Source organism: Phoenix dactylifera, unplaced genomic scaffold (genome assembly GCF_009389715.1).
Source record: "Phoenix dactylifera cultivar Barhee BC4 unplaced genomic scaffold, palm_55x_up_171113_PBpolish2nd_filt_p 001141F, whole genome shotgun sequence".
Lineage (NCBI taxonomy): Eukaryota > Viridiplantae > Streptophyta > Magnoliopsida > Arecales > Arecaceae > Phoenix > Phoenix dactylifera.
Window position 1 is genome coordinate 1,092 of NW_024068482.1, and position 69,743 is coordinate 70,834.

The 69,743-nt window shown below is 40.3% G+C and overlaps 6 protein-coding genes across 12 annotated transcripts in view; 3 read left to right on the plus strand and 3 right to left on the minus strand.

The window, feature by feature from the left end:
- Positions 1-9,499: 9,499 nt before the first annotated feature.
- On the minus strand, positions 9,500-16,134 carry LOC103696008 (ATP-dependent Clp protease proteolytic subunit-related protein 1, chloroplastic). The gene is made up of 9 exons (XM_008777489.3): positions 15,768-16,134; positions 12,085-12,200; positions 11,776-11,976; positions 11,570-11,674; positions 11,350-11,412; positions 10,373-10,484; positions 10,234-10,295; positions 9,970-10,152; positions 9,500-9,900 (listed from the first exon to the last, which is right to left on the minus strand). Exons 1-9 carry the CDS (start codon positions 16,024-16,026, stop codon positions 9,820-9,822), a joined length of 1,182 nt encoding a protein of 393 aa, XP_008775711.1. The 5' UTR covers positions 16,027-16,134; the 3' UTR covers positions 9,500-9,819.
- A 240-nt stretch (positions 16,135-16,374) lies between these two features.
- LOC103696007 lies at positions 16,375-22,480 on the plus strand. Of its 4 annotated transcripts, none has more exons than XM_008777486.4 (8): positions 16,383-16,675; positions 16,774-16,829; positions 17,768-17,930; positions 18,695-18,783; positions 19,827-19,959; positions 20,790-20,882; positions 21,014-21,116; positions 21,912-22,480. In XM_008777486.4, exons 1-8 carry the CDS (start codon positions 16,514-16,516, stop codon positions 22,289-22,291), a joined length of 1,179 nt encoding a protein of 392 aa, XP_008775708.1. In that variant the 5' UTR covers positions 16,383-16,513; the 3' UTR covers positions 22,292-22,480. The 4 variants fall into 4 exon arrangements, with proteins under 4 accessions (XP_026656547.1, XP_008775710.1, XP_008775708.1 ...); XM_008777487.4 differs by having other exon boundaries at positions 16,383-16,654; XM_026800746.2 differs by lacking the exon at positions 21,912-22,480 and having other exon boundaries at positions 16,375-16,675; positions 20,976-21,116.
- Positions 22,481-22,617: 137 nt separating this feature from the next.
- LOC103696006 (5-methyltetrahydropteroyltriglutamate--homocysteine methyltransferase 1-like) lies at positions 22,618-31,087 on the minus strand. Of its 4 annotated transcripts, none has more exons than XM_039121565.1 (15): positions 30,332-31,086; positions 29,166-29,543; positions 28,884-28,971; positions 28,640-28,767; positions 28,357-28,548; positions 26,748-26,950; positions 26,314-26,477; positions 26,158-26,238; positions 25,904-26,070; positions 25,434-25,539; positions 25,058-25,308; positions 24,899-24,971; positions 23,893-24,021; positions 23,553-23,678; positions 22,618-23,295 (listed from the first exon to the last, which is right to left on the minus strand). In XM_039121565.1, the coding sequence occupies exons 1-15, from the start codon at positions 30,460-30,462 to the stop codon at positions 22,927-22,929; spliced, it is 2,586 nt and encodes an 861-aa protein (XP_038977493.1). In that variant the 5' UTR covers positions 30,463-31,086; the 3' UTR covers positions 22,618-22,926. The 4 variants fall into 4 exon arrangements, with proteins under 4 accessions (XP_038977493.1, XP_008775707.1, XP_038977494.1 ...); XM_039121566.1 differs by lacking the exon at positions 22,618-23,295 and adding an exon at positions 23,302-23,380 and having other exon boundaries at positions 30,332-31,087; XM_008777485.4 differs by lacking the exon at positions 23,553-23,678 and having other exon boundaries at positions 30,332-31,083.
- A 30-nt stretch (positions 31,088-31,117) lies between these two features.
- On the minus strand, positions 31,118-35,981 carry LOC103696009 (AP2-like ethylene-responsive transcription factor At1g16060). Its single transcript, XM_039121564.1, has 6 exons — positions 35,758-35,981; positions 35,435-35,532; positions 35,231-35,328; positions 33,807-33,880; positions 33,655-33,705; positions 31,118-33,561 (listed from the first exon to the last, which is right to left on the minus strand). Exons 1-6 carry the CDS (start codon positions 35,979-35,981, stop codon positions 32,784-32,786), a joined length of 1,323 nt encoding a protein of 440 aa, XP_038977492.1. The 3' UTR covers positions 31,118-32,783.
- Positions 35,982-48,539: 12,558 nt separating this feature from the next.
- On the plus strand, positions 48,540-54,544 carry LOC103696005 (V-type proton ATPase subunit d2). Its single transcript, XM_008777484.4, has 10 exons — positions 48,540-48,886; positions 49,304-49,424; positions 49,550-49,657; positions 49,749-49,851; positions 50,019-50,099; positions 50,193-50,278; positions 50,513-50,572; positions 50,664-50,712; positions 51,735-51,869; positions 54,118-54,544. The coding sequence occupies exons 1-10, from the start codon at positions 48,706-48,708 to the stop codon at positions 54,247-54,249; spliced, it is 1,056 nt and encodes a 351-aa protein (XP_008775706.1). The 5' UTR covers positions 48,540-48,705; the 3' UTR covers positions 54,250-54,544.
- A 13,571-nt stretch (positions 54,545-68,115) lies between these two features.
- LOC103696004 (plant cysteine oxidase 2-like) overlaps positions 68,116-69,743 on the plus strand; it is a 3,482-nt gene continuing 1,854 nt past the window's right edge. The window contains exon 1 of the mRNA XM_008777483.4: positions 68,116-68,641. Coding sequence (XP_008775705.2) covers positions 68,419-68,641 — 223 coding nt within the window. The 5' untranslated portion in view covers positions 68,116-68,418. The remainder of the gene's footprint in view (positions 68,642-69,743) is intronic.

Here is a 69,743-nt window from a genome sequence, read left to right on the forward strand (position 1 = left end):
AATTGGGCACGATTTGGCCCATTAATGGCGTAGTGGAAAATAAGGCCGGATCAGACCGGAACCAGGGAGTTGTCACGGTCGATCGGACCTGTTGGAGTGGTTGAACCGCCGGCCGTGGTAGGCCCGGGGTCCATGGATGGTAAGTGCATTTATTACCGAGTGAACCGGCGGTCAGGGAGAGCCATACGCTTTGATGGTTCAGTGATCCGGAGATCGTCTTGAGCCGTGTTCATTAAATGACTGAGTGCATCGGAGACTTAAGGGGGTCTCATGCATTAATGGCAGGTCGTGCCAAATACCTGCGGAGATCTTATGCCTTGATGGCTTGGAGATAGCGGGCAGGTTGTAGTGGAGTTGTCAGGTCCCTCAGGGGGTTAGGCAGGAGTTGAACATTTGGTCAAGGCAATCGGCTCGGCAGGAGTGCCGAGCCGAGCTGGTCGCCCAATGGGGCGCCCTGTGGCGGGGTCGCTTCTAATGCTTCTGGTCGGCGCCCTTTGGTCGAGCGCCTTCTAGCCGAGCGCCTTTATTTCGCGCTCTTTCCTCTCTGGTCAGCGCCCTCTAATCGAGCGCTTTTCTGGTCGGCGTCCTCTGATCGGCTTTTTCTAGCCGAGCATCCCTACTTGGTTGTGTTGGTTGGTCCGAGCGCCTCTTGGCGCTCCGGTCGGCACTCTTGGGCCGAGCATCTTTTCGGATCGGCGCTTTTTGGCCGAGCGCCTCCGTGGCGGTATGACTTGGGGTTTTTTCCCCAATAGTTTTCATCTATAGACATACTATCATTGAAGTTCACTTTAAGATAGCCGAAGGATGGAGGCTCCTATGAGACCAAGACAAATATGGGTGCTGCAACAGCAGAATGGGAGATCCAGATGTCCCTAACCATCCCTAATAAGGCTGCCGTGGTAGCCTTGGTAATCTCAGCAACACGAAGAAAAGCTTTATCCACCATAGTTCTGGAGTGGCTTCTATTTTCAGAAAAATAGATATTTCTATCTGTTGCTGGTGGTCCAAACCGAGAACGATTGGCACAGCGGTGTGAACGGGGTTCCCTTGGAGTTGGGTTGATTGCGCTCCACCTTCCACCGGGAAACCTGCAGGCAAGCCTCGCACCACCACTAGGGTAGTGGGGGCCCTCCGACGATCAAGTCAGAGGAGATTGAAGGAGAAGGAGAGATAGTAGTAACGGATAAGAGAATACTCTGGAAAACCTTTGCTTACCCTCCCCCTTCCCCCCCCAGCCCCATATATATCAGGCTGGGGGGTTTTTCCGGGGATTCGTCATCGTGTGGCACGATGGGGCTGCCACTGACATGGCCGTTACAGGGCGTCGTGGGGCAGCGCTGGGTACGGCCCTGGCAGGGCATAGTGGAGCTCCGCTTTGTACGGCTGTTACAGGGGATCGTGGGGCAACGCCGGATACGGCCGTTGCAGGGAGTAGTGGAGCAGGGGGCCGCGGCGTGCCTCAGAGGAACAGTCTGTTGTTGTCGAGAGATTGCCGACTCGGGGTCGGATGACTGGATCAGGGGGCAGCCGACTCGGGGTCGGGCTGCGGAGCCGAAGATATCCGACTCGGGGTCGGATTGCTGGATCAAGGGGCAGCCGACTCGGGGTCGGGCTGCGGAGCCGAAGATATCCGACTCGGGGTCGGATTGCTGGATCAAGGGGCAGCCGACTCGGGGTCGGGCTGCGGAGCCGAAGATATCCGACTCGGGGTCGGATTGCTAGATCAAGGGACTGCCGTAGTCTTCCTGGGCGCGCGTGCCGGTCACGTGGGGCATGGTGGCTAAATTCCCCCGTAACAGTAGCCCCCCACTTCCGAGCCTGGAACCAGGAGGGGAACGGGTGAAGGGAGTGATGCTTCGAGATTGCCGCCATCCCTCGGAAAGGCGCGCGCGCTTCGAGCTCCCCGCCTCCTTTATGGCGTATAGCGGTTGTCGCTGATCTGGCAGTCTGCGGATTTCGGCGGACATCCTTTCTTAATGGCGTCGATTCGCCTTTGGGGCGCGAGCGATCCTTCGGCAGCCAGGCGTCCTCTGGCGTCACCGAGGCGTCACCCGCCCTTCCGCCTATTTAACCGGGGGCCCTCCCCCGTCCGCTTTTCTCTTCGCAGGCATCTTCGAGTTTCTCCCTTGCGCTGCTGTCGTTGCCGTCGGACTGTTTGCTCGCTCCTCCTTTGATGCCCTCGGAGCCGTTCTTCCTTCCCTTCCGGTGAGTTGCCCCATTCTTCAATTTAGGGCTCTCCATACTTTCTCCTTCCGTATTAGTGTACTTCAGTCGTTCCGGTCCTTTCCCCCTTCTTGGCCCCGTCCTGACCGTAGATCCACTGGCCTTTAGGTATGGACGAAGTAAGAGCGGACCGAAAAGCAGTCCCGGAAGGCTGCCGACTTCCGAGAGAGGTGGGAGAAGGCCCAGCGGTCAGCCGACAACGCCCGCAACCGAACCCGGTCTCTTGAAGCCAAGCTGGGCGAATTGGAGTCGGTCTTGGAGGAGTCCCGCGCGAGCGACCAGGAGCTTCATTCGCGCCTGGAGGAGGCTGAGGCTGCTCGCATTGCTGCCGAGGCGAAGCACAAGGAGGCTCGGGCTGATCTGCTGAGGGTCTCCTCCGAGGCGGACGACCGGATTGTGGCGAAGGTCATGGAGGCAAAAGCTCAGATTACAGAGCGAGCAGAGGCGGCGCTGGCCGAGAAGAGCGCGGAAATCGGGCGTCTGGCGGTACAGGCCTATCGTCAGTCCGCCGAGTTCATCCGTGACATGTCGGAGGCGGTACAGGCCTATCGTCAGTCCGATGAGTTCGTCCGTGACATGTCGGACGCGGGGTCCGACTCCTTTGTCTTAGGCTTCGATGAAGGCTTGGCAAGGGTGTCGGCTAAATACCCCGGGATTGACCTGAGTGGGGTCTCCCTCCTCGACTCCCCTCCGGCGCCATTGCCTGCTGATTTTCCAACCGCTCCCTACACCTTGCGGACGTGCCCGGCGTTCCCGACCCAGGGGTTCCTCCAAGCTGACCCTCTGTACCTTTCTTTGTCCTTTTCTTTGTATGTTGGCGTTTTGCCAAGTTGTATGGGTCTCGGCCCTGAAACAATGAAAGTTAATGCAAATAGAGTGTTTCTTCATTCCACTTTCGTCCTTCCTCTTTTTAACTCTTGGTAGCGTCTCGCCGACTCCTAACTCTTGAAGTTCTTCCGGCGCTAGGCCAGGCATCCGAGGGTTAGGCCTCAGGAAATTCTTCTGGCACTAGGCCAGGCATCCGAGGGTTAGGCCTCAGGAAATTCTTCCGGCGCTAGGCCAGGCATCCGAGGGTTAGGCCTCAGGAAATTCTTCCGGCACCAGGCCAGGCATCCGGGGGTTAGGCCTCAGGAAATTCTTCCGGCGCTAGGCCAGGCATCCGAGGGTTAGGCCTCAGGAAATTCTTCCGGCGCTAGGCCAGGCATCCGAGGGTTAGGCCTCAGGAAATTCTTCCGGCGCTAGGCCAGGCATCCGAGGGTTAGGCCTCAGGAAATTCCTCCGGCGCTAGGCCAGGCATCCGAGGGCTAGGCCTCAGGAAATTCTTCCGGCGCTAGGCCAGGCATCCGAGAGTTAGGCCTCAGGAAATTCTTCCGGCGCTAGGCCAGGCATCCGAGGGTTAGGCCTCAGGAAATTCCTCCGGCGCTAGGCCAGGCATCCGAGGGCTAGGCCTCAGGAAATTCTTCCGGCGCTAGGCCAGGCATCCGAGGGTTAGGCCTCAGGAAATTCTTCCGGCGCCAGGCCAGGCATCCGAGGGTTAGGCCTCAGAAAATTCTTCCGGCGCTAGGCCAGGCATCCGAGGGTTAGGCCTCAGGAAATTCTCCCGGCACCAGGCCAGGCATCCGAGGGTTAGGCCTCAGGAAATTCTTCCGGCGCTAGGCCAGGCATCCGAGGGTTAGGCCTCAGGAAATTCCTCCGGCGCTAGGCCAGGCATCCGAGGGCCAGGCCTCAGGAAATTCTTCCGGCGCTAGGCCAGGCATCCGAGGGTTAGGCCTCAGGAAATTCTTCCGGCGCTAGGCCAGGCATCCGAGGGTTAGGCCTCAGAAAATTCTTCCGGCGCTAGGCCAGGCATCCGAGGGTTAGGCCTCAGGAAATTCCGCTCGTTAGTCAGCCAAGGCTGGCGCAAGCCGAGGCGACCGGTCGGGGCTTCAGGCTAGTCTGCTCCCGGGATGATCATCGGGTTAGCCTGGCATCCGAGGGCCGAGCCTCGGGAGATTCCGCTCGTTGGTCGGCCAAGGCTGGCGCAAGCCGAGGCGACCGGTCGGGGCTTCAGGCTAGTCTGCTCCCGGGATGATCATCGGGTTAGCCTGGCATCCGAGGGCCGAGCCTCGGGGAATTCCGCTCGTTGGTCGGCCAAGGCTGGCGCAAGCCGAGGCGACCGGTCGGGGCTTCAGGCTAGTCTGCTCCCGAGATGATCATCGGGTTAACCTGGCATCCGAGGGCCGAGCCTCGGGAGATTCCGCTCGTTGGTCGGCCAAGGCTGGCGCAAGCCGAGGCGACCGGTCGGGGCTTCAGGCTAGTCTGCTCCTGGGATGATCATCGGGTTAGCCTGACATCCGAGGGCCGAGCCTCGGAAGATTCCGCTCGTTGGTCGGCCAAGGCTGGCGCAAGCCGAGGCGACCGGTCGGGGCTTCAGGCTAGTCTGCTCCCGGGATGATCATCGGGTTAGCCTGGCATCCGAGGGCCGAGCCTCGGGGAATTCCGCTCGTTGGTCGGCCAAGGCTGGCGCAAGCCGAGGCGACCGGTCGGGGCTTCAGGCTAGTCTGCTCCCGGGATGATCATCGGGTTAGCCTGGCATCCGAGGGCCGAGCCTCGGGGAATTCCGCTCGTTGGTCGGCCAAGGCTGGCGCAAGCCGAGGCGACCGGTCGGGGCTTCAGGCTAGTCCTGGCATCCGAGGGCCGAGCCTCGGGGAATTCCGCTCGTTGGTCGGCCAAGGCTGGCGCAAGCCGAGGCGACCGGTCGGGGCTTCAGGCTAGTCTGCTCCCGGGATGATCATCGGGTTAGCCTGGCATCCGAGGGCCGAGCCTCGGGAGATTCCGCTCGTTGGTCGGCCAAGGCTGGCGCAAGCCGAGGCGACCGGTCGGGGCTTCAGGCTAGTCTGCTCCCGGGATGATCATCGGATTAGCCTGGCATCCGAGGGCCGAGCCTCGGGGAATTCCGCTCGTTGGTCGGCCAAGGCTGGCGCAAGCCGAGGCGACCGGTCGGGGCTTCAGGCTAGTCTGCTCCCGGGATGATCATCGGGTTAGCCTGGCATTCGAGGGCCGAGCCTCAGAGAATTCCGCTCGTTGGTCACGCGCCTGTCGCTTGCCGCTCGACGAGATTTCTCCGTGGCCAGCTACGATCGTGTTTCTCCTCTTCTCCAAGCGTCGCCTGGGAAACACCAGAAGGGTATTAAATGCTAATTGAGGCGTTACCTGGGAAATCGGATCGCCAGTTGCTGCTTGCAAGGAGTGTCAGTTAAGCGGCCGCGATACGCGCGTTCTTCGAGGCGGATGCGGCCTGGGCGCGAGCGGAGATACGTGGGCCGTGGTCTCGGTGGTACTCACAGTACGCCCGGGAGGGCCTCTTTCCAGGGATCCTTCGTATCTGTCTCGGGGCCGGGAGGTCCTCCCGCCCCTTGATCTCCATAAGGATCTGGGCCCGGGGAGTCAGGAGAGGGGTGTACCGGTTGAAACGTCGGGGCGGAGAACGAGGGCGTGGGGCGCCGTGGTTCTTCGCCGGCGACGGGCTTCTGCGCCGACGCTGGGGCGTCGGGCTCCTCCTCTGGCGTGCCTCTTTCCGCCTTTTCTTCCCAAGCTTTTGTGGGATCTCGGCGGCCTCCTTGCTCCGGTGGGCGGCCGCCTCCTCGGCGTCCGCATACTGGTTCGCCCGGGACAACAGCTCTGGGAAGCTCCGCGGCAGGCGTTTGTCCAGGGAGAAGGTGAGTCTGCCCTTCCGGAAGCCACGCTTCAGGGCTGAAAGAGCTACCTCCTGACTCAGGTTCCGGACCTCCAGCGTAGCCCTGTTGAAGCGGGTAAGATAATCCCGCAGGCTTTCTCCCTCGTTTTGCCGGACATCAAAGAGGGAGTCGGAGACCAGTCGCCGCCGGCTACTGACGGCAAAATGAGTGATGAAGAGGCGAGTGAACTGGTCGAAGGACCGGATTGAGTCAGCCTCCAGCCCGGCGAACCATGCCCTCGCCGGGCCACGGAGGGTTGCCGGGAAAGCCTTGCAGAGAAGGGGATCTGATGCTCCGTGGAGGAGCATAAGGGTCCTGAAACTCTCGACGTGATCCCGCGGGTCCGCCGCCCCGTCATAGGGCTCGATCGCCGGCATTTTGAACCCCGGCGGATTCGGGGTCCGCAGGATCCTCGAGGCGAGCGCCGGCTGGGAGGAGATCTCTAAGTCGGCGAAGGGATCTTTGGAATGGCCCTTCAGGACCTGGAGTTGTCGGTGGAGATCGTCCACCCGCCGGTCCAGGGAACGCGACCGGTGGGTGGGAGACAAGGAGCGGCGAGAGGGGGATCGACTGGAGCGCGGGTTCCTCGAGGACTGGGGGGTCTGGGAACGCGCCCGGGCCCGCCTCTCGTACCCCGCGCAGCTCCGGTGGGAAGGTCCCGGCAGAATGGAGCGTGCTCGAGAATCCTCCTCGCGTCGGCGCTCCTCCCCATGGGAGAGGAAGGAACGCGAGTTGAGGAGGACAGGCGAACGCTCAGGCAGCGGCGGTTCCTGAGCCTGCTGCGGCGCCCGGGACATCGCACCCTGCAGATTCTGCACCGCCTCCGCGAGGGTGCGAACCTGCCGGATTAGCTGGTCGAACTGGGCGGCTTCGACCATCTGAATGGGCGGTGGGGCGGTGGAGTGTTGCTGAGAGCGTGTTGGGGATGCAGCGGCCTCCCGGCCAGTGGCGCGAGAGGCCCCGCGACCGGAAGCATTGGAAGCTCCACGACCACCTCGCCGTGCCATTACGATCGCTCTGAGATCTGGCCCTTCCTCTAGCGCCAACTGTTGCTGGTGGTCCAAACCGAGAACGATTGGCACAGCGGTGTGAACGGGGTTCCCTTGGAGTTGGGTTGATTGCGCTCCACCTTCCACCGGAAAACCTGCAGGCAAGCCTCGCACCACCACTGGGGTAGTGGGGGCCCTCCGACGATCAAGTCAGAGGAGATTGAAGGAGAAGGAGAGATAGTAGTAACGGATAAGAGAATACTCTGGAAAACCTTTGCTTACCCTCCCCCTTCCCCCCCCAGCCCCATATATATCAGGCTGGGGGGTTTTTCCGGGGATTCGTCATCGTGTGGCACGATGGGGCTGCCACTGACATGGCCGTTACAGGGCGTCGTGGGGCAGCGCTGGGTACGGCCCTGGCAGGGCATAGTGGAGCTCCGCTTTGTACGGCTGTTACAGGGGATCGTGGGGCAGCGCCGGATACGGCCGTTGCAGGGAGTAGTGGAGCAGGGGGCCGCGGCGTGCCTCAGAGGAACAGTCTGTTGTTGTCGAGAGATTGCCGACTCGGGGTCGGATGACTGGATCAGGGGGCAGCCGACTCGGGGTCGGGCTGCGGAGCCGAAGATATCCGACTCGGGGTTGGATTGCTGGATCAAGGGGCAGCCGACTCGGGGTCGGGCTGCGGAGCCGAAGATATCCGACTCGGGGTCGGATTGCTGGATCAAGGGGCAGCCGACTCGGGGTCGGGCTGCGGAGCCGAAGATATCCGACTCGGGGTCGGATTGCTGGATCAAGGGACTGCCGTAGTCTTCCTGGGCGCGCGTGCCGGTCACGTGGGGCATGGTGGCTAAATTTTCCCCGTAACACTATCCAACCAGGTATGCGCCATAGCTTTTGATGGTTGATATCGTGTCGGGAATTATACATAATCAATGTCTATCTGCAATGTCAAATCTACTGTGTTAAAAGTAATATAAAGATTTCCTCTCTTTTTCTTTTTCGAATGACAGCTCAAAGCTACCAGATAAAATATATCAGTAACTAGAATGTTACAGACTAGCATGCGACTCTAAGCATGAAGATAGCTCCAATAAAACAAAAGGGATATAATGCACAACTGTCACATTCACATCATTTCAATGCTACTATCAGTTTTTTAGAGTGCCCGATAGCACAAATAGATTGACTGGCGCAAAACTAAGTCTATGGTGGCTGCAATGTCATATCTACTGCTCATTAAAAGTGTGAGAATCCGTGCGGACGTGTGTTTAGTCCCATATCGATTATTCGCTGGGTAGATCTTGGATACTTATACAAAATCAAGGAACATAAATAATACCTTCTGACTAGCTATTTTGGGTGAGGTCCTGAGTTGTTATAAATGGTATCAGAGCGGACCCGGCCCATAACCTATGTGGACTAAAAGACACTGCAATTTGGATCCATTGAGGCTGACCACGGGCCAATCGTGGTATTTGTGATTAGATTTGAATAGATTTGAACCTTTAGCCTGACGAGAATGTCAGAGCTTGAACAGAAAGAGTATGTGAGGACTCGTGCGGGCGTGTATTTAGTCCCACATCGGTTATTTGCTGGATAGATTTTGAGTAATTATACAGGATCAAGAAACCCAAATAATATCTTCCGGCTAGCCATTTTGGGCGAGGTCCGAATTGTTACAAAGAGGAGGACCGTTTTTTTCAGTTGTCATTACAGTTCATTAGATGATATTGATATATATTTATGTCATCTCTACATTATAATCAAATTTTTAGCAAGTTAGATTATATGAGTAGCTTGAACTAGTCACCAAATCTGCACCTCACACCTTTGCACATGATAAAACAATTTATTTTTCCAACAGGGACGACCTGGCCAAAATTAAGTTTCAACCGATCTACTTACTTAGGTAATCGGCATCTTCGTAAGATATAAATTAAAGATAGCTATTTTGCTAAACAAAATTAAAAATATAGGTTACTTTTTAAATTCTTTTTAATATAGAGGTTTTCTCTGCTATCGACTGTTGAATGGTATAGAGCCATTGAGAGTTTCCAGCCGAGCTGGAGCAATGTAAGCGGCAGTAAACAGGACGTGGGACCACAGTAACTCGTAACACAAAAAACAAGGAGAGTTGCAGGTTGAAGAGAGGAAAGAAGCAGCATGACGATCATTATATCTACCCCTCTGATAAGCATTTACTATTCCCCCTAGCAGTGGATGAAATGTCTCCTGTAGTCTCTCTAACTATCATAAGATAAATATGATAGTTTTCAATAGCTTAGAGATCAACAAGATTGATGTCAATAACTAAACAAAAAGAACCATTCTATCTCAGAGATATCAAAGCAACCAGAAAAGGTTCTCTGTGCTAGAATCTACTGGTTCCTGCTTTTGGAGGATTATCAGGGCTCATTATCCCTACAAGGTGTTCAAGATCTTGGGCATTTTAATTATGTTTTCCGAAGGGAAAATTGGCGATAGTACCAACTTGAAAGGACTGCAGCTGGGATGAACGAGAAACTCTCTTCATGGTTCTACAAATGAAATCATCAATTCAACGCGCCAATATTTCCAAAATAGCCAACCATACTTCTCCATTCACGGCAATATAGCTGATGACAGCATGATGCATGATTAATACATCTTTAGTATTCAACACTGTTGTAGAGTTTTGATCATTGGGAAGAACAATTTTCGCGACATTTCTAAGTACTCCCATTTACCATTACACATTATCCTTCAAAAGAGAACTAGTTCTTCCTGTTGGTGGGGACATCATATACATGTTATGGCATGAAAGAGACACCGCAAGGGCTGCATTGTATGCTCATCTGATGATAGCTCTTCACATCATTCTACATTGCTTTATATGGTTTGTGCCTCTAAATCTATCTAAACCCAGACGGAGCAGCTTGCGGACCAGCTCCCCTTCGCATGGCTTTTGATTGTGCCAGCATCTCATCATAGTTCTGGTTGAGATCATAGTCAGCAAGAGTAACTTCAGAGGAAAGCTTAAGGCATTATTTGAAAAAACTTACCCGTTTCTCAAATGCAGCATCACGTGAATCTATAATCTTATCTGCAATTCCATAGGCAATGGCTTCTTGTGCTTGGAAATACTTTGGACGCTGAATATCTTTTGCAATCTCTTCCTTGGGCTTACCAATCCCTTTAGCTAACAATTCAATATAGTAGTCGGTGTTTGCATCAAGTTCTTTTGCCTAGAAGAAGTCGCAATTAATGAGAAATCAGTAAACATAAATAGGTAGATGGATAAATGCAGAGAGAGGCATGCAGATCACCTTGATCCACATATCAATGACAGCTCCACTAGATTTGTTGACCTTAGGCAGATACAGTTTAGCTGCAATACAGCAATACATGTAGTAAGTTTTTTTTATGCATAAAACAAGCACATAAAAAAAATAGTTAGTAACATACTGGAGGCATTTGGCTGCAGAGCACGGTAGCCCTTGGCACCCAGAGATAAGAGCATTGCTGCCTGACCATATGCCATGCCACAATTCACTGTATAAACTTTGGATTTGCAATACTGTCGCAAAACAAAAACTTTGAAGTCAGTTGATGATTATGTAATTTTTGGTAGAGTAGTTGATGATTATCTAATTATCGGTTGCCCCGCTTAGCACTATCCTGGTTCTGTCCCTAACTTCAAGATTGTTACAAGAGTTCCTGACTGCGTTATGCCTATGTATGTATTATTTTATCAGGGAAGATATAACTGATTATCAGCTTCACCACCTGGTTCTGCTCGAGATCCTGAGAAAACTTACTAACCAACCCTTGATGAAGATCAAAGACTCACCCTACAATGGAGGAATACAGATAGGAGATATAGAGAGTGCAAATTCATATGTAGATGCACCCTATTTGACATTCTCATCTTCCATGTTTGCACAAAATATTTTTCCTCGGTCTAATAAGGTAAGTATACTCATCCATCAAATAGCAGTAGTTAATTCCTAATTTTCAAAAAAAAAAAACACTGCCCAACTGTACCAGTTGAAACCAAGGTCATACATCACATAATTAGTGTCAGATATGCCAGTCGATGTATTCAAGTTTCTTTAGATTGGTAAGCAAAGAAGGCACCCAGCTACCAAACACAGTACATAAATATCTTTGGGAAATTGGAAAAACTATCAGTGACATTGCCTAACCTATGAATAAACACAATAAAGAGAAACACTGTAACAATAACTAAAGCCAACCTAAAAATAGCTGTACATGGATTATTAAATGAAAGTGCAGACAGAGATATTTTAAGTACTATGAAATTTAAACGCAAATTATAAAAAAGATTGGCTTACAATAGCATGTGTCACTTGTACATCATAAATTTACTGACTTTTAAGATGAGTCAAGCCATATAAATCTGAATTGGTTGAAAAACTTACACCTATAGTATCAGCAATGGCATATGCCTCTGTTTCAGATCCAACATTCTCCATCTTCTCATTCTGGAAGATGATATGGTAACATGAATCAGTATATATAACAACAGTGTCTAAGGTTGTCTCCCGACAGAGTATCCTGCATAAACAGTGTTGTTCCCAAAAAACAATGGAACTATTATTGATTAATCTTTCAATTTCAATGGTTAAAACCTGCAGTTACCTGTGTCCCAGGTGAGTTTATGTATAGGTATATAGGTTTAGAGGGACTATCATAATCCAACCACATAAACTGAGCAACAAGAAGCTCAGTCACTGCTGGAACTATCTGCGAACAAAAGGAAGCAGGAAATATAAGTGTACATTAAAAACAATATATGAACTTTGCATGTGAAATAGGATATATCAACTTAAAAGATAATGTCTTACAGGCATTCCAAGGTACACAATTCGAGCATCTAATAGCAAAGATGGTAAATCCGGAGGGGCAGTTCTTGGCCTTCCATATCCTCGGGCCCCTCCACGATACATACTTACACTCATACTGTACTTTGATGCACCCTCTTTCATGCCTGTTAGGCTATACATTCCTCCATTGTCAAGGTAATTTCTGGCAGATGAAACGCTTTCCTGTCATTGCATACAAAAGCATGAGATTGCCATTCATTTTATATTTGTTGCTTAACAGAAATTTTGTCTCAAATAGAATGAACTTAAATTTTATGAATTTTTTCCTACCTCAGTAACTTTTTCTGCTTGCCTCCTAACAGGGTTGTCTTCAGTCATGAACATGTCCATCTGCGAAGCACTAAGGCCATACAGGTATCTAGGAGCATTTTTATAATTGTCCATTACTGTAAAAGAGAAAATAAGAGATTTTTTAACACATCTCAAAATTTTACCATACATTTTTTTTACTTGCTGAGTGTCTGCAAGCTCCAGTTCACTGAATTAACAAATCTGATTGGAAATATGTTTTGAACCATGTGAGCAAAATACACCAATATACGAAGATTATGCCATACAAGACACAAGACAAACAAATATGTAGACGAGATACTAGAGAATATCCCTTGATAATGCACGGTTGTTTACATGAGAATTTGTCTTGAAGCCCTAAAACAAATGAAGTAATATTAAGCTTCATCATCATCATAGTCAGTTCCACTAGCTACAGACCAAGTATCATCAGTTAGCCTATGTTACCACAACTTGGGCACTGAAAATCTGTAAGTGTGTCATAATTAACCTCCATTCTTCTGCAGAAAGAGAACATATGATATGGAGATGACACTTTCCACTAGATCTTTTTGACACAAGGCACATTGCCTAGGCTGGATCTAGAACTTCTTGATTCATACTTTCTTAGCTTAATATGTAGTTACTCCTGATGGGCAGCATATAATCTTCTACATACAATAGAAATAGTATTTTCTCCTTGTTGTTAAACAGATTTTTCTATTATAAATTAAGCCAGTTTACGAGAACTTAAAAACAGAAAACACCATTCTCGCTCCACCCCAGCTTATTTGTTCTTTCTGCCAGCATTGATCTTCATTCCATCTACTTTTCTTTTATAATTACACTTTAGTTAATTTACTTGGCACCTGACTTAATACAGTCAGTTTTAGGTCATTTAAACCATTGTGCAATAAAATGGACTAGTGATAGTGAAGTAACACTAGGTGATGACCACAACTTCAGGGATGCATGAAAATTCTAAGTAATGAATTTTTAAAATTTATTTTCCAAATGTGTACTTGGACTAGTTACAGGCTGCAAGATTTCTATCACTATGCAGGGTTTATAACCCTAGGTTAATTGGTTGAAAGACTCGACTAACTTGTTCAGATAGCAAACCGCTTACCTTGTATTACCTAAGACTAAGAAGAGAAGGTCAGTGAGGGAGTGAGTCCCACATATCCATATCCTTTTTTCCTAAAGAGAACCAGTATCCATACTGTTTCTCTCACATTAGCCTAGTAAACTTTTATTAAGTATTTAATGCATCAGCACCCAAACTAGCATGTCATTTTCAGCAAAAAAAATTCCTAAATTTCATAGTACGTATGAAATGGAATAATAGATATATTTTAGGTTGTTGATAATATTTAATTATTAGACTTTAACATTTCTAAAGTATTTTTAAGTATTTTTCCACAAAAAAGTGTAGGAAGCCCGAGGCCTACCCGAAGGCTGAAGCTTGAGTAAGGGCCTGCCTTGGGCCCGAGCCTAACTAAATTGAGTTGACCTTTGGACAAAGCCCAAGTCGAGCCCGGCCTATGAACATGTGTACTAGGGGAGATATTGGTTAGTGTGTAAGGGACACATCGGACAGCAAGGCAGTGACAAAGATCCCCATGGCTGATTGGAACCCAAGATATTGTTTTGTTTGAATGGAAGAGAATTAGAGGAGATATATTTTCCTATGAGTTGAGAAAAAGATTTTATGCTTTTGGGAAGAGATGAGTGAGAGCTTTGGGAGAAAAGAAAGAGTAGTTTAGTGAGGGGAAGGGGGTTGGCAAACCTTTATTGAGTCTTAAATACATTAGACAACCCTTTTTCCAAATTTCCCACTAGGTATGTGCTAGTGCACCAGAAAACCGACAGAAAATAAACATGCAAATTCAAAGATATTGCTGTCATGAGCATAATACAAAATCCTAACTTACTAATCTGTACATTTATTTGCCAGATCTCTCTAGAATTGGTTCCTCATCATGATCTCTAGCCATTGCGCAATATAAGACCTAGGTATTTAATTATTGATTCCTCCACTTTGCACACAAAGATATATTTCCCCAAAACTATTTTATGCAAGGTCTGACGAACCGGCCGGTTCGGCCTGTAACCGGTACACCGGAGCAGTAGAAACCGGTCCAGCTTGTAACCGGTATGCCGAAGCAGTGAAAATTGGTACGGGCCGGTTCTGTGCCGGAGACGAAGAAGACAAAGAGAAGGAGAGAGAGCGCGGAGAAGAGAAGGAGGGAGGAGACCCACAGAGGGGCGGCGGAGGCTAAGGGGGGGAACCCGCGGGGGCGCAGCGAAGGCCGCGGCTTTTTAATTTAGATATTTTAAGGGAAGTCGGCAATGCCCGCGGGTTCCCCCCCCCCCAGGGCCTCCACCGCCCCTCCGCGGCTCTCCAATGGCGGCCACGGGTCTCCTTCCTCCCTCTCTTTCCCGCGCTCTCTCTCCTTTTCTTCTTCTTCTCCGACTCTGGCGAGAAAGAGCTGGCCGGTTCGTACTGGCCAATTCCGAAACGAGCCGAAACCGTACTAGTCTGATAGGCGACCGATATGCCTACCACTCGGTACGGCGAACCTTGATTTTATGCATGTCTATCCTAGTCCCAAATAGAGAAACCATGTCAGGGAAGGGGGTTAGCACAACTTTATTGAGTCTTAAATATATCAGCTTACCCTTCTTCCAAATTTCCCACTAGGTATCTGCCAGCGCACCAGAAAACCAACAGAAAATAAACATCCCAATTCAAAGATATTGCTTTCAAGAGCATAATACAAAATTCCTATCTTGCTAATCAATACACTTTTTGCCAAACCTCTCTAGAATTAGTTCCTCATCATGACCTCCACCCGGTGCACAATACAAGACCTAGGTATTCAATAATCAATTTCTCCACTTTGCACACAAAGAGATATGTTCCCCCAAACTATTCTCCACATGTCCATCCTAGTCCCAAATAGAGAAGCCAATGTCACATTTCACCTTCAATTCCTTAGCCCTAAAAACCATTATACATAGGTAAGAAATTGACATTCGTTAGCTTCCCCAATTTTTTTTCTTAACAGGAATGTTGTTTGGTGCCCCAGAGGAGGAACTGACACTTCACCTCCCCCAAACCTCGAACCACTTATAAGATCTTCCACTTCTACCCTTCTGTAGAGCCTCCATGAACAATGATTTCCAATCCTTGCAATATGCTTATCCTTCTTATCGCCCCGCGACTCATGGGCACCAAATAACAATTATAGGTGCTGAATTCATCTTAATCCTAGATTAATGACAAGTTCAAACCAAGCAAAGAAGTAGAAACCAAATTATTTACAAATGACAAGAAAGAAGTACCAAATGGCAGCTTGAGTAAAAGAAAAGGACTGTCACCACAAATATCAGAGCAGATTATTCGATGCAAAAGATAAATAATAAGAGATGGCACAATATGGCCACCAACTCGCTCGACCTAAGTACCAAAATCAAGTACCAGCGCCACAAGAAACAACGTGGATTTCAAAACCAGAAAAGAAAAGTAACAAAGGCAGTGGCTTTCGTCAAAAATCGGAATAAGAGACCTAGATGGAACCTAAGATTAAAAAGAAAGAACATGGGAAACGAGATGAATCATATACTATAAAGCAACAGAAGGATCGAAAATGGGGGGTAGTAGTTGACGAGGCGCTCACATCCGTCTTTGAGATTTTCCTCCCGAAACTGTTTGGGGATGTGGTCGTACCTCCACTCGCATCTCCAACTTGCCCTTCTTCGCGAAGGAGGAGCGATGGAAGAGGGGACTGAGAACACCAGCCTTGAGGAGGGCGCGAAGGAGCTCGATCCATGCCCTAGTTCGCGATTCCTTCTGGCGGCGGCGGAGGAGTAGAGGTCGTCGAGCGGAGAAGAGAGGACGGAAGCTGAGACGCACGGGGAGCGCAGAGCGAGCGCCATGGATGGATCGCCTCTCGACCACACGAAGACGTCGGACAGCGAATGGATTCGTCGAAGATCGGAACTCTGGAGCGGAAAGAAAGGACACCCTGGGGCCGCGACATCGTGCTATTCTATCCGCCTCGAACTGAAGTCGGCAATTAACTAGCCGAAATTACTGAATAATTTCACGAATACGTCAAAACAAATAACTTTACATGTAAGCCCATAGTTAAGACGCAATTACTAGGGGTTTACATATAACCTCGTATAAACGTCAATATTACTTACAAGTCCAATAGCCCAGATGAAGCAAACCAACGCTGAAGAAAGCTGTTCGCTGTTTGAAATGGAGATAGCTTTAGCGGCTCGCATAGCTTTTGCCATCTCCGACCCTGTTCGCCTCACAAAAACTTTCTCCCTTCTATTATCTTGGATTTAAAAAATAAAAAACAAAAAAATCTCACGCCTCGGCTCTCTTCTTCTTCTTCTTCCCACCCTTCGTCGGATGTTCTCGATCTACTCCTCCCCTCGGTTCTCTCTGCCTCTCGGGAGATGGAGGAGCGGGAGACTCCGAACGGCTCTCCAACCCGTTCCAAGGATCCACGTCGCTCCGCGGGCCATCCCATTCTCCATGAACGAAAACTCGGTTCCGGCACCCAAAAACCCTGTCTCTTTCTTATCCAAATCTTGCATAGATTTCCTTTTGTGTTTCAAGAACTCGGCATCTATGAGCTTCCTCTGCTGATGGTCCTTTATTTTTGGCAGCTCGATTACGATCCTTCGAGGGAGCTCCTAGGTCTCGATGTCGACCCGCAAGGAAAGTCTGCACTCCTTCCTTCCTTTCAATCTCTTATTCTTATAACTCCTCTAATGTCTTTGGTGTTATATGAAAATATTTAAATGCTGTGTTCTTTATAATCTTGCTTATTTGAAACTTACGCTGTCCTGATTCTTTAACAGTCATCCAGTGCTCTTGTCACTAAATAATGCCAAATTTGTAGAGTTGGTGAGCGGAGAAAGGACTATTGAAAGTTCAACAACTCAGTTGTGAGGATCTGTAAAGGCATATATTAGTACCACATCAATTATGCATTGGCTATCCTTTTTGGGTGAGATCCTGGGCCATTACAAATGGTTTTAGAGCAAATCCAAACCATAGCCCATGTAGATTATGTGACATTGCAACATGAGCTAATTTGGGCTAATCATGAGCTGATTGTGCTGTTTGTGATTGGATTTATGGTACTTTTGATTGGATTTGAATAGATTTGGACTATTAGTCTGATAAGTACGCCAGGCTTAAATGGAGAGAGTATGTGAGAACTCGTGTTGGTGTGTTCTTAGTCCCATTGGGTATTTATATAGGCCAATAAATTTAAATAATATCTTTCGGCTAACCTTTTTGGGTGAGGACTTGGATCATTACATCAGTAATGATCTACTTTCTGGTGTTCTTTTATTAGAATTTTGCAATTGTCCTACAACTTGATGGCATGCAAGTTGGAGAATATTAGCATCTTAGATGGTAAACCAAATATATCCATTTTTTCCACTACTAGATATGTTGCGTCATTTTTTCAGAAAGCTAGAATATTCAAAACTTGGCTCAAATTTACAAGGAGCTGAATTAGGATGTTAAAGAGTTTTCAGTGACCAGACTTTGCAAGGCATGAAATTTATAATATACTGGTTTTGTAAACTAATTTTTGTTTCCTAGTATGAGATACTTTATTGCTGATGATCATTAATTTGTTGTCAGGAATGCTAATCCTGATGCACCAAAATTAAGGTCTTGGTTTGGTCCAAATGGCCAATACATCAGGGAGCTACCTTGTCCAAGTTGCAGGGGCAGGGGTTATACACCCTGTGCTGAGTGTGGAATTGAGAGATCGAGATCTGACTGTTCCCAGTGTAATGGGAAGGTATGTAATTTCTAGCACTTCTTTTAAGTATTATGACCAATATTATGTTGTAACATGTCAGTTTTTGCACATTTGTTCACATAGTGCAGATTTGTATGAACGACCTGAATGCCTTAGACTAGCTTCTACCTGCTATGTATTGCTAGGAGTAATCCAATGAAGAACTATCGACATGGTTTATTAAGCTAGGAAGGATTTCAAAAATTCCATGCTTAAGGAATAAAGATTTTGAGGGGAGAACAATTAACACTCTGATGGGCATAGATAAATGACACTTTACAATTTAGGCGACCTATATAGGTGGATCTTATCTTTTATAGGATCCAATGACTATGCCTTGCCCAGAAAGCTGGTAATAGGCAGATGATTTCTGGTTTGAGTCTACGTTTATGCTTATAATTATTTCAAAGTCTCTTGCACAAGGATGGAGATTGCTAGTATGGAAGACTTAATATTGAATCTGATCAACTTTCTTATGTAGTGACAAGTGACTGTCTCCTTTCTAACCAACAGACAGATCTTCCTAGTGCCTTGGTATCTTAAACTAGGATAATATCTTGTTCTCGTACTGTTCTGTGTAATGTAGCATAAAGCTAGGTTATTGACATTTATTCTTTTGTTTGATATTTGCTGATCTTCGTATCTATGCATTCTTCGGTAATTAATTTTTTGATGATTATATTGTAATAGCTGCATAATCCTTACAAAGCAAATAATACTAAATTACAAGTCGTACATACTAACCATACCATCGATGACCACAGGGTATTAGAACTTGTTGGCAGTGCTTGGGAGATTGTGTAATATGGGAAGAGTCAATTGATGAGCGACTATGGGAGAAAGCTCGATCTAGGTAAATCTGACATTACAAAAAGTTGTATTTTCCACCTTGCAATGTGTATATCTATTTTTATCATCTTAATAAGCTTATGTTACTGATTCCATATATTTTTCCCTGCATAAATGTTACATCTGGTACATTTATGCTTACAAATTGCATTTGATATGAGTTTCCCAATTGTCATGAATCTGAAGCAGCATAATTTTATCCTACCAATCATGCTTTCTCAAGGCAACCACATTTTTTTTAGATATTGGAATATTTGTCAGACCTAATCAATGACTTAAAAGCTGAACTTGTAAGACAAACTTAATTTTGGGTAGTTCAGTTATAATCTGTTTTGCTTCTATAGATCAGTTGATTTTTACATCAGCAGTTTGTACAATCAATTGACTATTTCATGAGCAAAACATTGGTTTTCTTCATATCTTGATAAAAGAAGAAGAGGTGTGTGACTTTCAAAAAGAGGATGAGTTGAAAACAAAGGATTTGTGAAGGTACTTTCAAAAAAAAGAATTTGTTGAATACTATGGTTTTATGGATGGATCCCAATTTGTCCTCTATAGAAGGTTCCTTCATTGTGCTTATATCTGTCCAAGCTTTCCATGTAGGTTCATCCTAGCAACTTTTTTGCTACCATGCTCTTCTATTGCCCAACATTTTTTAATACTTGACATTGTCCGTCTCATTATTTTCTTTTAATTCTTCCTTCCTTGAGTCTAATTACCATGTATTGACTCAATACAAATGTATTTTATAGTGGTTAGTGAAGCAGAATTGCGCTTCATCCATTCCACTACCAACTGTATTGGTTAGGTACTTATTCCACTCTAAGTCATTTTAGACTGCATCCAAGACCGAATGCATGTCTTCCGGTACAAAAAGAATACCTACATATGAGCTGTAAGAGATGAAAGAGAAACACTCTTATGGAATTTATTTTGCTTTTATGTCATATTTTTGCATATATTAATGAACAATGCAACCAACTGTGTTTGATTCTAACTTCTGAGGGCTGTTAGCATGCTTATCTCCCATTTAGATTATGTTTGCAGCTCTCCTCTAAAGGTGAAGGAAGATGATGAAGTTGACAATCTGGATATAAAGGTTGATGTTTCAAGAAAATCAAAACGTGTATACCAGTCACCATCTCCTGAAGTTAGCTTAAAGATCAGCAGATCACTGAGAGTCAGTTTCTCTTTCTTCTGTTTACTAAATAATCATATTCCAGCCCCCTTGAAACTTTAGAAATTAGTTCCCATCTTTCATTAGTTATACTACTTGCTTTCCGTGCATTCCTGTATCTTCTTATGAAGAGGAGAAAAAGACAAAGCCTCTTGAACGCATGATTATATTCTTTTTTGGCCAGAAGCTTGCAACTTTATGTGAAAAAATGATGAAACCTGTACACCTGGACACTTTAAAGTGGTAATTGGTCTGATCATCAAGTTTATGTTTTATTTAATCATGCAAGAGTGTTATATATATTTTCATGTCATGAGGTATTATATGCTTGATGATGTTTGAGAAGCAGTAAAAATTTCATGAACATCAAAATAGGAAGCAAACAACAGGAACTTTCATGTTCTCACCAAGAAAGGAGAACTCAAAGTTAGCTGAACCGTTGTTTGGCCATAATACTCTATGTTGTACTATCCGCTGTGGTTCTGTTCTCTGTCCTAGCTATCCGAGATTCCCAGTGCATTCTGTGTTCACATTAGTCTGCTCATATTTAAACATATGAATGCATGTTTTACAGTAGTTTGCATGTGGCAGTCAAATCAATTATATCAGTTTGCACCTGACTCCCGTCATGCACCATCTCTCTCACCACTCCGAAATACACATATACATGAGCTATATAGGTGTAGATTACTGTAAAAAGATTATTTTAGGTGTTTCATGGTATTTTGAATTTTTTTTAAAAAAAAATGTAGTTGCAAGTTCTAAGTGTTACTTAACAACAGCTTATTTTGGCAGGCTAATTAGACCTATTGCTTACTGTTATTTAAATGCAGAGTCTCAATGCCAGAACGGGATTGTTTAGTAAGCGTATGAAGATTATACACAGAGATCCTATGCTACATGCTCAGAGAGTAGCTGCAATCAAGGTAACAACCGTTGCTATTTTTAAAACTCGAGTCTGTTATATTGACATGGCAGAGGCTGGCACTGATTACCCATATATTTTGAACAATTCATAGATATTAATTCGTACGTACATTTTAATTCTTTTATAAAGAAAGCAAAAGGGACTGCTGAAGCAAGGTTTCAGGCTTCTGAAGCTATGAAAGCTTTTTTTCGTGATCCAGAGAATCGCATTAAGAGAAGCATAGCCATGAAAGGTCAGTTGACTCACTTTTGCTAAAAAAAGGGATTGCATACTAGGGACAAGCTTTTGGTCCACAGTTGTGGTGACCAAACATAGGATTAAGCAACAAAATGTGTTGCAATATTATCTGATTCTTTAGAGTTGAGTTCATTTACCCAGTACTAACTAGATTATCTTCTCGATTTACATGATATTTGATGCACAGTGTTGGTGGCAATGGGCCATTTTTGGTTTGAGTTGCATCAGATTTCTATATCGAGTAGCCTCAAACTGATCCATCGGTGGGTTGGTTTTGGTTGGCACCTTGGTTGACATACACTCGATATAAACATACTAAACAGCAACAGCAGCTCACGCCACAAGAGTCACTCTTTTGCAACCATCACCAAGAATTGCATGAGAGCTATGGAGGAGCAATGGCAAGTGTGTTCCATCCATAAGGGTTGTTTTTAGGTTTAAGAATAGAAAGGGAGATGTGCTTGAGTATATTACGAAGTGATAGGGTGGAAGTGGAAGGGAAACAGGGAGTAGAGGTGGAATGTGGTCCAGAGGGCATGATTTATGGTTTTGCATGTTGGCTCCAAAAGTGCCATTGCAAAGTTTTTAGACGACATCCATATTGCCAAGTAAGAGTAACTTTATGAAGAATATAGTTGGATCAAATCCTGTGTGCTGTGGGAGTCTGTGGAAGATATCTTCAACTATGATTAGATAGTTCTCACTTCATGCCTGTCTACTATGATTAGATAGTTATTCTGCTGTATGAATTTAACATTTTGTAGTAAAGATGCTTTCCTCCGCTTTACAGGAGTGAAATTTTATTGCCGCAACTGTGGGGAGGAAGGACACAGAGGACATTACTGTCCAACACTCAGGCAAAACTCAGGTAAGTTGCAGTTCCGATGTCGCTTATGTGGGGAAAAGGGACACAACCGTCGGACGTGTGGAAAATCCAAACTAGCAAGAGAACCAAAGAGTAGAAACCAGAGAATCTCCCGTCGGTGCACATTATGTGGCCAACACGGCCATAATCGTGGAACATGTCCTAAATCGACCGAAACAGAAGCAGCCGTTTCAAACACCCAAGAAGGCACACAGGTTTCTTCTAGTAAAAGAACATATATTTGTAGTTTCTGTTTAGAAAGGGGGCATAATAAAAGAACATGTCCTACGAGAGATTCTATTTGAGACATGATTATTTGTAATTTTGCAGTTTGAAATGACTTTTGGCATGCCATGGTCTGCTCACCATGAAAAAGCTTTGAGATATGTGTGTGTGTGTGTGTGTGTATATATATATATAGAGAGAGAGAGAGGAATTTTCCCATTGATTTTCAGTATTCATCCTATTTAATAGTCCTTACAATTTTTTTCTAACTTTTATTTCTGTAAGCTCCATTCTAGTGAGCCATTGTACAGTGCTTGAGGAAAGACTTGGTAGTTATACAAATGATGGATGCAAAATATTTTCCCCTCACTGAAAAAGTTATTTCAACATCAGTTGTGTACAAAAATTGACTTGTAGGAGCAAGCAATTCAGCATTTGCTGTGAAATCAATTTTTTTTGCTTAAATTGTTATGGTATCATCTATGTTAACCCATGAGCTGGGCAAATGAGTACATAGAGTAAGCAAAGTGATTTCACTGAGATATTGCCACAACACTTAAAAACAAATTCTCCTTGCTAGATATTATCTCTTGAACCAGTTCAACAAGATGATCAAATATCATTAAACTAATTGGGAAAAAAATTATTGCTTCTTCAAATACTCTCTATCTTCTCAGGTTTCCAACACCTACAATTATCAGCAAGCCGCATACAATCACTCGGCACTGGCCAGCTGAGTTCTGAGCAATTTTGCAGCAGCCACCATGTTGGTCAGAGCTGGTATAACCTCCGAGTACTTCCTGGTCTTAAGACCACAATCTGGATTAACCCAGAGTGCATTCTTCTCCAGGACGGCCAACATCTTGTTGATGCGGTTGCCTATGTCTTCGGCAGATGGGATCCGCGGGGAATGGATGTCATAAACCCCAGGACCAATCCCTGCATGGTATCTCACCCCTTCCCTAAAGACTGAAAGGAGTTTATCAGCAGATCTTGAGTTCTCAATTGTGACCACATCGGCGTCCATGTCAATGATTGAGTGAATTATGTTGTTGAAGTTGGAATAGCACATATGTGTATGGATCTGCAGACCATAAAGACAAGTAGTTCGATAAATAATATCATAAACCACCCTTATAAATAATAAAATAGCACATATGTGTATGGATCTGCACGCCATAAAGACAAGTATTTCAATAAATAATATCATAAACCATCCTTTAAATAAACAAGATTAAAAGTATGATGACTTCTTTATGGTAATATATATGGAGACATTCTAAAAAAAAAATTTAAATATCACACATTATTTTATTTAACTTGAATTTGTGGAAAGGATACCATAAAGGTGTTGAGAGCATTGGAATCAGATTTCAACCCTAACAACATAATTAAAATGACGTAGAGTATCCTGATGCACCCTGGCAAATTAAGACGTAAACTTGGGAATACACGAGGGGAGCGTATCTGTAAATTTGGAAATGGATATAAATCAAGTAGATATCGTGAGAATAAATGAAAGAATAGAATAAATCATCAAGCATTGCAGCAATGGCTGTTGTAGGCAGCATATAAAAGAAATAGTTTGTGAAGCCTGTAGACAACTTAAATTTTTCCCTTTTGGGGCAAGATTATGTGTCAATAAGATGTAGATAAACTGCTTGTGGGTTCACGACCATACCTGAGTTGTATCCTGCACACCACAGCTTGTTATTCTGAAGGCATGCACAGCCCACTCAAGATAGAAGGCTTGCTCTGATTTGCATAGAGGTAGACCCTCTCGAAGAGCAGCTTCATCAATCTGGATCACCTGTTCATACATCACAGATTTTAATAAGTTCATATAAATTCTTTTAACCTTTCCAGATTCAAATGTTTACCTGATTTCCTGAGCTGAAATGTTAAAGAACTTTCTAAGTGAGAACATAATAGAACTAATAGACAAACACTATGCAGTGAGGATAATAAATAAAGCATTACTAATTCAAAAAACCAGTCGTAACATATAAATTAAAGATAAGCCTGCAGATAAAACGAGAAGATACAGAACAAAACAAAAACTGACCTAAAAACTACAACTTTCAAAGGAAAAAGCAGAGGGCCAGGTTGAGCAGATGCCTATAAAAGAGCAACCTCATCATGCCAATAACTATGCTTCTACAGGCTCATTAAAAGATATTCAGGCAATACAAATCATGTAATGCACGATAGGTGATTTCTTCTGGGAACTTATGGCTAAAATGCTTTGAGTTAATACATACTTTTGTTTTTGACATAATAAAGTTCATACAGCTGAAATCTCTCTTCTAGTGATTTCCTTATTAAGTTTATATGAATTACATAATTCATGCATTTAATCATGACATAATGTTCGATGTTTTCATGATTCAATCTGCAAATGCCCTTCCAGGAAAAAAAAAGAATTACAAAGACGAGCACTATGTTTTTGGTGAAATTTTAATTAATTATATCCTAGATTTTCTCAAAATTGCAGCTTTAGATTACCTGGGAATTATTTGCAACCAAAATTTCATATGTAAATTTAGAAACTAGAAAGATAACCATGGAACTTTTAAATCCCTGATTATACTTTAGAGGAAATATATTTCCTACGTAACCAACAATGTGTTATATGAAAATCCCTCTCCCAACTTGACATCAAACCTGAGTAATAACATTATACTCACTGGAATACCGGCTGCTTCCAAATCTTCAACTTCATTTTTTATTGCCAAGGCAATCTGATAGCATGTCTCAAACCTGATGGAAACTATGAGATTCATTGGTCAAAAGGAAAAAAATGATGGAGAAACTCAGAACAAGAGGAATTTCCAAAAGGAACTAACCTCGGTTGATCATTCCTAACAAAGGACCAGCTGAGTATTGTGACCGGCCCAGTTAACATTCCTTTGATTGGACGAGTGGTCATGCTCTGTGCAGCTGTAGACCAAAAAACAGTCATAGGTTTGGGCCGGCTTACATCTCCGTAGATGATTGGTGGTTTGACACAGCGTGAACCATATGATTGAACCCAGCCATTGACAGTGAAGGCAAATCCCTTCAGCTGTTCCCCGAAGTACTCCACCATGTCATTTCGCTGGAAGTTATGAATGGAAATAATATGGGTGGTCAATCTGTGATTGAATTTTAGAAACAAAAGAAAAATAAATCAAAAAAAAAAGATGAGAATGCAATCTTTTGTAATTTATGAAACACGCATACCTCAGGTTCTCCATGAACAAGAACATCTATATCAAGTTCTTCTTGCAACCGAACAACCTTACTGATTTCTTCTTTGATGGCCTTGACATACTCTGCCTCAGATATCCTGCCAATATACGCAGATTGCAGGGTCATAAAAATCAATAAGTAATAGACCATCATTAATATGGTTCACAAACTTGTAAGAAGTGATAGATGATCCTCTTGAGGGTGCAGATAGCAAATTTTGCTAGAGGGAACATTTTGCAATTAGGATTTTCTGACCACAAAAATGGAGTCCAGTGAACATAGGCCTTCAGACATCAAGACTAGAGAAAGCGAAGAGTGTAAAATAGTGTCAGGATGAGGGTTCTTGTTAACCAATTACATACCCTATAACACCTACTTTTTCAACATGCCAAGATTATAGATATTCATTTAGTAAAGCACAATAAAACTAGAACTACATTGCATATGACTGATATCCTTACTTGCTCTCTTTGTATTCCCGGCGAATTCTCCTGAGGTACCTAGTTTGTGGAAAGGATCCAATAGTAGTTGTTGGAAGAATAGGAAGGTTCAGTTTCTTCTGCTGTGCATCAAGCCTGGAGGTCACTGGGGTGGCACGTCGGTGGTCAGAACCCCTCAAAGCAGATGCCTAAGATGTACAAGATTACAACAACAAAACTAGAGCACAATAATATAAAAGAAAGAAGAAAAGGAAAAAGATTTTTCCAGTACTTACTGCTTCCTGAACAGCCTTATCATTGACTCTAGGAGATGACTTCCTAGATGCTTGTGCAGCAGCATTTGCAGAAAAGAATGCCTGTAAACAAATACGTCAAATGAATCATGAACAAGGACTATTAGTAACAGAAGAAGGCAGAGAAGATAAATCCACCTCATTCTTTTCACCCCTCAATGCTTTTGCTAACTCATTTACTTCAACTATTTTCTGTGCAGCAAAGGCTAGCCAAGACTTGATTTCACCGTCCAGCTTTGTTTCATTAACCAAGTCAACAGGAGTGTGCAGAAGCGAACAGGAAGTAGAAACAACAAGTTTGTCTGCAAGCAAGAAGAAAGATGATCATCTCGATAACAAGAATGATCCCATCTTGAAAAAAACTAATGAGGAAATTATACTCAAAATGATTGATAGCATCAGAGTTACATTAGCTCTTCAGCTAATTCTTGCAGAAACAAGTCTTTTGGCATGAAAACAAAATTATATTCCCATTCAGATATAGAGGCAATCTTACTAGACCTTGAAATACAATTAAAAAGATATAAAACTATATAGAAGATTATTTTCCATATAAACAAGGAAGAAATAACCTTTGCCAACAATGCCCTCAAGGGTCTTCAGGGTTCTCAGAGATGCTGACAGATCATTAGCCCAAATATTGCGGCCATCAACAACTCCGGCAAAGAGATACTTATCAGAAGGAAAGCTCAGATCCTGGATCAGTTCAAGAGTCTTCTCTCCATGCACCAGATCGAACCCAATAGCTGAGACTCCCCTCAATCCTGTGACAACCCTACAAGCAGTTCAATATAGCAGGTCAAATAATGGTAGGCCAAAGCACTAAGTGAAACACATTTGTGGGGCTGAAGATTTTTTTTTTTAAAAAAGGACCCTGGATGTGGGGCTGAAAACAGATTGAATACGAATCAAATATTGGTATATCCATATTTTTTTAGAGAATATGGATATTAAACTGATACCAAAATTAGTATTCATATTTGTTTTAAATAGATATAGATACAAGTCAAGATATTAGTTATACTCATATTTTTAATATCTGAATATGGATATAAGTCAGATATTATTCAGATATAAATCAGATTTTAAGTAGAACTAAATAATAGAAACTAACATAAGTGGCACAATTATAAAAGACGGGAACAAAATCCATTATCAAGATTACATATGATGCACAATAACTAGGCAATGGTCTCAGAAGAGTTAATTTGCACGGATACAAATTTGACCAAGTCTCTGGATCACTAATCCAACCATATGTATATTAAAATATATTAAAAAATAAAAATTATTTAAATAGTAGATAATATAAAAAATATTAAAGATTTTCTACATTAAATACCAGTTTTCCTCTTTAATTGCAACATAAATAAAAAAATCATGAATTATCTATATTTTAAAGAACTTATAAGAAAAAATATATACAAATATAGGAATATGTTGAAGTTGTTGATATTTTTAGATATCTGAAATAAAAGGTTTTGAAAATATCATAAAGAATAAAATGAAGTTATTCATTTTTCATTTTTATCAAAAGGAAAAGGATTGAAATTTTCATGAAAAGAATTAGTTATTGAAATATGAAATATCAAGTGAATAAGTTTTGGATAAGTATAATAAACCATGATTATATAACAAAACCGAATGTTGTCCTGGTAGCTGAGTGGCAACTATTTAGTTGAGATGTCACGAGCGGGTGGTATGTAAATGTTTTTTCCCTGATATAGGTGGTTTTTAGATTTTTTTTACTGGATATCCAGATCCAATATCAAGCAAATTCATAATCATGCATCATGACCCAATTGGATACAAGTATTTCTATTTGAATCCAATCCCAATCGAATACAGAAAAAGATACAGTTGGATAATACTGACCTATTTTCAGCCCTAATGAAAGATGTATGACACATTAACTTCTCTATGGGATTTGTCCCATAAAACAGTCTACCATGTGGATTTTAGACTTTTCTACCGGATATCCAGACCTGGATCCTATCCAGCAAAATATATAAGCATGTATTGGGATCCATATCCAGATTTGATATCCAACAAAATCCATAAGCATGTATCGGAATCTGTATCAGGATCCAATCAGATATAAAGATTTCTATCCGAATACAATCCGAAATGGATATGGAAATGGATATGGTAGGATAATATCTGACCCATTTTCAGTCCTACCTGTATGCATCAGCAGGGACATCAGCAAAGTAGGTTTCAACAAGAACATTCAAACCATGTAGTGACTCTTCAAGCTGCGTGTAAGCATCTGTAAATGCTTTAAGCTGATCAGAGTCTAAATCCAGCACAAGCGTCGGCTCATCAAGCTGCACCCAGGTAGCCCCAGCAGCTTTCAACTCTGATACAACTTCCCTTTCCAAGACATAGAAAAAAGAAGATAAAAAATTTAGACAAGCACTGGAGCTAATAAAAATTAGCAACAAATACCTGCACAAGAACCTACTTGTAAACTGGAATAATTTTCTGGAGCAATGAAAGAAGGGAAAATGGTTTCTCAATGCCCTCTGCTAGCTTTGACAGTAGCAAGTAGGAAACTGGACCAACGAGTACCGGGATAGTCTCAATACCAAGCTGTATAGTGAGAACAGAACATCAGCAACATCTACTGCACAAGGGTTGGATAGACAGATAAGCAGTAGATTTAAAGGCCTAATAAATAGAGAAAGTTCTGGTCTCATATTCAGTACCTCTTTGGCCTCTTTGTATTCATTAACTGCCTTATGGGAAGCACATGAGAACTTAAGGTCTGGTCCCAGTTCAGGTACTATGTAATGACTGCATTTGAACCAGTATTTTACTAAACATCATTTGCTTATTTGCAAACCATGCATCCGACAGGTAATCAGTCTTAGCAGGTTTAAGTTTATTTTTTTAGCTAAACTGAGAGAAATCGTGCATTATTGAAGAAGAACAATTGTATCTCCTCAGACAGCTTTAGAATTATGGGATGATAAGACCAGATTACTTACTAATTTGTATCAAACCATTTGGTCATTTCCATAGCAGGTAGAGTGGCATCACCCCTGGCCATAGAGAAATAAACATCAAATCCTATCTCACCTCCAGTCCATCCATATCTGTGAGGTACTGCACCAAGCATGACAGTCGTATCTAAGATGTGATCATAGTATGAAAAGGTATTGGAGGGAATGAACTTGGTTCCTGCATCAGCCATTTGTTTCCAGATGGACATGCGCAAATCCTTGGCAACCTTTTCCAGATCCTCAGCACTGCTCCTTCCATCCCAAAAAGACTCTAAAGCAAATTTAAGCTCTCTCTTTGGACCAATGCGGGGATAGCCGACAATATGTGAAGCCACAGCTCTAACACGGCCTATTTGAATGAAACTAGAAGCAAGCTTATATAGTTAGAAAAAAATTATAAATGATATACTCAGAAGTACTTTAGATAACTGTGTAACATCCAGTAATACTGCTAAGCCAGCTTTTCCCTCCGGAAAGAACAGTGAATTGGTTAAGATTTTTTTTTTTGGAAAAAAAAGACATATCTATATGGATTAACAAGTAAACGCTCTCTGAAACATATAGATACATCACCAAGGAAAACATCAATTAATATTTTGATCAGAAGTTGCTTATTATACATTATTACATTGAAGATAATAACACCAGCAGGGCAGGAGGAAAACTGTAAGCATGGATTCAAGCATCTGGTGACAGAGCATCAAAATTCATCAAAAATAAAATAAAATCCAACATGATAGCAAATCAGAAATCATGAAACACAAGGCATCAGCAACCTTGATATTAACAAAAAATAGGGCATCATAACTGCACAAAAAAAAACCTACAGTTAGCCATATAAGAAAGCATATCGCCAAACCGGCAAAACACAGTTCTGAACTACAAACTAGAGCTAACAATTATAGATTGTCAAACCACAAGCCTTCTAGGTGAACAAAATGTGTTGACGAATCTAAAACCTAGTTTACTCGCATGAAACCTTATAGATTACCAAAAAGTGATGAGAGGTGCAATAGAAATGATCGAAGACAAGTTTCTCCACAAGAATCAAATTTGTGGCTTTGAACTCTCGGGACGATGATAGAAAGCGGAAGAACAGCGCATCCGATCGACTGAAGCAAAAAGCGCGAAGTGCGAAGGGAGTATCTTACCTCGGGCGGCGGAGGCGGCGGGAAAGATTAAGAAGGGAGGGGAAAGCGGGGGACGAGGAGGAGGAGGAGGAGCCAGGGAGCAGAACGGAGGAGAGAAGCGAGGGTTTGTATATCGTAGGGACCGACAGCATTGTTTCTCTCTCTTTCTTTCGTTCGTAGATCCTTTTGTCGGTACTCGGTAGGTCAAGATTTGGTCCGTGAGGTTGACGCGACTTCCTGCGATTTTATATACACCGAGGTCCCTATACGAACCTAGTTCTTGAACTGTCGGTTGTCCACTGCAACCCTAACCCTAACTGCTCTCTATATTGGATCCCTCCCTCCATCTTTCTTTCATCCGAGCTTCAATTTTTGGCATCAAAATCTTATCTTTCCGGTTTTCATCTATGGTTCTTGCCACGGTGAGCCTTCCTCCAGGTCTTCTTGGATGCCGTTTAGCCGTTGAAGGATAAAGCTTTTTTGTCTTCCTCTTCTTCCTGTTTTCTCTTTTCTCCTCCAAAGATTTGACCTTTTTCCTTTCCTCATTCACCTTATTTTGCTGGGATTTCCAATGTCCCTGATCTTTTTTTTTCCACAAAAAAAAAAAAAAATCTCCTTTTATGATATGTTTCTGTCACTTAATCAGGGGATTTTATGCTTGGTGTTTTTTTTTTTATGCAAATACAGTTGTTAGACTTTGCAAGTATCACGACAACGGTAATAAATGTCTTTTTTAACAAGTGGTTATCAGGGCAAGATGAGAAGGAACTCATGATGTTCAGGTATGACATGTTTGCTGATAGATACTTTTTTTTTTTTTGGCTTTGTAAATTTTGAATAAAAGAAGCAGTTTTGATTTATTTATTTCTTCAGCAAGTTTTTATGTATTGGAGTAATATTTTGTGCATTTTTTTTCATGGCAAATCCAATGTGGGTCACTCCATTAAATATTTTCCTTTTTATCAAATAATTGAACTGTGGATACATCTTTAGGGATTTCATATGTGGGGGTTAGCTAGCACATACATACATGCATACATATATATAGACATACTAATGTTTCCTTTGTATATTGGGACTAATTAACTCTTCCAAGCTGGATTTCTTTTAAATTTGTATCCTTATCTTGTAATAAAATTGAATGAGTCTACCTTCTTACTTTTGTATGCACCAGTAGTAAATTTTTTGGTAGAGTATGCACTAGTAGTTGAAATTAATTTTATTATGCTTATTGTTTAGCCTTCATACCAGCTGCATTTAGAACCTTGTGTAATCATTGGTTATCCATGGTATCTCCTTACACCTTCCCACTTCTTGGGGAACAAAGCTGAGCCATTTATGAGCATCCAACAAAACATTATTATCTTGTTCAGGATGGTCACTGACATTTCTGCAATTTTCCATCCTTTTTTTGTTTTACAATCTATCCTATTAATTGAATCTGTTCCATGAGTATGGGCAAGAACTTGTCTTTACATGTTTGTAAGCAGTGCATCTACAGATTCTACACCTTTCTCAAAAATTGTCCTTTCTTTTTGGAGCTTGATGGCAATATATGCTGAATTTAGCATGCAAGAACTAGTTATACTTCAGAATCACCCTTGTCGTGAATCTGACGATGTGGTTGCGTTCATTCCATTTCTTCAAACCATCTGTTCTGATGCATCTGAAAGTCACAGAAGAGAGCCACACAGAAAATAAGTTCTTCCCTGAGTTTCAAACAAGCCTTTTAACTTACAGATTGATGGTGACGATAATCTTTAAGGAAGTAAAGGTACGAAAACCTTTTTCATAACTTTCTTTACTGGAGCAATATCTGGCATTTCTATATATCCTGACACTGCAAGGCCGGGATCCAGCTGGGAAACAAGCCCATATTGGGGGTTCAGGCTTTAACTTGGTTGGCTAACTGGGGAGTTAGAAAAAGATGGCTTAGTGCTCCTTTTGAACAAACTAGCTTATGTCTGTGCTTTGACTAAACCTATGGAACCTGTTTGGCGAAGGGATTTCAACTAACTTAAGTCATCCTGGAGTGTCTATATGCGAACATTTATTTATTTATGATTTATTTTTGGCAGCACCAGAGCCCAAATTTAGCTAGGTGTTTTCCTTACTACTCTGTCAGAACAAGTCTACTTCAGTGATCCAAATAATAAACTATTATTGATTTTGAGCTCAGATCCATCCGCACAGTGATACCAATATTATCCTAGTATCCAAACATTAGGTACCATGTAAGCATATAATACATATCCAGGAGGATACATTCTTAAAGTACTCCTGGGTCTTATTCATATCGCTTGCTAGCACCAAGGAAAGAAACATTGTGCCAAGCAATTGGAAAGTGCGAGATGATTGTATGTATGATACAAGACAAAATCACCTCGCATAATTTTCAGATCTCTCTCTCTCTCCCTGTCTCTTCCTCCATTAGTCTCTCTCTCACTCTATCCCTCAAGGTCTTCCTTTTAGGCTATTGCAGTAAGGCCATACTCACTACACCATTCCATATTGACTGCTCACTCTGATCATAGTAAGAAACACTCTCCTGTAGCTCAATTCTTCGTCCGTTGTCACCATCTGGGGAGTAACCATATGGCATATCAGCAATTCCTTCATAAAGGATCCCCTGGTATTCAATGTCAGCTCCCATCTGTTGTTTCCAATCCTTCATTTCCTCCTCAAGCTCTTCAGTGAGTGCCCTAGAATTCTTCTCCATAAGTTGCCTAAACATTGAGGACTTCAGTAGGAGGCTTAGAGCAGTAGGGGAAGACTTGCTGCTTGAGCTACTGCCAGGAAACTCATGATGTACAAACTCTTCCTTACATGATGAGATCACATTCTCTGCGACCAAGGGGCTGCAGTGCGAGAGTGTTTCAGATTCGGCTGATGAAAAGAGGTTGGTGGGTGGTTGCACTGCATGAGCTTCACCATTGACATGTTGCTCTTGGGTAATTTTCAAGGCATTGGTGGCCCCTGGCCTTAGCCATCTGATGTATGTACTCAGGTCAAAATTGGTCACAGCATTGATCCCTCTATACTCAATTGCTGCAATGTCATATGCACGAGCTGCTTCCTCTTGCGTACCTGCAACAATTATAGTACTTTCATATGTTTTTATTTGGAGGTCAAGAGGTAGTAGTACATGAGAGTTGTTGAAGTTGCGGTGCTTACTGTAAGTGCCAAGATAGAGGTACTTGTTTCCGAAAACCCTTCCAATCCTTGCTTCCCACCTTCCATTGTGATGGTGCCTGCAATTTTTCCAATTTGTTTGGTTGTTAAAATTTCTTATTAATGAGCTTAAGCTTGAAAAGAATAGATATACTCTGTTCATGAATTTGTACCTTGCAACTCCCCGGTATTTGGACAAACCTCGTGAAAAACCACTACTATGCCTGTTATCGAACCAAATAATGCAAGGTAAAGGAGCAAAATTCTGACAATTTAAGGGCTTTGTAAGTTTCTAGAGCTCACAAAATGAGCAGGATCTTAATACCTTCTTATTGAGGCCAGATACTCTTCTTTAGTCACATTCTGCATTATTTGTATCTCATTTTCATAGTCAGAAACCTGAAATCATTTTCCCTTCCGTTAAAATCTTGGAATAGAAACACATATTTTTATATTTATTTTATGTATCCACAAGCATACAGGAGATGAAGAAGCATGAATTTTTAGCTGTTCATCAGGAAACATGAATTTTTCCACATAGGTAATATGTTAAACTTTTTGATTGGTACAATCTGTCTAAAATAACTATCAAAAGACTTTGTAAGCAGAAGACAGACAGGAAAATAACAGGTGGATTGGGTTTTCTTTGGAATTAACTTGACAAGCATATGAAAATGAAAGCAATGAAGCAATGAACCATTACAATATTGCATATTGAGTAGAGTGTTGCAAAGTCCTCTAGATCAAGTGATCCATCAATTATGTTTCATGAAGTCAACGGAACTAGCAAAGCTTTGATTTGTGAACTTGATGTAAAGATAATTGTCATATTAATTCTTTATAATCAGGAACAAGAGTTAATAAGTTGTGTTATATGTTGAGAATTGCCACGACTCACAGCATGAACATCATTCCAAAACTTTCCAATTTTTCTAAGGAAAAAAAGAAAATAAACTGGAGACTACTTATCAAATGCCTACATTGATGTTCTATATCATAATTCCACAAAATATTTCATGTGATTCAGTTAGATGTCCTAAATTAAATTCCAGTAATGAATCTGAAATGTTTCCCAATTGTCAGTAATCATTTTAAGATGATACCCTTGCCTCCATAGTATCTTGTAGTAAGCTCGATGTTGATTTTCTATTTGTCTCTGTGTTCATGTGCATGTGAATGTTTATATGTTTCATATATAGAATACAAATAGAGATGAAAATATCATGTGAGTCTCCTAAGGTAATAGTTTCTAAAAGCCAAATAACTTAAAACTGTAGTTATCAGCTGCTATGCATAATCCAAATGCCAAAGTATTGAAATGGTCATGGTGTCATATAGGGTATGATTAATAACCCCAAATTTGGAATTTGTTATCTGTTAGGATTAGTGTTAGATACATCAGGCCCTATGTCGGCCAAATATATAATTCAGTTGAAAAAGTTTGCGCATATCATCAACTGATATGTCTGCCAAATATAAGAACTGCTTCAAGTGATTGTTTGATCAATTTTTTCCTCCTGGTCTTCTATTAAGTAAAATTATGTGCTTCATATTCCCTCAAATGAAACTATGTTGTTTATGACGATCCCAAATTTACTTCCTTTCCTTCTATTTTTTTGACGGAAAAGATGAGATTGGGAATCCAATCCACTTATTCCATAAAGAAAAATCATCCAACTTACTCAAGATCCTGATGTAGTCAAAGCTTTAGCAATTAAGATGGGAGGAAGTTTTTCATCGATGACATACCGGGAAGTTTGTGATGGTGGTAGGCCCCCAGTACTTGAGTGCAGCAAGGTCATAAGCTCTTGCTGCTGCTTCTTCCTCATCATAAGCTCCAAGGTAAACTGTTTGAATCAACATAATTTTCGGGAACAAATGATTTAAATACATGTAAGGCTTGCTAAAGAAACAAGGTAAAAGACACAGAAAGGGACATATAAAAAATCTTGCCTTGTTTTCCCTTCTTCCTCTGTGTGGTATTCCATGACCCTTTGTCCCACAAATGGGCTTCAAAACGGCCTGTCCATATGTGCCTGCATGATCGCTTGCTGTTGGTTAAAGAATGGCAAGGAATAAAAGAATGCAAATAAGTTGTCACACATGAATTTATTTTGCTCTCGAATTTTGAAATTGGTGCTTGAACCTTAAGACAATGTTGGCTCTTGATATATGTTATTGCTCTCATGCCTCTAGGCTATTTTGTATGCAAGGACTGATTTACAGACATATGAGTTATAATTACTGCAGACTTATTATTTGACTATCAACCATACCTGCTAACCCCGCGAAACCTTGAACTTCTTTTAACAGTGCTGCTGGTAGCAGGCTGATCAATGATCTCCCCATTGGCATCAGCTGCAATGGCCGGCGACGCAGGCTCTCGCCTCCTCCTCTTGATGCGCTTGACCGTCGGACTGCTGTCCTGTGGATGGGTTGCCATGGCAGTTAGTTGCCTTCCGCTGCTGTTAACCTCACTTTTCACCAACATCACATCCATGCCTTCCCTTCCTACCTCTGCAAGGTGGTGCAAGATGAATGGGCAAGCCTTAAGCTTTGGAGACTTCACAAGGACTAGTCACAAATGCATGCGTGTTTATATATGCAAGTCTGTGGCTCGTGGTTTTGTTCTGTTGTGTGATTAATGAGACAGAGGCGACGATGATTTCAGGACCATTCCAGGCCAAAACCCAGTTGTCCTAACTCTGCCTGCCAGCCCAAGCACCACAAGGTGTGCTTTTTATCCTCTTGAGCAAGGTCAAAAACTGAATGAAACCGGTTCGATATGTTCATCTTTGGTTGGCCATTCATCTCCATGTCCATTTGCCCTTGAGTGGTTTTTTCCATTTGGTCTGCTGGGTTTGTAGATTCCTCTTGGATTGAGAAAAGAAAAGACTGATAACAAGGGCATTGATATGGATTTATGTCTCTTCATTTTAGACATTGGAGTGTTGAGTGACTTCTAGACTAAAATTGTTGTATTATCTTCCTCACTTCTCCTAAATATATCCTCTTTAGTCTGAGAATTTATGCTGTTACCTATTTGATCCCTATGTATCAGTGGAAAATGGTGAATACAGCATAAATGGTATTGGCCTTTTTTTTTTTCTTTTTTCAAGCTTGGGGATGGTGTGCACTGTGTACTGCTACCATGCCTAGGACGATCTTGGTTACTTTGTTGCGGTTGGAGAAAGCATTCGTTGATTATGTGGTCTCAGGCAAAAGAATGATTGATCTTTTGTGCGAAAGGATGTTTGATCTTTTTTCACGATATCAACTACTGAATCGTGTCATAGAACTCGAGGCACTCTAATATTTGGCTTGCATAGATTTCGAAGCAGTTATTGCATGATCCAACAGTTGACGTAACAGAAGTAGGTGAACCATTCTTTTGCATCAAAGATGCAACCTGCACCCTGATCGTGTGAGCCCCTCGAGATTTTTAACAAACATCACTGTCCTTGTATCATTCCTTTTCTCAGAGTATAAAAAAAAAAAATCCTTTTGTCCAGTTCCTTTTGTCTCTAATGCCAAACTCCGATAACAATTTTATGTACTTAAATTTTAGAAGATGGATGAGAAGGTGAAGTAGAGACGGCTCTGCCGAGCTATAAGAGAAGACGACAATTAGATTAATCCAAGCTAAAACTGGCTATCACGGCAGCGCAAGACAAGAAGTGGAGAGAGTTGTGAAGCGTGAGCCATGGGCTGTAAATTGTCTCGTGGGATGGAGGCGGAGTTGAGCTTGCTTGGAGCCGAGGCAGGACCCCAAGGGTAGGCACATGTAACGACGAAGGTGATCCCTTGGCCAATTCGCCCATCTAACTCTTGTAGGAGGTTTGAGGAATGGGACCTCCTTGTAGTGGCAGGTCAATTTTCTCCGCGAAAGTTGTGTGATTTTGTTTCTGGTCGATGTTTCCAATAGATTCCATCCTGCGTGGTACGCCTAGGAGAGACACGAATTACTTCTTTCTTTTTTTTTTTTAATACAACAGATGATTTATACATTTTTAGTATGAATACATCTAAAAAAATCAAAAAATAAAAAGTCTCAAATCGCTCTACATAACTCTCTCTTACTAATTCAAAGAGTTCCTCCAGAGTGATCAGCTACATACGAGGCTACTCAGTTCGGAGCTTCATTGGCCTTTCTGTAGATATACTTGGCTTGGAAGACAACGTCTCCATCTACTATGGCCCAAACAATGAATTTATTGTACGATACATCATACCGGGCAGGTCAGTGTACTTCGCCAATTTTGATCGAATGCTTGGTGCGCTGTCATATGGAAAAGGCTACAAAGTATAGAAAAAAAATGTGCCTTCTTGTTCTTTAAGCCCCATAACCTACCCTCTTGCGACGAGGACCATTTTATTTGGTGTGTCGATGGAATTATTGGTTAGACCAGATCTACCAGTTTAGCAGTGCACTAATCCAACCATAAAGAAACATGCTTGTATTACTCCCTTTCCTTCTGTTTCATTTTTTGTCAGTGTTCCTTTTTCCTTCCTATGTGTATTCCTTCTTGGTTAGACTGGTTTACCGCTGAGCTGGTAGACCTGATCCAACCAATAATTTTTTGTTGTATAGGGATGTTTGACTTAGCCACATGCATAAGACTAGTATTGTTTTTTCTTTTTTACCTCTACTTTTACAATTTTTTCCTCATTTTATTTCCTCAGACCTTGCATAACATGCACAAACAGGAGAGGAAGGCATACATGAATTCTTCTGGTTTTTTATTTTTTTCAGATTAATGTTTCTCTGACTTATTCTTTATAAATGAACTAATCCAAAAATATTCAATTTTTATCAAAATATAAATCCAAAAATATTTGTGAATTATGCACAAGTAATTCAGGTAATCTTTATATGCTGTTACTTAATGATGCCAAGTTCCTCATGCCATCATTTGCTATTCGTCCCTCTCACGTAACTGTTTTTGGGTAAATAAATATATAAATATTACAATATGTTAAATTTTTAGTTTTGCTGTATTTATTTTTTAACTTTAGCTATTGAAATGATTTCCAAACTTTTGATGAATTTATCAGACTTTTATTTTTGAAATTCCATATCTTTACATCCATTTTTGCACTCACAACTATCATTAGGATACAGTCTTTGGAGAGAATAACTGGATTCATGAGTCTGCGGTCCTTGACCACTAATAAGTGAAGAAGAGTGGGGATGGTAAAAATGTGGCCTTTTTTTTTTTTTTGCTGAAAACAGATTTTCATACAATACGTGTACGAATACATCTGATAAAGTCAAAAAACACTAACTCGCGGAGTGTCAATGGCAGCTCCCCCTCCTCTGCCCAAAAGGTGTACCCTGAATGATGAGCCGCAAAGGCAGCCACCCAATCGGCCGCCCCATTGGCTTCTCTAAATACATGTTTGGCCTGGACGGCTACCCCATCCCTCTTCGTCATCCCTATATCCCGAACCAAGGGGTGGTCTGTGCTCTCAACCCCTCAGCCCCTCCTGGATCCATCCGATGACTGTGGCTGAATCGCCCTCCAGGATAATCGAGCCGGCCTACAACATCTGCCTTGCATGTCGAAAACCCGCCCAAGCAGTTCGCAGCTCTGCCCCGGGGACCGATGTGCCGAACAACTGGCAGCCACTTGCTGCCACCACTCTGGAGTGCGGGTCCCGCACCACCCCGTGTGCCTCCATCCAGTACCGATCTATCAAAGTTGACCTTGAGGAAACTCGGGGATGGAGGTTTTCAGGTGAAAAACACCATCTGAGGAGCTGCCTGAGGAGAGAGGGAACCCCAGGTGTCCCGAGCTGTCAAAGGTCCATCTGAAGAAGGCCTGATTTCCAATGCCTGTACTCGAGCGAACTCCGCAACAAACCTCGGTGACACCCTGCGCTCGCCGAAGGTGTGGGCATTCCTTGCCAGCCAGATCTGATGTGCTGTGCAAGTCACTCTGATAACCTCCTGACATGTCTGAGGGCGGGCCAACTACTGCCGTATCATCTGTAAAAACGAAAGCCTCCCACACCAGGCCTCCTGCGGGATCCCTGCCCATTGCCATGCCGACCTTACCTACGTACACTAGAGGAGCACGTGGTCCACCGACTCCTTAGCACTGCATGTCCCGCACTCCGCTGGGATCCCCCAACCACACCTGCTCAGCACTGCTCTTGTTGGAAGGCGGTCCCACGCCACCTTCCATAAGAAGAGTGCCGCCCTCGGGTGAAGCCCCAACCTCCAGATCCAAGTGCAGTCCTGCCCCGGCTCATGCTCCTGCTAGATAACACGAGAAAGGTCTCTCAGTCTGACACTGGACCAACAAGAGGTGCCCCAAACCCTGACATCTGGCCCCCCACATCCTGGTACCGGAAGAGACCAGATCCTCTTAGCTAGGTGTCCTCCGAACAACTGTCGTAGTCTGGCATTGTTGTCCAATTCCTGTTTACCTAAAAATACTTTAAACAGATCGTTGTTAGAACCGACAAACAAAGTTTAATTTAATTATACTCTTACCTTTTCTACTTGAAGAATAGTGGTCGTAAGAGGTCGATCCATAGGGAGGCGGTTGGAGTTGCATAAAAATCAAAACGTCCACTCGGATTCAAAATCGATTTTTGAATAACAAAAGAAAAACATTACGTTGGGATGTTGAATGATTCTCTAGTCTGCCAAAGAATGTTTTCTATTTGAAAATAATGAAAAGATAGATACTTGGAATCGAAGAGCATTTATAAATTTAATGAAATATTTAACTATTCAAAGAAAAATTTTGGCATGGATGAAAACAGTGCTTAAGAAGATTGAAGCCTGGAACATAGATTGCATGAGAGAAAATTTCATATATTGCATGAAAGAAAAATTAAAAGATTGCATAAAAAAACAGAAATTAAACTGAACCTAGAACAAGGATTGCATGAAAGAGCATTGATTGATTTTATAAAAAAAAAACTGATTACAAAAATAAAAATGGAGATTGAAAACCTGATGCTTCTTCTCTTTTGCAAATAAAAATAAAATAAAAATAAGAAAATTGTATTTTCTCTCCCTTTCTCTCCCATGGTGGAACTCTCTCTTCTTTTTTTTTTATTTTTTTTCTTTCCAAGAACAGAGCATCCCCTGTTCTTGGTTTCTCCTCTCCCTTGCCCAGCTGAGAGCTCCTTCCTCTCTTTTGAACCAGCCGAGAGCCCCTTTCTCTCCCCCTTTCTCCTCCTCTTATAGATCCCCACCAGAGATCAGCCAGCGATGGATCTGATTTCGCGTGGAGAGGAGGAAGAACGCCTGCGTGATCGTTGGAGCGGAATGCACGGGATCGGCTTGATCGATGGAGCTGGCCGCGGGATTGCTTGGAAGAAGACGTGAATCCGGCGTGGAGGATGGCTTGGATCATGCACTAGAGTGGGTCCTTGATTGCAGACGCTGGTGAATGCGGACGGGAGAAGAGGCGGAGGCGGGTTCATCCGGGATTTGGGAATCTCGAATCCGGAAGAGACGCGGACGGCCGGAATCACCAGAAGCTTTATGGACGTCGGAATGGAAGCGGGAGGCTGGGAGGAGGACGTGGATCTGCTCTGGAAGCTTAGATGCTGGGGATCTCGAATTCGGAAGAGGATGGCTCCGGTTCCTTGACGATGCATCGCAGGATCACTGGAGGAGGCTGGATCGCAAGAAAGAGGGAACGTGGACTTCCTTCTTTAGCCACGGGATGACGTTGGAATGGAATCGCTCGGGATGAGGCTGGAGCCTACTTTGACGCGGAAGAGGCGGACGGGCGTAGGAGCTGATCTGGGAGGTGATCCATGGAAGATGGACGGCCGTGATGCACTGCGGGAGGAAGAAGAAGAACAGTGAATAGAGTATATTTTTCGTAACACTGTTCATATGAACAGTGTCATTTCAAACACTGTTCATATAAACAGTGTTTTCACGGAACACTGTTCATATGGACAGTGTCAACTGGGAATGCTGTTCATATGAACAGTGATTTCAGCATCAATAGTAACTTCAGGAATGAATAATATTTTCAGCTATTCTTCATGGGATTGGTGGTTAAAAAGTTCTTTTTCTTTGTGATGAAGTGAGAGTGGGAATCTCTATTCCGGAAGAGTGCGGGTGCTAATCCGGAAAGGAGGGAACTTGAGGATCACTGGGAGATCGCATGCGGGCTCGGATGTTTAGGTGCAAATGTGCTCGATCAGATCATGGCAGGATTGGGCCCGCGCGGTTTGGGGCCATGATGCATCTCTCTAATCCCTACCAAATGCGCATTTAAACTTTAATTTATACTAACCTGTGCCAAACAAAAATATAATATTAACTTAGTGATTTTATCGTTATATGTTAGCAGTAATACTAATTTAAGCAGCGTGTAGATCGCACTTTTATGCTCTCATCACACCCCCCAACTAGCTTATTGCTAGTCTCCAGCAATTAACGAGCAAACGATAAAATGAGGACATAAAAGATGTAGTCTAACCCATAACATTTTATTAAAGCTAAGTACATAAAACTGAGATACATACCCATTTTCGTAGAGCATCACGATTGCACTTAGCACGCGCAACAAGCCTTTAAACCCCTAGGTTACCCTAGTGGACGAGTGTTGTCTCGTGAGGGTTTGCAGTGAAGTTACCCACAAACTTCATCAGTCAGAGATTTCCAATGTTTAACTCAAAATTTGAACAAGTATTATTGTATGAACCTAGAATTGCAAGGACAATAAAGACTTATTGCTATTATATTTAAGCAGACTCTAACTCAAGTTCTATTACACCCCATCTATCTGCTAATAAGTCAAGAATGGAGTGAGGTGCAAGATAGTATTCTATAAATGAGTGGCTTTCACTTACTTCCAACGTGATCACTCTAATTTTCAAGACTTTCTAGAGTTAAATGGTAATGAATACCCAAAATTTAACTTTTAATCCGACTGAATGCTAAGAAGAATGACTTGTGCAATAAATAACTTTTAATCAGCTTTCTAGCTGACCCGTGTAGCGAGTGTTAGGCCAATGACTCCCGATCTAGATGGCTCAGGGCATTAGGTGTAAAGACATCCTAACAGGCTTAATAACTTAAGTCAACTAGGCTCCAAGACCGAATTAGTCATTCAGAGTTTAATCTAAGTCATCTTCACCTTTTTACGTGAACTCTCGCTGCTTGCCAGGCAAGAGGCCCGGTTACTCAGTGAGAAGACTTAAGATAAACCCCTTTTTTTATTTTATTTTATTTATTTATTTATTTATTTTTTTAGGGTGTTCATCACACATCTAACTTTAAATTATCTAGAAGATTAAAAGTATTCATATTAGTTGCAAGTTTACATACCCCACTATTCATGTGCTTATGTGTAGGTGCTAAATCATCTTCTATCATGTTAGCAGAAGATAGATGGGACGAAAATTCAAGCTAGAACTGCTATCATATTTCTTAACTCAAAGCTATTATCAAAGCAATTCCTAGCCAAAAAGATTAGATTTTGAGTTAAAAATTTGAAATCCCCTCTTTTTTTTAATCTTTCTAGGCAAAAAAATCAAAAATATTCTCACCCCCCATACCTAAATCTAACATTGTCCTCAATGTTAAAGAAAATTTAAAGCAGTAATAGAACAGAGGAGAAGTTACCTGATATGGGTAGGTAAATTGACAATTGGGACAAAAACCCCTAAACCTGCATGTTAGTAATTTTTATTTTTATTATTATTATTATTATTATTTTATAATATTTACATGTTGGGTTGCCTCCCAAGAGCGCTAAGTTTTATGTCTTCAGCCAGACAAAATATAAATTCACTTTTTTCAATCATTATCTAAGAATGATTTTGGAAGAGTCCGAGGAAGAACAGTCGGCCGATGATGATCTATGCTCATAAGGGGAATAGAATTAGGGAGCGCATGCTCGACCCCTTCCTCGGAATGGGCAAGGTAAGCCTCTAAAGAGTCCTTACTATAAGTTTGTAAGAAAGTCTCATGAACCAGACTTTCAATCATGTCAACTTCATTGATTTCTTCATAGTCTGGTGGTTGTTTACTTATTTTGAAGATATTAAGCTCGACTTTCATGTTGCCAAAAGATAACTTGAGCATGCCATTTCGACAATTTATCACAGCATTTGCTGTCTGTATGTATTATAGGTGTGTGACTGTCAGGATGTATTACAGGTTCGGTCTCAAGGATAACGAAGTCCACAGGATAGTAAAACTCATTTATCTTCACTATTACATCCTCTACAATCCCCTTGGGATACTTCACTGTCCTATCTGCTAAGGAAAGGGTGATATTTGTGAGCTTTAATTCCTCCAAACCTAACTTTTAGTACACATAGTAGGGAAGTAAGTTTACACTGACTCCTAAATCTAATAGGGCTCTCTGGATGATCGTCTCTCCTATTTTTATTTCAATGGTGGGGCAACCAGGGTCTTTGAATTTCGGGGCAATCTGTTGTTGAATGAGAGATGAGGCTTGTGTAGCCATAACAGCTTGCTTAGGAATACTGGTTTTTCTTTTGACCGTGGTGAGGTCTTTCAAGAATTTTGTATAGGAGAGAATTTGTCGTATGGCATCAAGAAAAGGTATAGTTATTTGAATAGTTTTAAAGACTTCCATTATTTCATCAAAGTTAGATTGTTTCTTGGAGTCCTGAAGTCTGCTGGAAAAGGAAACCTTAGGTTTGTATGTTTCTATGGGTTCTTCCTTTTTGTCCTGTTCTTGACCCCTCTTTTGAATAGGGTTCTTATTGGATTCATTCTTATTTTCTTTTAAGTATTCAGAAAGTTGGACTTTATTGTCCACTTGCTTGCCAGACTTTAAAGTGGTAATTGTCTGGACTTCATAGGTCGGATTTCCATTAAAATCGATTTGATACTGACCTCTCTGACCTTGATTTTGTTGTCTACTAGGGTTAGGCACTGGTTGACTAGGTAGTTCACCTTTCTTTCTATCCCCTAGAGAGTTTGCTATTTGGCTCAGACTAACCTCAAGTTTTGCAATTACTTGCGTATGGAATTGGTTAGTCTGGGCTTAGGCTGTATTGGTCTGTTGTTGTTGCTTGATAAAATCTTGTTATTTTTTCATCATATTAGCCATCATGGTTTCTAATGGTGAAGGTTGCTGTGGGATAGAGGCATTATAAGAAGGTACAGATGGAACCAAAGGTTGGTTCACTTATGATGGACCTATCCTAGGAAAGTTGTTCTGAAAATCTGGTAGACCACCTTGATGCTGAATAGGTTCATTTTGCTTGTATGAGAAATTTGGGTGGAACCTATTATCAGGATAGTAAACTGGGCTAAACGAGTTGGGAGTGGGCTTCTTAAAAGCACTATATGAATTTAGAGCATTTGCTTGCTCGGCCTTTACGGTGGACAGATTAGGGCAGCACTCCACTAGATGCTCAGGACTGTTACACAAGATACACAAACTATGTGGCTCGTGTTCCACTTTCATGATGGGATTTGACTCTTTGTATGAACTCGAACTAGTGGAAATAGTGAAAGCATCAAACTTTTTACTTAAGTTGTTCACTCTAGTCACCAGATTGGACATGATATTTTTGAGATCTGGGTCTGCTTTTATTTCATAATTATCTGGTTTTCTAGACCCGAACTCATCTCTATTTATTTCCTCACCATAGCTACTCCAATTTTGGGTGTTCTCGGCTAAGTCAACAAGAAATTCATAGGCTTGATCCGGGGTTTGCTTCATGAACCTACCCTTGTGCATGGACTCGATCATGTTTCTATGTGCCGGAAGTAGTCCTTTATAAAAAAAGTAGACCAGATCAGCCTTATCAAGCCCATGGTGTGGGCATTTGACTAACAAGTCATGGAATCGTTCCCAAGTTTGGAAAAATTGCTCTTCAGATTTTTCTCTGAAAGTTCTTATGGCATCCTTAATTTTTTCTGTTTTAATCATTGGGTAAAATTTTGCCATGAACTTCCTAGATAGTTGTTCCCATGTTGTGATGGAATTTGGGGCCAGAGAATATAGCCATGCCGCGGCTCAATCCTCTAAGGTCATTGGGAATAATCTCAATTTTACACTTCCTTCATCTAAATTTTGATTTTTGAAAGTTTGACAAATTGTCATGAATTTATTTAGATGAATGTAGGGTTGTTCACTTTCAAACCCATGAAATTTGGGTAGCATATTTATTGTCGCAGCCCGAATTTCAAATTGGGTTGCATTATTTATTGGCAACACTATACATATAGGTGGACTAGCAGATGCAGGAGCGAATAATTCATTCAGGGTTCTAATATGATCACCCATTGTAGAGATTGGTGGTTGATTAATAATTCGTTGGATGTGACGATAATTTTTTCCAACCTCTGGGTTAAATGGTGTTAACTACCCCTTAATGATCTTCTACCATGCATATATTATCCACAACTAATTAGACTCAACTCCTAAACGAAATTCTAAAAGAGAAGAAGAAGGGCTAGACCAAGATGACCACAATCAACACCACACAACGGATTGGCTCTTTAATCTTGAGATTAAAGAAGATTTAGTAGCTTTTAATCTAGTTGCACAGAGATTTATCAGGTTAAAAAGTTCATGAAATTCTCTCCTATATTAGACAGCTCCTAATCTCCCTTTCAGATTAAGCTTGAGCTTACAAGTTAAGCGATCTAGTAACCAGTGACCAGGAAAGTCCCGGGGTGTGTGGTGGTGCCAGAAGCGATACACCAGTACCACAATATCCGTAACAGTTCTTACTGTTGTAAAACTTTCCTAAACATCACCAATTACTAAATTCTCACTAGAGTGGCTTTCAGCCGCTTCTTTCCAAGAGCCTAATTGAGCTCGAAAATCCTAAAGCCAACGTCTAATTAATTTTAATTTAATTTGGCTTAGGATATGTATGCAAGGTGGTGATTTTTGGGCTAAGGACAGATAATGACTTCCCGACCTTATCTTTTTAATGGGTTTTGCCCTTAAATTATTTTATGCAAATGCTTAATACTAAATGCAGCAAATATTCAATAATTTTTTTAAAGTTTATGGAATGTCATTAGGTTGTACTGATTAAATGAGCAAGCAAAAATTTTTTCCTTTTTTTTTCAAATTTCGAATTTCAGAATTCAAATTTTGAATTTAAACTCTTAAATTTTAGAATTTAGAAAAAAAATTAATTTTAATTTTATTTTTTTGAATTTTAAAGTTTTTTTCAAAATTTTAAATTTCAAATTTCAAATTTCAGAATTTAATAACTATGAAATTATTAACTAAAAATAATCAAAACAAGAAAAATTAAAAAAAAAACTTACTACCAGAGTGCGTTCACTCCGGGCATCCAAAATTTGATTTGATCTTCGTGATCGTTCTTGCTTCTCGATTTGCCTCCCCGGCAATGGCGCCAAAATTTTGTTGTCCAATTTCTGTTTACCTAAAAATATGCTAAACAGATCGTTGTTAGAATCGACAAATAAAGTTTAATTTAATTATACTTTTATCTTTTTTACTCGAAGAATAGTGGTCATAAGAGATCGATCCACAGGGAGGCGGTTGGAGTTGTATAAAAATCAAAACGTTCACTCGGATTCAAAATTGATTTTTGAATAACAAAAGAAAAACATTACGTCGGGGATATTGAATGATTCTCTAGTCTATCAGAGAATATTTTCTATTTGAAAATAACGAAAAGACAGATACTTGGAATCGAAGAGCATTTATAAATTTAATGAAATATTTAACTATTTAAAGGAAAATTTTGGCATGGATGAAAACGGTGCTTAAGAAGATTGAAGTCTGGAACATAGATTGCATGAGAGAAAATTTCATATATTGCATGAAAGAAAAATTAAAAGATTGCATAAGAAAAACAAAAATTAAACTGAACCTAGAACAAGGATTGCATGAAAGAGCATTGATGAATTTTATAAAAAGAAAACTGATTACAAAAATAAAAATGGAGATTGGAAGCCTGATGCTTCTTCTCTTCTACAAATAAAAATAAAATAAAAATAAGAAAATTGCATTTTCTCTCCCTTTCTATCCCACGGTGGAACTCTCTCTTCTTTTTTTTTTTTATTTTTTTCTTTCCAAGAACAGAGCATCCCCTGTTCTTGGTTTCTCGGTCACGAGCAAATCATTTTTGTATGCCGAGTTTAGATCAAACATAAAATTGAAAAAAAAAAATTGATTAGTTTTTTGAATTCTACATCATGCCAAAGCCGAATTTCATTGTTCAGGTCTTCAAACAGATTGATCAAACTAAAACTTTCATTTTCAAGAAAGATTTGACCAAACATATTTCTTAATCTAAAAAGAATTAGTTGGAGCAACTGAAAACAAAGTTGATGTAGAAGTCAAGGTCTATCTCATATATAATTTTGGCTTTTTAGTGTTTATTTCACTAATTATGTATGTTTTGGAAAAGATGCGTCTTATTTGAACTGGAAAGAAATTTTACATAGATTGTGTAAGGACGGACCTCACAAATATAATAGGGTCTATATATTTTAGCTTATGAGGGATCAATAAAAGAAAAGAGGAGTTGGATTCTACTTTTATCAATCTTACTGCTATTGCTAAGAGTTAAACGAGTTAAAAAATTATTTTCTTCTTCCTGATCGAATCATAATTATTAATAACAAACTCTAGAAATTTTGTAGGCTACTAGGACATTAAATTTTATGCTTTCCTCTGAAGCAAGCATGACCTAGATCTAGATCTTTTCTATATGGAGGTCTAGCAAGAAAAAGTAACGCATATTTTTTGAATATCCAATATATATTTGTTTAGAATACTGCTTGTCTCATACTTAAATCCAAGAAAAAAAATCATGAAAAGATCCCTAGATATATCTTTAAAACAGAAAAAACAAAACTTTTTTTTCCTTGTAAAATCAATACTTAATGGATGTTTTATGCAAAATCCGCTACACCTCATTTGGGTCGATCTGGGCTAGCGAGCCCACAACTGCTGGTCCAATCTCTGACCACTATGTATTTTGGGCCAATGTTTGTAAAGCAAGAAAAGCAAAGCCCATGAAATAATTTTGCCCAACCGGCTTAAATATTGGCCCAGCCCAATGTTTCACTCCAGCTAAGATATTGACGGTTCCTTACCACGTATTTCGATCCGACCGAATCCCTTCTTGTCCCAATGTTCTTGGTCGCTCTTCTTGATTTCTAGGGTTTCCGCTCTTCCGATCTTCCCTCCCTTCTTCTTTCTCTCTCTGGATCTCTCAAATTCCTTTTGATCTCGTCGCGGATCTTGGTGTTCGAATCGAAGATGTACGGATTCGAAGCCCTAACATTCAACATCCATGGCGGGTACCTGGAGGCGATCGTCCGGGGCCATAGGTCTGGCCTGCTCACCGTCGCCGACTACAACAATCTCTGCCAGTGCGAAACCCTGGACGACATCAAGATGCACCTTTCCGCCACCGAGTACGGCCCCTACCTCCAGAATGGTGAGCTGCATCTCCTTATCCCATCCGATTGAGATTGGCTTCCATTTTCCTCGCAAGATCTCTCTCTTCATTCTGCCTCCTTGTTTTGCGGTGATCTATTTGATTATTAAAAATTTAAAACAGTAATGGATCGAGGAAAGATTTCTTGAAAGCATGATCTCATGTTTATATTGTAAATATTACGGTTGAAGAAGAATAAGCAGGTCTAGATTTCATTGTGATCCACAAGATTGATGGTCGTATGTGGAATACTGAGACCAAAATCCCCAAGTATGCTTACAATGAGCCAATTGCATGAGAAATATTTGCGCTTCTTAGTATTTCTATGTCGATTTCTTATATGCAAATTACACATTCTTGTTTTCTTTTGGTATTGTAACTTGATTATTTGAGACGAATCCTTTTTGCTAATTGTAGAGCCTTCTCCGTTACATACAACTACAATTGTCGAGAAGTCCACTCTGAAACTGGTTGACGAGTACAAACATATGTTATGCCAAGCGACGGAGCCATTGTCAACTTTTTTGGAGTACATAACGTATGTATTATCGTATCCATCTTTTCTGCAGATTCTTCAATGTGATTTTTTATCTAAAATTCAGGTTGCAAGACAGAATTTTTTGGGTTGCAATGGAAACCTTATTCATCTATTGTTGCTTATAGGTATGGTCACATGATAGACAATGTTGTTCTTATTGTCACTGGGACCTTGCATGAGAGAGATGTTCAGGAGTTATTAGAAAAATGCCATCCTTTGGGTATGTTTGACAGGTATTTATTTGCAGTACTGCTAAGTCTTACTTTTGTTGGTTCAACCATCTATGAGGGTATCTCAGGTCTCACGTCTTGCTTTCGTCTGCAGCATTGCAACCCTCGCTGTTGCTCAAAACATGCGTGAGCTATACAGATTAGTTCTTGTTGATACACCATTGGCTCCATACTTCTCAGAATGCATCACATCTGAGGTATTAATTTGGTGGCCAAATTCTAAGTTATGCATGAGATACTCAACATGAGTTTTTGTAAAATCAAAAAATTGATTTAACATAATTTGGAAGGCACAATTTTTGTTAGTTTCCTTATTTTGCCAACTTCAATATTATAGTCATATCTGATTTGCAATTTCTTGTAGGACTTGGATGACATGAATATTGAAATTATGAGGAACACGCTTTACAAAGCTTACCTCGAGGATTTTTATAAATTCTGCCAGGTAAAGAATAATCAATCATCTATTTAGTAGTCTATTTCTCTCGAGCTTTTACACATGTCAATTTCATTTTCTTCTGATGATGTTATAAAATAGAAACTAGGTGGGGCAACTGCTGAGATAATGTCTGATCTCCTTGCTTTTGAAGCTGATAGAAGAGCTGTCAATATCACCATAAACAGGTGGGTCCAGCAATATAGTGCATCTATTTGAAGGAGCTTCTGTACGTCTTTGGGCATGCAGTGTTATTAATATATATTCTTTCCTCATATGTTACCTACTTGACAGTCAGTAATTTTCTGCATGGCTTCTTCTAAATGTTTGCTCGCATTACTCTGAATCTGGTTAAAAAGCATCTCATAATTGCATCATACTATTGATATTGCTAATTTATTTATTTATTTTTTGCTGTACAGTATTGGAACTGAGTTGACTAGAGATGATCGGCGGAGGCTTTATTCTAATTTTGGTTTGTTGTGAGTATCTACAGAACCTTTTATCACTGGGCTAGGTCTAAATGATTCTTAGCAACATTTGCTTGATAGGTAACAACTTCGTGCTTTGTAGGTATCCCTATGGTCATGAAGAACTTGCAGTCTGTGAGGACATTGACCAGGTAAGATTCTGGGACAGATTTCAATTGAGAATTTGTAAGGTGGTAATATCAATTTTATGTGTAGTTGTACATAGTATCTTGAATAATCCAAAGAAATTGCTCATCCATTTACCTATGTAGTGTTCTTGATGACTTCGTCTATCTCTAGAATGTTGCTACTATTGGTTGGTACTTTAAAATTTTTTTATGCATCTTCCATAACTGTATACTTTGCAGTGTATTTTGCATTACAAATTAGTCCAAGCTGAATAATAGTGAGTAGTGACAATGCAATTGGCATTCTCTTTAAGTGTGCATCTTCAGTGGTATATGTACATCGCCGAATTGGAAATCTCAGCAGTTTCATGTTGCTTTGAAGCCAAGAAACAAGCAGAAAGTTTTCATTTTTCATGTTGACAATTGGATGTTTGTATGTATCTTGTTCTGTATGTATGCCGCTACTTTTCTTGAGTAAAAGAAATATGCCCTATGCCGAGCGCTTCCCCCTTTAAGTGATAGGGTGGTGTGGTATTCCACAGGAGAGGTTGATGTGGCCACATGATGTGTGATGGGCATACATCAAGATTTGGCTTCCTTTGGCTGCTCTGCTGTCATGAGGAGCAGCTAGAGCAATGGGATTGGCCAACACTCCACTTTTTTCTTTTATCATCCTTTTGTCCCTTCAATTTTGCTGTATGTTTCGGTCTCATAGTTTGTTTTTTGCATGCCCCAACCAATTTCAACTAAAGACTTCTCAGATCGGTGTTCCATAATAGAGGGACTTGAGAGTAGATATAAGTATCCTTGCATATGCTTTTATTTTTGTGCTTTTCACTTTTGACCGACAAGATATCAATGTTTGATCACCATGTTTCAGCCAAAATGATGACCTTGTCTGCTCTATTTTCTATATTTAATTCTTCACTGTGCTTTGTTGACCTCCATACAATAATTTGGATTATTTTTTTTGTTCTGCGAGGTCTATAAAAGGATGATATTGATGAATGTTACCATGTCCCTTTTCATGTCAACAACTTTTACAGGTTCGTGCTGTTATGGAGAAATATCCTCCGTATCAGTCAATTTTTGCCAAAATGTCTTATGGTGAAAGCCAGATGCTGGACAAGGCATTTTATGAAGAGGAAGTTAAAAGGCTTTGCCTAGCTTTTGAACAGCAGGTACATTCTTCAGACTTTACATTTATAGCTTTGTGTCCTCATATGTTGAAACTCTTGGAATTGCTTGGGTCATTGCATAGGTCAGATATGCTCTAATAGACTTATTCATGTACCTTTTGCTTCTATAATTGGCAAGTCTCTAGATTGTGCACGAAGTTTCCTTTTGTTGTTTTTAGCTCTCTTTTTAGTACTTCTATGGAATTATAGTGACAATGCTGTGCTGTTCTCTTGAAACACATCACTTTGATATATTTCCGCTTTCTCTTATTGATTGATCTTAGTTTTAGTCATATCCAACCACCATAGTAGCTATATCCATTATCCTTAGGCCCTGTTTGGCAGAGCTGTTGGCAGTAGAGCTTTCGGAAGTATAGCTTTTTGATATAGAGCTTTTATAAAAAGCTATTTGTTATTTGGTAACTATATTTCTAAAGTGTTGTGAAACTTTAATATGTGTTTAGCAAACAAACGTGAAAGTATATTTGGTATGACAAAATAACCACAAAGGACATTGCATAGTATTATACAACAGAGCATAATAAAATATAATATGTATTAATCCATAAATATGATATAGTATAATATTATTGTAATGTAATATAATATTATTCTAATGTAGTTAATATAATATTGTATACTATAGCATAATAATATAATATAATTTGATATTATATAACATGACATATCAATGTATTATGATATAATGTAATATAATATTATATTTATAGTATAATACAATATTTTGATAAAAAATATTATAATTATTATCATTATATATTAATATTTTATCAATATAATATTTTTAGGAACTAATTTTTAGAAGAAAATACAAAGGCACACAATCATACTTGCAAAAGTAAGATTTTACGATTCCTTTCTTTTCAATGCTTTCCTTATTCAAAACGATGGATAATTAACTGGAGAAAAGAAATGATACCTTGATCACGTGGCAAGGGAGAGCCAAGGCCGATTAGGGTTTCTTGTTTGTTGGCCCTCTTGCAGATTTCTTTCTTTGTGCATTATGATATAAAGGGACACTTCCTGTAATTATATGATTCTATCATGGGTATTTTGGTCTTAAAAAAATTATAAATCTAAAACGGCTTTCCGACGCATGCTAAAAGTACTTATTCGAAGAAACTCCATTTTGGAGTTTCTCTACGTTTTCAGTTTTCTGGCAAAGCTAAAACAGCTTTTCGATTTTTTTATCAAACACCCCTATTCTATTCAAAGGTACTTTTGGAATGTCAGAAAGTGCTTTCTGGCCAACCGAAAGCTTTGCCAAACAGGGCCTTATTGCTTATATTTGACTAAGTAAATTTATCCTGCTTGACTATCCTTTTCTACAGAGGGAAAATTTCTTGCGTAGAGTTGATCACTATTCTTTTTCACAATAATTGTTTTGGGCGTTTTATATTGCCATTTGTGCATATATATGGTTACATTATTAAGGCCATTATTATGGGTGCATAACTGTGCCATGTCATATTCCTGTCATTTCCACTTACAATTTGCAAGTTTCTAAAATATTTGCATTATCCTAAAGGGTTGAAATGAAGCTGCCTTCAGAACAAACATTGGCATGCTTTAGATTCAGTTTGGTTTCTATTTACCATATTTGTTCAGATATTTTTTTGGCTGCCGCTATTTTGTTCTGAAGGGGTTTGAAGAGTTTACCTTCTGATTCAGGGGACGTGCATGCATTGATTTCAGTTTGTAGGGCAAGTATATTATAGTCTCTTGTTACAATATCGCAGCAGACTACCACACCTGCTTTGTAATCTTCTCAGAATCTTAAACCTGCACCCAGCACATACTGAAAGGATATTTAAATATCCGCTTCCTGCACCTACACCTGCTCCCAGCTCTGAGGAGTAGAATAATGTTATAGATGCTATTAGGCCCCACCCGGTAGCATCTTTGGAACCTATTGTTTTTAACTTGGTTAAGTAATTTGTAGACCTGTTAGCGCAGTTCCTCTGATCATTTCGAGAATTCATCCTTCATGTCCCCTTTTGAGGACTTTATCAGTCTGTTTTAATGGCTTGCATGCAGGCCAGCGGGATTATTGTCCTCCAGTATGCAAACACTACTAAATTCTCAGGATTTCTGGAATTCTGCCTGTGCTATTCTTAAAAAATATTCCCATGGCTTATATATGTTTCTAGAATTTAAGCCGTTCTTCTTAGCTACTCTAGCTCTAGCAGGGACATACATGTTTTAACCATTTTTTTTTATCACGATGCAGTTTCACTTTGCTGTGTTCTTTGCATACATGAGACTGAGGGAGCAGGAGATAAGGAACCTGATGTGGATCTCTGAGTGCGTGGCACAGAATCAGAGGTCCCGGATTCATGACAGTGTGGTCTACATGTTCTGAGTTTTCCCTGTTCGGTTCAAACTTCCAAGATCAATTAGGGACGCAGCTGTTCATCCTGTGATTTGGCTGTAAATCTATTCTGACTGTTGACTGTTGCAAGTCAACAGGATCATATATCTTTTATCATGGCATGACCAAAATCATATGTAAACCATTCGTTTTAGGGGAAAGATGCTGAATTTTGTAAGCAGCTAAATCGCCGTGTCGCTAATAATGGTCCAAGATCGGGTCCTCCGAGTGTGGATGGGCAGACGTTTGTTTATTTGAAAATGATGCTGATTCATGCTTTTGTGCATCTTATGTTGCAATTTTTTCAAGTCATTTACAGCTAAAGAAGCCATGGGAGATGAACCTGGAAATGCCTCTTTGGACAACATCAAAGAGATGCTTTTCCCCACTTAACAAGTTGTTTTCGCCACCCCGAGTGCCAAAGTTCTCTCCACCCTAGTTACCTTCTAGTTCTCGTAGAAATCCTCTTGCCTCGCAGAAACTAGACGTTCCCGGGATATATCATACTATGACAAGAAGATGACCTCAGGAGTCGAACTTACGGTGACGTAGTGACGAGGGCAAGCTCTAACGTCAGAAAAAAAAAAAAAAAAAAAAAGAGATTCTGACGAGCCCCTTCAGGGCGGCCACTAAATCTTCTGTTTTTCTACCTGGTGCCGATGGCTGCATCTGTTGCTGGTCCACCCTGAGGGACCGCATTCCCATCCCTCAGTTGAAAATAATACAGATCACCTGCCCTTTTGGATAATGTTACAATCTTTTTTTCTTTTTTTTTTTCCGTTCTAGAGTTTAAAAAGCATAGGAAGGGCCTCATAGCATATTTGCGTTGAGTTGCCGTACAAGTAGGAAACAAGTCCAGAGTCCAGAGTTGCCAGAGATTTGTTCTGAAATCCTAGTTCCATCAAGGTTGAGGGGAGGTTCCAGGTGAATTGTATCAAGGGCTAACCTGTTCAATAGCCCATTACCTACCAGGCCTCCTAAAGGAAGACGTAAATTGAGAAACTCTGTCTATTTATCTTCAAATGATCTTTTTCTTCTTCCTATTCTTGTAGCACTCTCGGCAGGCGAGCACGGTAAAAGAAAGACGGGAGAAAACCTAAATAGTGCTGCTCTTGGTTAAGTGGGGCTGATATTTTAAAGAAAGGAAAAAAAGAGAGGAAAAAGTCTTTTTTACTTTGTTTCACGCCACCAGCCAGAAAAATATCCTCGCATAACTTCTTTCTAGCTATAAACAAAGCTCTTGGCACGACCCATCCGTTATGGGCTTTTTTTTTTGGCCCATAACAGCTATTTGTGGCTTTTTACCCATTTTGCCCCTCCCAACAGCCATAAAACGGCTAATTTGAGGGATATTTTGGGGAAAAAAATTGGAGTCCTATAAATACCCCTTTCCTCCCTCATTCTCACCATACCAAACCAACGCTTCTCTCCTTTTCTACTACTACTATTTCTCTCTTTTAGCAATATTTAGCAAGTGCTCTAGGCTTCTAGCAATTTAATTTTTAGTTTGCATTTAGCAAGTGTTCAAGTGCTACACAAGAGGAGGTTCTTGTTGAGAAGTTAGAAGTACAAGAGAAAGAGAAGGTCACTCCTTGTTGAGAGCACAAGAGGAAGCTCACAAATCTCGGCTCTACCTCTGGTCCTTTACTCAATTCCTCCTTATGGTTAGTTTTTATTTTTTTGCATTCATCAATTTAGATATGTCATCTTATGATGAAAGTCATTTTGGCATTCCTCCTGTTTCTGAGGGAGAAGAAAGTAATCCCCAACCCCATGTTCCTAGTTCCTTTAGAACCAGTGAACCGAGTGAAGATCAAACCTCTTCTCGTAAGAGGATTAGTGCTGTATGGAATGAATTTGATAGAATTATGGTTGATGGAGTCTGCAAAGCAAAATATAAAAAATATGCCAAACTTTATAGTTGTAGTAGTAGTGGGGGAACAGGCCATTTAAAAAGATATCAAGAGAGTCATAGGATGCATGATTCTCGTCTTCAAAGTACCCTTAATATACAACGGGGATTATTTATAGGTAATTTTGCATATAATCATAAAAATCAAATAAAATCACTTGTAAAATGGATAGTTAAGGATGAATTACTTTTTAGTTTATGTGAATCTTTTAATTTTGAAGAATATGTTCAATTAAACCTATAACCTGCTTACAAAAGAACTAGTAGGCGTACATTTAGAAGAGTAGCTATGACTAACTTTTTAGCAATGAGACAAAGTTTAATTGAAACACTCTCTACTTTAAATGTAAAAGTTTCATTAACTTCTGATATTTGGTCAGCATGTGTAGGTAGTAATTATTTTATTGCTATTACTGCTCATTATATTGATAATGATTGGCAATTAAATAAACGTATTCTTGCTTTTCGTGCTTTTGATTTTCCACATTCTGCGCAACAAATTTTAAATGCCATTTATCAAACTGCATGTTCGTATAATTTTAATGATAAAATTATGTCTATTACTTTTGATAATGCATCTAATAATAATTCTTCTGTTACATTATTAAAGGACTCATTGCATCCCATGTTAAATAGAAATTTATTGCATATTAGATGTGCATGTCATATCTTAAATCTTTCTGTTCAAGTTGGCATGGGCATGATTTAAGATGTCATTTCAAAAATTAGAAATGCAGTTTCTTTTATTCATGCTTCAAGATCAAGACTTCAAGAATTTAAGGAACTATGTATAAATCATGGTAAACGTTTTAAAAAATTTAAACTTGATGTAATTACTCGTTGGAACTCAACATATAGCATGATACATGATGCATACCCATATAAAAACTTATTAAGTGCATATATTAATGATCGTGGATTATGCTTTACATTGACTGAAATTGATTGGAATAAAGGAAAATTTTTGAAAATTTTTTTGGTTAGTTTTTATAATGCTACTAATGTTCTTTCTGGTATTTATTATCCAACTTCATGTCCATTTTTACAACAAGCATATATGATTAGTCAAAAATTTGCAGAATATAGATGTGATGATGTTTTAATGCCTATTATTGAACAAATGGAATATAAATGGAATGAGTATTGGGACAAGATATGTCTTTTGCATAACTTAGCTGCTGTATTTGATCCAAGAGTTAAATTGAATGGCGTACTAATTTTACTTGATGCATACTGTGAAAATATGATTCAAGATCCTGAACCTGCTAAAATTGAGGTAACACAACTTTTTTATGATATTTATGCTATATATGATGAAAAAATTCGTGGATCTAGATTCTCCGTACAAAGCTCTATTTCTTCTTCTTGTAGTTCTCGTTCGTCATCCATTTTTTCATTCATTGCACAGAGAAAACACACACATGCTTTAAGTTCATCTTCATCTTCTTCATTTTTAAATAGTGAACTAGAATTTTATTTACAAAATGATCTTCAGTCTGCATATGATGAAAATCAAATAGAGAGTCTAGATGTATTATCTTGGTAGAAGAGTGTTAAAAATCAATATTCTGTTATGTCTGCCATTGCACGCGATATTTTAGCTGTGCCGATGTCCACAGTAGCATCGGAATCTGCTTTTAGTGCAGGTCGGCGTGTTCTTGACGAAAAGAGAAGTAGGATGACTGGCGAAATGGTTGAGATGCTTCTCTGCTTCAAAGATTGGTTGGATGCTGAGGCGAGACTTCAAGATAAAGGTGGACATGATACAACATCCTCTGATGATGATGATAGAAACACTACTGAATAGTGAATACTGATGATTAGTAAGATTTTGATCATTTATTTTTATTTCTTAATTTTTATAATTGTACATTTTTATTTTTTTAATTGTTAAAGTGAGTCATCTCTATTTTTTCTCTTTTCTTATTGTATTCTGGAGGTCAGACCAAACCTTCCTTCATGTACCATCTTGATTTAAATTAATAAACTGGTAGGGGTCTATGCCAAACTCTCCACCATTAAGGTGGTTTTATATTAATAAATTTTTAGTTCCCAATATTTATTAATTTATTAAAAAAATTTATAAATAAAAAATTTTATTTCCATTTATTTTAAGGGGGACAAGCCGTGCCTGGCTTGGTCCAGGCCCTTGTGGGCCGTGCCGGGCCCGGTTCAGGCCCTTATGGGCCGTTCCAGGCTGGCCCACGGGCCGTTCCAGGCTGGCCCGCGGGCCGTGCCGTGCTTGGCCCACGAATCGTGCCAGCCCAGGCCCTTATGGGCCGTGCCGGGCTCGGCCCACGGGCCAGAAATCCTTAACCCAGCCCGACCCTCTTTTATGAGCCATGCCTAACACGGCCCGTTACTGTAGCAAGCGGGCCATGCCGGGCCATGGGCGGCCCGGCCCAATGCCCACCTCTACCAGCAAACATAAATGCCGCCTTTTGGAATGGTGGACACTATAATATGGACCGAGAAGTACATCTCATAAAGTTTAAAGGCCATTTGTTCTCTATGATTACGCATCCATCGTTAATTTTTTTTCACATGAAAGTGTGTCCATGGATGATAAGAAGCATCCCATAATCCAGTATCCACTTCATTAAAGCACAAAATAAGATACTGGCTTGCAAGGTAATGCACTAGAGCAAGTGTAACTTGACGATACGAGTACATTAGCTTTATAGAAATTATAAAATAGACCCACCAAGATGGATAAATTTTGATATCTGAAACACCCTAACGTGTAAATTAATGGGGTGATCTGCTGTCCGCTTTTCTCTCATATCAAATTGCCTACTCGCTAAGCAAGAGCAATTGAAATGCCAAAAAGGTGGACACAATCACCTGTGTCCCTGCATGCATGAGGCCATTTTTGGCGAACTTGTTGCTCTCATAAGCTATTTCATCTCATATTCGCTGAAAACGAACCTCATGTAAGGACTTCAATAACTTCGTGTGATCGTGACTTTTTTGACGTCTCGACCTCTTCAAAAAGAAAGCTAGCATCTAAATCATCCCGAACCATACCAGTGTCCTTTTTTTTTTTTTCAAAAGCGTGAGATGGTTATGTCATCTGAATTACCAGGTAGGGAAACGAGAAGGGAACAAATCCTGGCCTCATGAGCACTTTGTTTGATGCGTAGCTGATTTTTAGGACACTGTTACCTTTCTGTCACTTGCCCTGCCCATATAGCAAGAAGGATTAGTTGGATTTTGTGTCATTTAATCAATCAAGAATACACGAGCCAACCCACTATTTTTTTTTTTTTTTTGGGTCAAAAACCCACTGTTTTTGATGCCCACCCATAGTTTGGTTTTGTATCGCACCCCTCGATTTGTGGGAACATGCAGGCTACGGGGATGAAAGTTATTTTTCCTTAGTCTAAATTAATTAGCCAATAGGTTGCATAAACAGCCATCAAATGCCCGTACTATGTTTTCTCCATGTTTCCAACCTTTTTGTCTTACCTTTTCTTGTTCTCATCCTTATAGCCTCTTTTAAATGCGCTCCACTGGTTAGCAGGCAGCAACTGGGCTATCCTTTTTTGTTTCTTTTTGAGAAAAACTAGGTTACCTTTGCCAACTTTCTCAGATACAATACTTGTACTGTGTGGACGCTCTCATGACTCCAGGAAATTTCCAGCTCTACTGTACTGGCTACTGTGATCCTGAAGAATTTAAAGGTTGCTCCTTCTGACAGTTCCACAGTTGGCATCCAAAGTTTTACAAAACAATGTGCTGCTTACTGCGTTCTCGCATATACAGCTTATATAGGAGTCCATTTGCATCCAGTTATGTGCCACAAAGGATTATGAAAAGATTCTGACGTGGAGACCGAGAATTCTGAACTTTTTTTCTTTTCTTTTTCTTTGTAATATGAGATCGAGGACAAAGGCCTAAACAAATAAGAAGAATACAACCAAATAAACCTGCATGAACAACTAACAGCAACCAAACTTGACTGGGAAACGAAAATTTGGTTCCTTTTTTTCCATAGAAGTTGCAAGGATCTGCTTGTATATATACCTTGCAAGCATGAGTAGATTTGTGCGATGAGTACTTTTATGGATCAATCACTCAATTTACCGGCTTTCTATGGATGAGTGACCTTGAGAATGAATTGTGTGAAACCTATATATGTGCATGCTTTCTGTTTTGGTTGGGATGGTGCTTTTTGCCCGTAAATGCACACAAAAAAGTTCATAGGTTCTTTTTTTTTTCTGAAGGTAAAAAAGTTTATGAGTTCACAACAGTTGATTCGGCAACTCTACGATAAACCTATGCACTAGTGCATTTTGCAGTACAAACTTGTGAGTTACATCAATTTTTCCTTGTCAACTAGGGTTGTATCTTATGCGCGAAAGAAGGACTCACCTTCCTTCGAACGAATCCACCGTTGGATCGTGTAAGCTGCTTTGAGATTTATGCAAGTGGATGAACCAATGAGCTCGGAATGCTTTAAGATATGTGTAGGGCTAATGGTCGATGTCGTGAAAGAAGACCTATCATTCTTGAGCGCAAAAGATGCAACACGAACCCGAGAATATTTATGTGCACTTGGAGCCATATGAATCATTACATTAAAAATTTTGTCTTTGCATTTGCTCTAAGAAAGCTGCGCTGCATCCAAAGTTCAAAGCGAGGATAGGAGCATGGAGCCTTGACGTATGGCTCAAGCTTCCCCTCAAAGACTAAGGGCACATCTTAATCGACCCCTTTCTCGGACCATGACTTTCGACAATTAATGCTGCATTTTTTTTAAGCTAATCACCATTAAAGTGCAGTTGTTTACCCTATAATTCAAGTAAACAATCTGGATGATAATGATTCCTGACCTATTTCTCAATGAACAGATCTGATTTAATTAATATGACAAACAGGCCGTAGGAGGTCTCAGTTTCCTACTTAATCTGCAACCACCTTGAGTCCATATATACGATTGGGTCAAACCTTACCATTTTATTTTTACAACCTTACTACCTTAGTTGATTTGGTGGATTAATATTGTCAAAAGGTAGAGTTGCCAGGTCATGCATGCAAGCTTTTCATGGTTTTCGCTCGGGGGTACCTTTTAAACAACGGTATATATGGTCCTCCCTTCTAGACTTTATGACACAGGAAGCAACCAGATAAACTCTCTGACATCATCTTAACTGGTCTAGCATGGCACATGAGATCAAGTAAAAAGTTATGTATGGTTCTTAAGCTCGCATCTTAAGTGGACCAAATCTATCATGAATCTAGAATGAAATAAAACCACCTAATAATTTTATCTTAGGCTGAAATAAATATATTTAGGACGATGCCATTCTTAATTCACAATGATCTGGTCCGCATAATAATTTATATAGATGAGGTCGACCGGCAAAAGGATCGTTTTATAGATTGCATCACTCTTCTACTTTATTTTGCAAGATAATGTTAGGCTTACAAGCCTGACATTTACCGAATTAATTTATTGAGCAAAACTTCTTCGTGCCATGAACATTCTAGTGCGTCGACGTTTTAGCCATGCATGCACCGTCTCCATCGCCATGCAACGTCCTTTGTTATTTGTTTTTGCTCTCGTTCTCAAAAAAATTATATTCTAGATCGTGTGCACCATATAATCGGATACAACATGCATCAATCACAACCATCCATTTTTTTTAGCGATGTATCGTGATGAGGCTTGCTGTAGCTACGTGGTGCAGCAGGATATAATTTCTCCTCGTTCTCTCTTCTAGTTTTAGGCTCTCCTTGGGACAGGTGTCTAAGGTGAAAGGTAGAACAAGCGGATGAACGAATGAGCTCGGGATGCTTTGAGATATGTGTGGGGCTAATGGTCGATGTCGTGAAAGAAGACCTATCATTCTTGAGCACAAAAGATGCAACACGAACCCGAGAATATTTTGTCTTTGCATTTGCTGCTCTAAGAAAGATGGGCATCCAAAGTTCAAAGCAAGGATAGGAGCATGGAGCCTTGGCATAGGGCTCACCTTCCTCCATAAAAAGAGGATAACGACTTCTCTATTATTAATGAGGAACGTAGAGGAGTCTCCTATCTCATCTCTATCTTTTTCTTCTTCTTTTTTCTCTCTCTCGTGCTCAGCCCGCAGCCGCCACCTCTCGTTTCGACTACACCTCGTTATGGCGAGGTTTGACGGGAGGGCATCCTCGGCACGCATGCGCGCCCACGCTCTTTGCGTGCATGCTCTGGAAAATTCTACCGGCTAATCTCTGCTTTTGTGCTGTCACCGCACACAGTTTTTTTTTTTTTATATATAGCACTCGGAAACGATTGTACGAATGACATAATTTTTTTCCTTAAAATAAAATTTTTGAACTCTCCCTTTACTTACGACGTATTCTTCTCCATCGTCTCATTAAATATTGTTAAAATTTTTAGAGAAGAAAAAAAAAAAAATTCTGCATGTTATATTATACAGGAGCAGCCTTTATGTAAACTATGAGCTTGACGAAGTTTGGTAAGGCTGACTAAGTTTGACATAATTAATCACAAATCAATTAAGATGAAATTTAATAAAGCCGACTAAGTTTGACACAATCAATCAATTAATGGATTCTAACTTCTCTCCTCAAACTCAAGGTGATAAAGTAGACACCAACTTGAGTTTAAAAACAAGAAGATCGAAAGATGCCAGGAGAATGAGCTTTGGTGAAGACGTCCGCAAGTTGATTAGCCGTGGAAACTATATCACGAATGTACCAAAAAACTGACATACTAGATCAAGAGTACGAGTAGGAGTTGCTGGAGTTTGGATCGAGACTGCGCCTACCAATTTTACCAACCAAGCTTCTGACGGTACGGTTTGATGCACTGTTGTTGGAGTTTGGAGCGAGATCGAGCTTGCCAAGTTTGCTCGCCCAACTTCTGATGGTACGGTTTGACACGCTGCTGCTAGGGTTTGGAGCGAGACCGCGCCTGCCAAATTTATTTGCCAAGCTTCTAATGGTATGGTTTGACGCGCTGCTGGTGGTATTTTTGTAAGTAAAAAAATACTGTAGCCTTGAGGATTCAAGTGGGCGGCGGTGTCATCTTCTAATTGAAAGTCAAACAAAAATTAATGAAAAAATAACAAAAAATAATTAAAGAGAAAAGGAGAAAAAAAAGAAAGCTAGAATGTTATCAGGATCTCGATGAAAAAAGGGAGACTTTGAAAGCCGTCGAGGCCGAAGCCTCGGCAACTTTCCAAACGAGGCAGAAGAAACAGAGGATCTGCGAGCGACGAGGACGACTAAAGAAAAGCGGAAGAGAGGACGACAGCATGTTACATGATCGGTGGCTCTGATATCATATTGAAAAATTTGGAGAATAAGAGGAAAATAAGAAAATTGTATTTCTGCATGTTTGTTATAATATACAAGAGCAACTTTTATATAGACTATGAGGCTGACGAAGTTTGGTAAGACTGACTAAGTTTGGTACAATCAATCACAAATCAATCAAGATGAAGTTTAATTAGTAAAGCTGACTAAATTTGACACAGTCAATCAATCAATGGATTCTAACAAATATTATGGTATCGAGTATGGCTAAATTCAACTACAAATCATATATTTTAGATTTGCATTATATTGAGTTGAAATAATAAATATTTTTGTAGTTGTGTTTATATAATCTTAAAAATTTTATTTGGATGATTGAGACATTGACATGCCTGTCTACATTATATGCATTATATATTGTAGGCTGATGTATTAAGATAGTTCATAGGAAGCTTCGTCATTATAAACACTATTATTATTTTTATAGTACATTTTTGTTTTTTTAGTCTAATCAACATCATGGCAAGCAACGCAAATCAATTTGGCACCTGATTCTTCTGACTCATACGAGAATTTATGTTACCAAATTCATTAGTATTGGTGATAATAGTGTGTCCAAAATATTACACGACAAATGAACCATAATAATTTGGTCTTTTCCCAGCTACTTAGGGTTGGTTATATACACAATATAGTCTTTGTTTTGCTAAGCGATGGTGATGGACACAAGAGGGCTAGGGTACCATATTTATGTCATGTGATGCCTACTGTAGTGAGATAAGAAACATGCCATTGATCATTGGCTCACCATCCCTCCCATATATTCAATAATATATGTCTATTCGAACAGTAAGGTGGTAAGTGTGTCACCATTAGAGTTTGGATTTTAGACTTTCCCTCCAACTTAAGCTCATAGGAGAGCGGTGCCAATATAATGGAGCTAATAATTTCTGACTCAGATTTCTAAGCATTGCCAAATCTAATTAGCTATTAGTTTGTTGGAGTACTTGTTTTGCAACATATGTGACATGCTTTTATAACATTTAGAATGACATTTTTCAGATATTCAAATGTTATTTCTATTTAAGATTCCCTTTGCTGCTATTCCAAGAGAAATCGTATTTGAATTTGTTTTGTAGTTTGGCATTTTCCTTATGACTATATATGTTGATCTAATATCAAACCTCTATTCTTTTACATCTGACTTGGGGCTAGCGTTTGAAAGCAATCTAATAAAATAAAACTCTATAAGAAATCGTTTGTATCTACATAATCATATTCCTTGCTACTCTATGTATTTATATTACATATGTGTGCAATAAGAATATACAAATTGAACATTTGTGAGATAGAGCCATAAAGGTGGATTTCACATAGCCTGCTGTTACACTTCTCTTAAATTTATATTACAAGAATCTAGTATTGTTGAGATTTTGTATATGAAGTTGGAACATGTGCTCTTTAAACAGCCTTTTTGTATTAGTTAATATATTTTTTGCTCAAATAATATTGTTTAAAGATAGAGCTAATATGAACATACCAATTAATTATATTCGTGCAATCGTGCAGCCATTGAGGTATATCTAACAATTTTCTTGTTGAGATTGTGACCACCCATCAAATACTCAATAATCTTCAGTTGCATGTATTCAGGTAATAATCAATGTGAAAATCCTAATTATCTATGATGTTATTTCACATAAATTTAAAACTATAATTTATAAATTCATTAAATAAAGACAATAAATTTAAGTTACATATAGGAAGAAATAAAATTAGAGGATTGGATTAAAAAAACTAGTGGAAGAAAAGTAAAAGTCTTTTAAAATTAAATATTCTACTTTGTTAGTACTAATAATTTGGGATAACTTATTAAAAGAATTCTTAAATATTCTATACATAACACCAACAGCCAAGGGAGGCCATGCTCAAACTTTTGTTAAAAGAAATACAACTTATTTGACCATATATGCTCCTTCACCTTTTACTGCAGAAAGAGTGAATAGAGAATGCTGATCAATCGAACAAAAGTAATTTTTTTATTGATTTATATAAATAAAACATATCAAACATATTACTGATTGATGAAATCAAAATTTAAATTATTAAGAGAATTCTTACATATTGATCAACATCCAAGTCGGGCCATGTTTAAACGTCTTTCTTAAAATACAACTTATTTGATTGCTAGTAGTCATATATATGCATGTGCTTTGCACTTTGAGAATTTTAGTTTTTACATAAATGTCGATCACTTAGAATTATATGCAATCAACTCAATACACAATGTCTAATTTACAAACACAAAACACAAAAAATGGCATCTAAGAGTAAATAGCCAGGCTCCCACAATTACGAGTCACAATAATAAAGTTTTTCATAGAAATTTCTGATACTTTGGCATGGATAAACTTTGATGGCAAACGCTATGCCACATCTCCTAAATTACAATATAGTTAGCAAATCAAGAAATGGATAGGATATCAACCAACCATAAGTAAGGTAAATAGTTGGGTGAGCCAAAACTCATCAAAATAAGAGACTCTAATCTGCCAGGAACTTAGTCCAGTCCTATTAAAGATGGTGGCAAATCAAACAACTCTTATAGATGGATGGCATAAGAAAGAAGAACCGTTGATAGCATTTGCAGCTGCTTTTTTTTTTTTTTATCTAGATGCCCACTCATGGAGCATATCCCATTCCACCATGGATAAAGATTGTATCTTTCACGCAAAGAAGGATTTATCTTTCTTCACGTGAATCCACTGTTGGATCACACAATAGTGACCGCTTCAAGATCTGCGTAGACAGAAGAATAAAAGGAGTTTGGAGTGCTTCGAGACCGCTTTAGGAAGCAATCCAATAATAATTGTCATGAAAGAAGCTCAAGCTCAATCATTCTTTCGTGCGAAAGATATTAACCGAACCCTTCCACCATAACCACTGTAGGAAATAAAAGGACACTTTGATCGCCATAGGCACTGCCAGAGTTTAGGTTGAATTGAAAACAATGGATGATCATGTCTTTTCCTTCTTTACCATCACTCTTTATGTGGCTCTCAAAATCCTTCTATCTAGCCTAGCAAACACAATACTCAAGAAGCCAAGCCTCCCCCCATCACCATCTTATGGCTTGGCGTGTCCCTCTTCGACCTCAAGCGAGTCCTCCATTCTCTCCCTGCCAAATATGGCTCCATCCTATCCTTGAACATCACATCTCAATCAGCTATCTTCATCACCAGCAGAAAAGAAGTGCTTTTGTTTTAGTAATTAAGCATTAGATTAAATACTATTAAAAACAATATTAAATTTTTAATAATGATTATAAATTCTAAGTCAACCCAAGCATTAGCAAGCCATAGTCGTTTTATAGAAAAAATAACATGCATGGCAATGCTATTAAATGCCATAAGCATAGCATTTATAAAATTCATTGATCCAGGATATTTTAGGATATGGGCAAAATTTTATTATTTATTTTTAAAAGTAATGTAGATAGAGATTATATATATGCCTCCACCTTTTACTACACAAAAAGATATGAATAGAAAATGCAGATCAAATAAAAGTGAATTTTTCTTCACTTATATAATAAAACATATCAAACATATCACTACTAATTAAATGAATCAGAAATATTGGATAATGTTTTTTTCCTTTTTTTTGTTGATAAGTTGTATGCAGCGAATATACCAAGATTTGCATCTAGCTACCAAATCTTTTTATTCGTCTGACATAAGATTAATATATGTCCTTCTGCTTTTAGGAGACAGCATCTTTCTAGGTGGATGGGCATAAATCAAATGTCTTGCATGAAAGGAAAGAAACGGGAGAAAGAAACCCTTTCACTACGAAATAGAATAAAAGGATTTAATAAGAGCCGTGGTGCCACGAGAGAACGCCATCTGCCAAGCATCTAGAACATGTCTTTCAAAAGAATCTCAAAAAAAAAAAAAAAAAAAATCCTCACCAGCACGTTCATTATTTTTTTTTTAAATTTGAAACATTCAAAAAGTAATGTGGCGGGATTTCAGTCGCATCACATTTTTTTTTTTTTTTTGGGCATGAACATCCTCTTGAATATCAAATTTTGCATGAATATTTTTTTTATTTTTACATATATATATCCACATCATTTAATGCCGTTAAAATTAACAGTTTCAAATTAAAATAACTAAAATATTTTTAATAGGTAGATGCAAAAAAAATAATAATTTTAAAACAATCAAGATGATAGAAAAAAAATTTTAAAAAATTTTATTTTATTTTTAATTAAAATTAGTATAGTTTTATGAGAGTTTAGAAATAAATATAAATTTGGGGTGAGTATTCACTTAAATTTAATTTTTTGGAAAGGTGTTCATTAAAAGAAATAAAAAATAAAAAAAAAACATTTCACAACGGTGCCACGTCAAGGAAGAGAATCCATGCAGTACACGGCGGATTTCTGCGTAACGACCAATCGTCTCCTGACACGTAGCCCTAGGCATTCCCTTGTACCATACCTGGTTTGAATCCAATGCGATTTTTATATGGAAATGACTTCATTAATTTTTACTTTTTATTTACCTTTATAAGTATGGCATGTAGTTATTTGGCTGGGTCTATTTGGAGATAGAGATAGAGCGAGAGAGAGAGAGAGAGAGAGAGAGAGAGAGAGGGAGAAAAAAATCCACGGCTGTTTGGGAGTAGCCCACAGGAAAGTGGAGAATCTCCCTCGGCGTGGCCCCTGGTTTTTTTCACCCAGGCTCGTTGTCTCAGCCAAACTACCCAAATCCCTCCCCTTTTTATACTCCCATATCTCCATCACCCCTCCACAGGAATTCCCCTGCTTCCAATTCCTGTGAGTAGAATTCTACCCGTATAAAGCCATCAAATCCCATCGGCTCTCCTCTTGCACAAAATCCCATCTTTTTTCCCAACAATTCTGGTCTTTTCCGATACTTGAGGGGTTGGCGGGGCGAGTCGGGCCGATCTTGATGGGGGTTGACAGGAGGTTGGCCGACAGGAAGGGGAAGGAGGAGGCGGCGGCGATGGAGAAGAGCAAGTCGGCGAAGAAGAGCAAGCGGCGGCAGAAGAAGTCGCCGCCGATGCCGACTGTCGTCCAGAGGCTGTTCGATACCTGCAAGGAGATCTTCGCCAATTGTGGAGCCGACGTCGTCCCGGCTCCGGAGGACATCGAGCGCCTTCGAGCCATTCTTGGTACGAGCTCTCTTCTTTTTCGTGAAAAAGTTTGCATTTTTATGTCCCAGAAACTTCTTGTTCTAGTAGGTTTCGGAGGAGTCGGGTAGCATGCGAAGCTTGTATTGTGGATAGCTCGAGGAATGCGATAGGATGTGGATTGATTTCACGCCTGTTTTCTTAAATCCTAATGTGCATTGCAGAGAACTTTTGAATCCTGCCTTTTGATTTGGATTAATGGTAAAAACATATTCTTTTTATGAGATTGGCCATGGCTTGCTATACATTCGGCAGAGTTGATTTCATGGGAAAAAATTATTAATTTTATGTTTATTATGGATTCTTGTCCTATTTGGATCATTGGATTTCTCAGAATTGCAACTATTGCTGCATTTCATGATACCGGTTTCGAATTGTTGGATGGTTGCTGCTATTACAAGTGATTGCTTTGTCTTGTTTCTATTAGCAGTATTCAGTTGGCCATGATTAGATAGTTGATATTGGCTTATACCAAAGGGACTCAAGGTAGTGGAAGTAGTATTCGATATAGCTATCACTCAAAGATACTTTGTTGGCTCTCGAGGCATGCTTGTAACTTGTAAGTATTGTTTGATGGTGAAGATATCTGGACTCACAAATCTTCACCAATGATGATCTCATTATGGCATCAGCGATTGCTAGTTCTCATTGCATGAATAATAATAGAAGGATGCTGCCATCTAAAGCTCATGGTAATGGCTTTTCTTATTGTCATGGCTTACAGTGTTTTGACTTACAAAGACAAACACGAATATGATGCGAACCAAATGTCATGCATCGACTACTGTAGACAAAAATGTATGCAAAATTAGGATTAGGCGAACATCATGCTTTACTGTGTATATGATCTGTTAATGCCCTCAGCTATCAATTTCGGTTTCGTTTCGGTATTTTCTCAGTTTCCATTTATCGGTGATAGGATAACATGGGGACAACCATGGAATAGTTGAAACAGTTGGTTTAGGGTGAGTATATATGTACTTGATTGTATAAACGGATGAGCGAGTCCGTACATGAAGCATGTGATGATTCATGACTAGATACTGTAGACAGAGATTTGAGTGTTGGAAGTAATCTATCATGT

Excerpts from the sequence above, each read along its gene's own strand:
- LOC103696008 (XM_008777489.3), bottom strand. The coding sequence starts at position 16,026 with ATGGCGCTCGCTCTGCGCTCCCCGTGCGTCTCAGCTTCCGTCCTCTCT. Across the intron at positions 11,675-11,775 it reads TTGTGTACCTTGGAATGCCT|ATAGTTCCAGCAGTGACTGA; the intron begins GTAAGACATTAT and ends TTTTGTTCGCAG. Across the intron at positions 10,153-10,233 it reads TCATTGATATGTGGATCAAG|GCAAAAGAACTTGATGCAAA; the intron begins GTGATCTGCATG and ends GACTTCTTCTAG.
- LOC103696005 (XM_008777484.4), top strand. The coding sequence starts at position 48,706 with ATGTACGGATTCGAAGCCCTAACATTCAACATCCATGGCGGGTACCTG. Across the intron at positions 49,852-50,018 it reads CAGAATGCATCACATCTGAG|GACTTGGATGACATGAATAT; the intron begins GTATTAATTTGG and ends AATTTCTTGTAG. Across the intron at positions 50,713-51,734 it reads TCTGTGAGGACATTGACCAG|GTTCGTGCTGTTATGGAGAA; the intron begins GTAAGATTCTGG and ends CAACTTTTACAG.
- LOC103696006 (XM_039121565.1), bottom strand. The coding sequence starts at position 30,462 with ATGCTGTCGGTCCCTACGATATACAAACCCTCGCTTCTCTCCTCCGTT. Across the intron at positions 29,544-30,331 it reads CGCCGCCTCCGCCGCCCGAG|TTTCATTCAAATAGGCCGTG; the intron begins GTAAGATACTCC and ends GCTTGCTTCTAG. Across the intron at positions 26,478-26,747 it reads TGAGGGCATTGTTGGCAAAG|ACAAACTTGTTGTTTCTACT; the intron begins GTTATTTCTTCC and ends TCTTGCTTGCAG.
- LOC103696009 (XM_039121564.1), bottom strand. The coding sequence starts at position 35,981 with ATGGATGTGATGTTGGTGAAAAGTGAGGTTAACAGCAGCGGAAGGCAA. Across the intron at positions 35,533-35,757 it reads AGGTTTCGCGGGGTTAGCAG|CAAGCGATCATGCAGGCACA; the intron begins GTATGGTTGATA and ends TTTAACCAACAG. Across the intron at positions 33,562-33,654 it reads AAATACCGGGGAGTTGCAAG|GCACCATCACAATGGAAGGT; the intron begins GTACAAATTCAT and ends GAAAAATTGCAG.
- LOC103696007 (XM_008777486.4), top strand. The coding sequence starts at position 16,514 with ATGTTCTCGATCTACTCCTCCCCTCGGTTCTCTCTGCCTCTCGGGAGA. Across the intron at positions 18,784-19,826 it reads TGGGAGAAAGCTCGATCTAG|CTCTCCTCTAAAGGTGAAGG; the intron begins GTAAATCTGACA and ends TTATGTTTGCAG. Across the intron at positions 21,117-21,911 it reads GAGAAGCATAGCCATGAAAG|GAGTGAAATTTTATTGCCGC; the intron begins GTCAGTTGACTC and ends TCCGCTTTACAG.